This window comes from Epinephelus fuscoguttatus, linkage group LG11 (assembly GCF_011397635.1).
Source record: "Epinephelus fuscoguttatus linkage group LG11, E.fuscoguttatus.final_Chr_v1".
Lineage (NCBI taxonomy): Eukaryota > Metazoa > Chordata > Actinopteri > Perciformes > Serranidae > Epinephelus > Epinephelus fuscoguttatus.
This window is the reverse complement of record NC_064762.1, coordinates 2804960-2876678: the sequence shown is the minus strand read 5'-3', so window position 1 is coordinate 2876678 and position 71719 is coordinate 2804960. Positions and strand designations below refer to the sequence as shown.

The 71719-nt window shown below is 41.4% G+C and overlaps 3 protein-coding genes across 5 annotated transcripts in view; all 3 read left to right on the top strand.

Annotated features, from left to right (window-relative positions):
- Positions 1–3582, top strand: part of hsp90aa1.1 (heat shock protein 90, alpha (cytosolic), class A member 1, tandem duplicate 1) — a 4713-nt gene extending 1131 nt beyond the window's left edge. Inside the window, exons 3-11 of the mRNA XM_049590487.1 lie at positions 40–406; positions 496–629; positions 749–1054; positions 1169–1334; positions 1476–1666; positions 1779–1926; positions 2020–2288; positions 2723–3056; positions 3159–3582. Of these exons, the coding sequence (XP_049446444.1) occupies positions 40–406; positions 496–629; positions 749–1054; positions 1169–1334; positions 1476–1666; positions 1779–1926; positions 2020–2288; positions 2723–3056; positions 3159–3268 (2025 nt within the window). The 3' untranslated portion in view covers positions 3269–3582. The remainder of the gene's footprint in view (positions 1–39; positions 407–495; positions 630–748; positions 1055–1168; positions 1335–1475; positions 1667–1778; positions 1927–2019; positions 2289–2722; positions 3057–3158) is intronic.
- Positions 3583–5318: 1736 nt separating this feature from the next.
- Positions 5319–13077, top strand: hsp90aa1.2 (heat shock protein 90, alpha (cytosolic), class A member 1, tandem duplicate 2). The gene is made up of 11 exons (XM_049590485.1): positions 5319–5486; positions 7184–7333; positions 7524–7890; positions 8006–8139; positions 8250–8573; positions 8659–8824; positions 9222–9412; positions 9889–10036; positions 11829–12097; positions 12183–12516; positions 12608–13077. Exons 2-11 carry the CDS (start codon positions 7184–7186, stop codon positions 12715–12717), a joined length of 2193 nt encoding a protein of 730 aa, XP_049446442.1. The 5' UTR covers positions 5319–5486; the 3' UTR covers positions 12718–13077.
- Positions 13078–21124: 8047 nt separating this feature from the next.
- ppp2r5cb (protein phosphatase 2, regulatory subunit B', gamma b) lies at positions 21125–66234 on the top strand. 3 transcript variants are annotated; one of them, XM_049590496.1, is made up of 16 exons: positions 21125–21211; positions 21762–21821; positions 29939–30101; positions 49481–49680; positions 56553–56663; positions 56771–56863; positions 57577–57707; positions 57816–57875; positions 60682–60790; positions 60921–60974; positions 62503–62673; positions 62794–62921; positions 63018–63119; positions 63365–63437; positions 64542–64658; positions 65593–66234. In XM_049590496.1, exons 1-16 carry the CDS (start codon positions 21185–21187, stop codon positions 65725–65727), a joined length of 1734 nt encoding a protein of 577 aa, XP_049446453.1. In that variant the 5' UTR covers positions 21125–21184; the 3' UTR covers positions 65728–66234. The 3 variants fall into 3 exon arrangements, with proteins under 3 accessions (XP_049446453.1, XP_049446452.1, XP_049446454.1); XM_049590495.1 differs by having other exon boundaries at positions 29936–30101; XM_049590497.1 differs by lacking the exons at positions 21125–21211; positions 21762–21821; positions 29939–30101 and adding an exon at positions 41737–41958.
- The last annotated feature ends 5485 nt before the right edge of the window (positions 66235–71719 follow it).

Below are 71719 nucleotides of genomic sequence, written 5' to 3'. Positions count from 1 at the left end.
TATATGCAAACATTTAACAAGCTTATCCCATCTGGACAGGCCTTGGACAAAATCAGATATGAGAGCTTGACAGACCCCACTAGACTTGAATCCTGCAAGGATCTGAAGATTGAAATCAGGCCCAACCTGCATGATCGCACCCTGACCCTGATTGACACAGGTATCGGCATGACCAAGGCCGACCTGATCAACAATCTGGGCACAATCGCCAAGTCTGGCACCAAGGCTTTCATGGAGGCCCTGCAGGCTGGAGCCGACATCTCTATGATCGGTCAGTTTGGTGTGGGTTTCTACTCTGCCTACCTGGTGGCTGAGAAGGTGACGGTCATCACCAAGCACAACGATGACGAGCAGTACATTTGGGAGTCTGCAGCTGGAGGCTCCTTCACAGTTAAACCTGACCATGGTAAGTTTAATTTCCCTCACTGATACAATATTCAATCATTTGCAGGATAAATATAATTTGACTCATGAAAAAAACGTTGATACTTTTAGGAGAGCCTATTGGCCGAGGCACAAAAGTGGTCCTTCACCTCAAAGAAGATCAGACAGAGTACTGTGAGGAGAAGCGCATCAAGGAAGTTGTGAAGAAGCACTCACAGTTCATCGGCTACCCTATTACACTTTATGTAAGTTCTAAGCTCTGTTTCTGATAATCTTATCCATATTAAAATTCAGTAATAACCAATAATATTGACACGCTTAAATATACATATTCCTAAACCACCACTCTTTCCGTACATTCAAGGTGGAGAAGACAAAGGAGAAGGAGGTAGACCTTGAAGAGGGAGAGAAGGAAGAGGAGGTTGAGAAAGATGCCGCCGAGGACAAAGACAAACCTAAGATTGAGGACGTGGGCTCTGACGAGGATGAGGACACAAAGGACAGCAAGAACAAGAGGAAGAAGAAGGTCAAGGAAAAGTACATGGATGCCCAGGAGCTGAACAAGACCAAGCCAATCTGGACCCGTAACCCTGACGACATCACCAATGAAGAGTATGGAGAGTTCTACAAGAGTCTCACCAACGACTGGGAGGACCACCTCGCTGTCAAGGTAGGTCTACTGATGAAGTATATGTCTGAAAATGCTACTTTACTCCCTCTTATCATTGGTTAATGTGATGTTTTTTAAGCCAATAAATTCATACTTCATACTCGTCTCTTGTAGCATTTCTCAGTGGAGGGCCAGCTGGAATTCCGCGCCTTGCTTTTCGTACCCAGAAGGGCTGCATTCGACCTCTTTGAGAACAAAAAGAAGAAGAACAACATCAAGCTGTACGTGCGCAGGGTCTTCATCATGGACAACTGTGATGAGCTCATCCCTGAATACCTCAGTGAGTAACATATACTACTAATTCTTGACATAAAAATTCTTTGTCCGATCAGTTTAAGATATCATTGACTTTAAACCATTCTAGCTCATTTGAGTTTGTCTGGCTTTGGAAGGCTAAACGATCTTGTTCGTCTCTATTCAGATTTCATCAAGGGTGTGGTGGACTCTGAGGACCTGCCCCTGAACATCTCCAGAGAGATGCTGCAGCAGAGCAAGATCCTCAAAGTCATCCGCAAGAACCTGGTCAAGAAGTGCCTGGAACTCTTCTGCGAACTCGCTGAGGACAAGGACAACTACAAAAAGTTCTACGAGCAGTTCTCCAAGAACATGAAGGTAGGTTGATCCACCTGAATTTATGTCTTGAACTCTAATCCTTTGATAAAAAAAATCTGAATTTCACGTGTTTTAGTGCCGACTATTAGTAACTCGTCGCTTCTTGTTTTAGCTTGGCATCCATGAAGACTCTCAAAACAGGAAGAAGCTGTCTGAGCTTCTGCGCTATTACACCTCAGTCTCTGGAGATGAGATGGTTTCACTGAAAGACTATGTGTCACGCATGAAGGACAACCAGAAACACATCTACTACATCACAGGTTAGCTATTCAACTCACTTCTTTATATAATTTTGCATCAAGTGATTCAGTAATTTTCTGGTTGATTCAATAAATTTACCTTGACTGTCACAGGTGAGACCAAAGACCAGGTGGCTAACTCTGCCTTCGTGGAGCGTCTTCGCAAAGCCGGCCTTGAGGTCATCTACATGATTGAGCCCATCGATGAGTACTGCGTCCAGCAGCTGAAGGAGTATGATGGCAAGAACCTGGTTTCAGTGACCAAGGAAGGCCTGGAGCTGCCTGAGGATGAGGAAGACGTGAAGAAGCAGGAGGAGCTCAAGAATAAATTTGAAAGCCTTTGCAAGATCATGAAGGACATCCTCGACAAGAAGATTGAAAAGGTAAAGGAAATGGCATAATAATCATCTTATCTATCGTCAGTTTTAGTTAGCTGCTAACATCTAACTATTGGCAGCTTCAAAATAAAAGCACCAGTGGTTCTGCTTTGATTTAAGTATATTATATTTTATTACTTTAGTACTTTACTATATTTAACTTTATCATAACAGTACTTTACATTTTTGGAAACAGACTCACTTAACTGTACCACTGTAGTACTTCATTTAGCTCTATTAACATAGGAGCAAGACACACAGAACAATACTTTATTTAACTTTACTACAATAGTGTTTTATTTAACTTTATTATAACATTACTGAATTTAACTTTACTATAATAGTACTTTATTGCCCAGCCCTAGTTGCAGTAAAATTTCACTAATATACTATGGCCAGTTTTGTTCGATCATGACAATGACACATTCTGTTATCGACAGGTCACAGTCTCCAACCGCCTGGTCTCCTCCCCCTGCTGCATCGTCACCAGCACCTACGGCTGGACAGCCAACATGGAGAGGATCATGAAGTCTCAGGCCCTGAGAGATAACTCCACCATGGGCTACATGACAGCGAAGAAGCACCTTGAGATCAACCCTCTGCATCCAATCATCGAGACCTTGAGGGTGAAGGCGGAAGCCGACAAGAACGATAAGGCGGTGAAGGACCTGGTCATCCTCCTGTTTGAGACCGCCCTGCTGTCTTCAGGATTCACACTGGAGGACCCACAGACACACGCCAACCGCATCTACAGAATGATCAAGCTTGGTCTTGGTATGTTTTATTCTCCATGACAACTGACATTACAGGAATTAGTCTGCCTATTATACATTAATATGAGGCTTTGGTTGCTAATGAACACATTCTTATTCACAGGCATTGATGACGATGATTCTGCAGTTGAGGACCTCATTCAGCCCGCTGATGAGGACATGCCAGTCTTGGAAGGAGATGATGACACATCAAGAATGGAGGAAGTTGACTAAAAACACTTGGGAGACTCTTTCCAGCTTTCTTAATTTTTATTTTTTTAAATACATTGCTTCTTCAAACAGACATTTCACTCTAACACAGTTCTCATCTCTTAAACAGTATTAACGAGTCATTACAAGTTAATTCATTGCATTAATGTAGGCCACAGTGTGGCTTGGTCGACACTGTAATAGCTGCTTATATAAAACTACTGATCATTAAGAGTAATATAAAGTCGCTAGGACTTGGATTTATCTCTCTTTTGTAACTATTACATTTTTTATGAAATGCATTCAAATTTGTAATAAAAGATTATTTAGAAATAAGACCTGCAATCTCGCTTATTGAATCTATGGCTTGGACGGATGGATTATTGAAATGGGACTACTGGGCCCAGAGGGGTGGGGGGGCACCCTGGCTTTAACTTGCTAAATGTCATTCAAATTTACAGGTACTGACCAGGAAGAGACTCAAAATGACCACAGAGACATGAAAAGACCACAGAAAGGTGCAAAGGAACTGAAAGAGACACAAAACAACCACAAAGAGACACAAAGGAGACAGGATACAAAATAACCTCAGTAAGATGCAAAAGTATACTTCAGAGACCCACAAGACGAAAAAAATACATAAAACAACCGCAAAGAGACACAAAATTACCAATAAAAGACACTAAAAAACTGCAAGGAGACACAAAATAGCTACAAAGAGAGACAAAGCAACTTAAAAAGACACAAAATGAACCCAAAGAAACCCAAAACAACCACAAAGCGAGACAAAACCACTAAAAAAAGACACAAACCAACGACAAAGAAACACAAAATTATCTCAGTAAGACACAAATTAACTACAAAGGGACACTAAATGACTAAAAAGGACACTAAATTATCTCAGAGACACAAGACAACCACAATAACACAAAATTTAAAAAAAGAGACACAAAATGCCTTCAGAGACCTAAATGACTACAAAATACACAAAACAACTGCAAGGAGACACAAAACAACACAAAATTACCCCAAAGAAACACATAACAACCAAAAAGTGAGACAAAACGACAATAAGACACAAAACGACCACAAAGAAACACAAAATTATCTTGGAGAGACACAAAATAACTAAAAATGACACTAAATTACCTCAAAGAGACACAAGACAACCACAGTGAGACACCTACACAAAAATATTTTGGAGAGACACAAAATTACCTCAATAAGACACAAAATGACTTCAGAGACCCAAATGACTACAAAATACAACAAACAACTAAAGGGAAAAAAATACAAAATACACAGAATAACTAAAGAAAAGACAAAAGTACCCCATGGAGACACAAAACAACCAAAAAGTGAGACAAGATGACAGGACAAAAATTAGCTCAGAAACAATCACAATGATACACAAAATTAGTAAAAAAAAAATAAATACACAAAATAACCTCAATAAGACACAAAATGACTTGAGACCCAGAACAACTACAATGAGACACAAAATGAATAAAAAAAGAGACACAAAATTATCTTGGAGAGACACAAAATGACCTCAATAAGACACAATATTACTCCAGAGACCCAGAACAACTACAAGGAGACACAAAATAGCTGCAAAGAGACATAAAGCAACTAAAGAAAATACACAAAAATATGGCAGAGACACACAAAAACACAAAAAGATGCAGAACAACTACAATGAGACTGTGTCTTGCTCCATGAGGTGGTGGGGCCCTTTGTAAATCCATGCCCGGGGGCCCACTGTCTCATAATCCGCCCATGATTACATGATGAATTTCCCCACTTTTTTTGGTTCCTATATTGATTTAAAAGTTTCATTCATAAAATGAAGTAACTCTCATTATCATGTTCATTTCTAGTTTTAGTCAGTGTTCTGGAATCTTCAGTGAACACTGCATGGTTCATTCTGGTCTTCCTCACTCCACTCATCCTCCCCTCCTTTAGTCCCGCCTCCTCCCCATCAGTACGGTACAGAGAGGCAGGGACACGCTTAATGATTGACAGCCCGCTGCGCCAATCAGCGGCCAGCACCGAGCTGTCGCGAGGAGGACTCCAGATGGTTCTGGAAGCTCACGTCAGGATTTCTCGAATGCTCGGAAAGGATAGAAAAGCGGCACAGTTCCTGTCAGCGCTGGACATCTGTCTGTAACCCGGTGGACTACGACTAACAGGAGACCTCTGCTCATTTAACTCCGGAGTTTTCGACACACTAAGGACCAAGGTAATTAAATTAAATCAAATTATATCTGGATAAAATACGCCGCACACTTTGACATTCGCGGTTAATGTTAGCTAATATTAGCTTAATTAAATACCATAGCTAACGGCGAAAACGTTAGCTTAACCGTTGACCATCGAAACTGAATTTAATATTAAATAAACTGACATTCCTCGATGCAAACTGATGACTGAGTGAATCTCCTTCAAGTATATTGTGTTATAATCAGCTTATGATAACACTAAATCCAAAGGCCTGCCACTTTATTTAAATTTTTACATCAGTGTCACTAAAGGTGGTGACAGAGCTAATGTCCAGGTCATGCCAGCGTCATTTGCACCTGTCAAAACTTTCTCCAACATGAACCTGGCAACTCTCCCGCACACGTTTCCTTTGCATCAGTTAAACCTGGGTGAGGGCAGCAGCCACATGGACCGCACCGTGCAGTCCTGCTGCACTTGTCAGACAGGATTTAATTTAAGCAGGCGTTCAGCTTAACTAACCTAAATCAGATCTCCTGATTTCTTGAATCAGATTTTTTCTCCATGCACATGCAAAGTGATATCAGTGCAAGCTCAGTGAAGTACAGGGTGATCATTCACAGATTCTCCTCAGATGATGATGAAGAGGAGGAGCTTTCGATTCCTATAGAAACTGCTAGAGAGTTCTGCTCGCCTCTTGGTACCTTCTAGAAGCTTGCAATTCATGTGGGAAGCCAGCAGGTGGAGTCATTTTGTACTGATGCTGATGGGTAATCCCAGCCACGCGCTCCTCTCTGATCAGCCAATTACCATTCATATCAGTTGCAGCAGGAGAGGATTTATTAAGAGAAGAGGGTTTATAAATACACTGCAACAGTCTGTCTGCATTTATGGGCTGAAAACCAGTATCTCAACACTGTTTCACCTTTCTGTTGAAGTCTGGATTGCAAAACCTAACACTGAGATCAGTTTTAGACAATCTAGATTTATAAAAATAACCTTTTACATGCTCCACATATACTCTCTTATTGCATTTGCAGAAACTACAATGCATATTATGTTGCTTGCGTAATGGTGGAGGCAGATGGATTGTGTCTCATGTACCAAAGATGGATTATAGGCAGGTGGAGCGCTGAGCAGAGCTGCACAGTCTGTCACACCACCTGCCAGCACAAGTGATACGAGCTTACCTGTCTTTGCTGTTGCCTACCTCACTGTCACTTCAAATAACTGGCGTTAACTGAAACTGATTAACAGAACAGAGATATAATAAATAACTGAGATTGTGTCAGAGGTGTTGATTCAACTCTAAGGTAGTTAAAGACCCTGGTAGTTTGTGGTAGTGATGATATTATAACGTAATTTACGAGCAGATTACTCGAGGGTAATTGGTGGTGCTTGTTGTAGGTGTGACAGCATTGTGACTCACTGTGCTGCAGCCGATCCACAGACCAATGAGCACGATGGTGCACACAGGTCCATGCAGGCTGGTATAACTGCAAATAAATACACAAGGAAAAAGTGAAACCATTGAATCAGACTTTGCTCATGCAAAAGTGTCCCGCATTACTGCTTACTAAGCCAGTTAAAATAACTGAGTAGGCCTTGGTGCACTGTGTTTTAGAGAGAAGGAAATGGTAGGATTTATTTTGTGTGTCTGCATGTGTTTTCCATGATCTATGCATGTTCTATAAATAGTCATTTGTTCCCTCTGCGTAGATGCCTGAATCGCACGAACAACCGATGGAGGAGGACGTTGAGACGTTTGCGTTCCAGGCTGAGATCGCTCAGCTAATGTCCCTGATCATCAACACTTTCTATTCCAACAAAGAGATCTTCCTTAGGGAGCTTATCTCCAACTCCTCAGATGTAAGTTTGTCACAGCATTAGTCTAAAATCGTTTCCTTAATTTCATGTTGTGTCATACATGTTTATTGAGCTTGTTCTGAGGGGAAGTATTGTTTTTTCTGTGGCTATAATACATAATAATGTGCTGATAATCAAGGAATTAACAAATCAGGAGGCAGTTATTTAAATTTATGGCTTTCCGTCCCTCCAGGCCCTGGACAAAATCCGCTATGAGAGTCTTACTGACCCCTCCAAGCTGGACAGTGGCAAGGACCTCAAAATCGAAATCATTCCCAACAAAGAGGAACGCACCCTGACCCTGATTGACACGGGTATCGGCATGACTAAGGCTGACCTGATCAACAATCTGGGCACAATCGCCAAGTCTGGCACCAAGGCTTTCATGGAGGCTCTGCAGGCTGGAGCTGACATCTCCATGATTGGTCAGTTTGGTGTGGGTTTCTACTCTGCCTACCTGGTGGCTGAGAAGGTGACGGTCATCACCAAGCACAATGACGATGAGCAGTACGCCTGGGAATCCTCTGCTGGAGGCTCATTCACAGTTAGAGTGGACAACAGTAAGTAAAAAGAAGATGATTACTTTGATTTAAATTTATTGGTAATTGGTAATACGTATAGGAGGTGGAGGGTTATTTGTAAATTGCATTGACCCATTTTTTTTTCCCCGTACAGCTGAGCCCATGGGGCGTGGCACCAAGGTGATCCTGCACTTGAAAGAAGACCAGGTAGAATACATCGAGGAGCGAAGAATCAAAGAGATTGTGAAGAAGCACTCGCAGTTCATCGGCTATCCCATCACACTCTTTGTAAGTGCTCATTCAAGCTGTTCGATGAATTAATACACATCAGCTTACTTGGATTGATTAAGTAATCCAAAAAGCACGTACAAGTAACCGAGTTCTGTTTTTTTATTCAGGTGGAGAAAGAGCGTGACAAGGAGGTGAGTGACGACGAGGCAGAGGAGGAGGAGAAGGAGAAGGACAAGGATGAAGAAGAGGAGAAGGACGAGGACAAGCCCGAGATTGAGGATGTCGGATCAGATGAGGAGCACGACCACGACCACGACAAGTCAGACAAAAAGAAGAAGAAGAAGAAGATCAAGGAGAAGTACATCGACCAGGAGGAGCTGAACAAGACCAAACCCCTGTGGACCCGTAACCCTGACGACATCACTAATGAGGAGTACGGCGAGTTCTACAAGAGTCTTACCAATGACTGGGAGGACCACCTGGCTGTCAAGGTAGGTCTTATAATTTTCTTTTGGTAATGTATAAATACATTAATAAAAGTAATATGATCAACCTAATCAGTCCTTTATCTCACAGCACTTCTCAGTAGAGGGTCAGCTGGAATTCCGCGCTCTGCTCTTCGTGCCTCGTCGCGCTCCCTTCGACCTCTTCGAGAACAAGAAAAAGAAGAACAACATCAAGCTGTACGTGCGCAGGGTCTTCATCATGGACAACTGCGATGAGCTCATCCCGGAGTACCTCAGTGAGTATTAACCTAAATGTGGAATCACTAGTGTCGCTTCAAAATAGCTCATAAATCAAACAATAAGCTCATATAGTTTGAAAACCAAGATTGAAGATGTTTTATTGTCATTGGTGTTGAACACAACCACATTGGGTTCGACAGTAGGGCTGCACAGTCACTTGAAATATCATAGAAATTGCAATATGGCTAAGTGTAATATCAAAATTGTAGGAGCTGCTATTTTTTGATATAGGTAAAATGTCACAATGTGTTGTTATAGATAAAGAATTGTGGCGCTACAGAGACGCCCTGACCTTTAAATTATATTCCAGACATAAGACTACATGCTTGTTTGGTACAGACCCCAGCAAAAAATTTAATATATTGCTGATTAGTTGTTCATCTGTCATGTCAGATTTCATCAAGGGTGTGGTGGACTCTGAGGACCTGCCCCTGAACATCTCCAGAGAGATGCTGCAGCAGAGCAAGATCCTCAAAGTCATCCGCAAGAACCTGGTCAAGAAGTGCCTGGAACTCTTCGCCGAACTTGCCGAGGACAAGGACAACTACAAAAAGTACTATGAGCAGTTCTCCAAGAACATCAAGGTTAGTGTCCTCACTGCTGGTGTTCCTAATCTCGTCACATTCAAACCGTCGGCAGCCTCTTTGTGTAGAACACTTGTGCCTTGGGCTTATACTTAGTAAATGTCATCATATGTCTTGCCAATGTAATCTGAATTATAGCAGAATAGAGCTCATCTCTGCTGACAAGAACCTTTGGAATTGTAGTTCATGATTACCGTTTGTTCCTCTGACCCTTTAGCCAGCAGCCATCTGTCTGATCCTTTGGACATATTGTCCTAATGAAAAGCTGCTTTGAAGCTTTTTTGGTGCTCCTCACTGCCACCTTCTGTTTAAATGGACACACTGGTTAATAATGCTCACACGACGACCAATTTCAGTGTTCTTGTATATATAGTTAATGAAGAGATACTGTAATTTTATTTAGCAGAATAAGTGAATTAAATGAAATGATAAATTGCTGACTGAATCAATGACATGTTGTTTTGTTCGTCTTTCAGCTCGGCATCCACGAGGACTCCCAAAACAGAAAGCGACTGTCTGAGCTGCTGCGATACTACACCTCAGCTTCTGGGGACGAGATGGTTTCCCTCAAGGACTACGTCACACGCATGAAGGACACCCAGAAACACATCTACTACATCACTGGTGAGGATTCATCTATAAACTGTCAATGAAAATTAATTTTTTTAAAATGAGGTGACTTGAGTCAATTAAAGGGCAAAAATAATTGCCCGAGATGGAGTAGGTGGAAGTAAAACGTATGTCCCCACCCCTTTGTTACATCAATTCTTTTAACTCATATGTTACTTCAATAAATTCCCAAATTTATTTACAACTAATATACAACTATCCTCAGTCTGTTCACCACCCAACTAGATTAATAAGTAATAAACCCAGTTTATTTACAGTCCAAGCACCACCCAGTGATACAAAACAAATATGCACTCCCCTAAAGCGAGGTGTATGCTACTGCGTACCTACGACGCAGAGGGCTTTGTGAAGGCATTGTGTTGCTCTGCGACCAACGCAGCGATGCGACGTGCACCTCCAAAAAATTGTAACCACACGTCGAGGCAAAGCAGACCCAACGCGGACCGCAAGAGCTATGATTGGTCCTTCAAACTACATCATTTCTGGCATTTTGTAAGGTTTCACTTCCTGCTGCAGCGTCACTTATTCGGCCATAGTCTGCCTCGAGCCATTCAACGGGTGGACAGACCATCAGCGCAGTCGCCTCTCTCTTGGCCGTCATCGTAACATTTGTTGTTCAATGTCGATCATTTCAAGCTCCAGCAACAGTCTTTCTCTATCGGTTGCCATCTTCACTGTGACTAGAGCAAAGCCAGAAATTAAAACAATGAACGAGCAGCGACCATAGACGTCACAGAGTCTAGGTAGGTGTATAAAAGAACGTATGAAAGAAATCATATGCACACAGCGACTGCGTGCATGTTGCGTCGAGTGTACGCAGAAGCATAAAGAAACTTTAACATCACCTTCCCTCATCTATGTATCTGCCAAAAATATATTTTTGTATAGTTAATATCTTTATTGTATAATTTTATATATCGTTTAGTTGTGTATTTTCACTCTACCTTGCCGTCACAACTGAAGGGGTTGTGCTGCTCTCTTCAAAGCTAGACTCCATTGAGAAAAACAGTAATTTAACATCACTGAACACAGGAGCTTCTGGTCTACCCCTGCCTCAATCTGTTATTTTATTTGTGTTATTGTGCGAGTTTGGCATTTTAAAGAGTTAGTTCAGATTCACCAAGGTCACATAATAACACAAACTGATCGAGGACGAGGTAAACCAGCTGCTCCTGTGTTCAGCGAGCCAAAATGACTGGTTTTGTCAATGGAGTTTGGTAGCTTTAACAAGAGCATGGATGGGGAATTGAAGCAGTTAAAGGCTTCCCTGTTGGAACAGGCTTTCTGCAGGAAAGTGAAGTGGTGAGAGTACTTAGTATAGTGACACTTAAACAGATACAGGTTTTGTTTTTTTGGTGGTTAAAATATGATTTGCTGCTGCTCAGGGCATTGGTAGCATAGTGCATAGTGCCGGCGCCCCATATACAGAGGCGATGCCTCGCTGCAGCAGTCGCGGGTTTGACTCTGGCTCACAACTATTTGCTGCATGTCATCCCCCCACTCTCTCTCTCTCTCTCTCTCCCCCATTTCACACACTCTGTCAATTAAAGGCCAAAGTCCAAAAAATAATCTTAAAAGTTTTGCTGCTGCTCCCATCCACAGCAGTACGTTGCTTAGCTTTGGTGTTGGCACTGCTGCCTCCAAACTGGGGGCCTGCCAACTGCCGTCTACTGTATTTTATGCACTGACTTTGGAGAAGTACATCATACAGCCCTCACTTCATAAATCTGAACTATCCCTCTCAAATGCTTATTTAAATGTGTGACAACTTTGCCTTGTGTTTCAGGTGAGACCAAAGACCAGGTGGCGAACTCTGCCTTCGTGGAGCGCCTTCGCAAAGCCGGCCTCGAGGTCATCTACATGATCGAGCCCATCGACGAGTACTGCGTCCAGCAGCTGAAGGAGTTCGAGGGCAAGAACCTGGTTTCAGTGACTAAAGAGGGTCTGGAGCTGCCCGAGGATGAGGAGGAGAAGAAGAAGCAGGAGGAGAAGAAGTCTCAGTTTGAGAACTTGTGCAAGATCATGAAGGACATCTTGGAGAAGAAGGTGGAGAAGGTGAGACTGAGAAATGAAACATAACTTACAGTGTGTTAGTCGCTGTAAGATAGAAAATGGTATTAATCATGGCTCACCTCCACAGGTCACAGTCTCCAACCGCCTGGTCTCCTCCCCCTGCTGCATCGTCACCAGCACCTACGGCTGGACGGCCAACATGGAGAGGATCATGAAGGCCCAGGCCCTGAGGGACAACTCCACCATGGGCTACATGGCTGCTAAAAAACACCTGGAGATCAACCCGGACCACCCCATCGTGGAGACGCTGAGGCAGAAGGCAGAGGCTGACAAGAACGACAAGTCTGTGAAGGATCTGGTCATCCTGCTTTTTGAGACCGCCCTGCTGTCCTCAGGATTCACCCTGGACGACCCCCAGACCCACTCCAACCGCATCTACAGAATGATCAAGCTGGGTCTTGGTGAGTAAATATTAAGTTGTCGTGGCGTCTTGTACATTGACTGTGCCGTATATCTACCAATGCCTCACACTGTGCTTCCTTTCTGTTTCAGGTATCGATGAGGACGATCTGACACCAGATGACACCATCTCTGCTCCCACCGAGGACATGCCCCCTCTGGAAGGGGACGACGACACATCCAGGATGGAGGAGGTGGACTAAGACCACTTCCTGCTGCCTGCCAGCGTCCTCAAGTAGTGTGAAATAAAATTTAAAAGTTTAATGTTGTAAAAAAAAGAGCCTGGAATAGCCCCTCCCCCTCAGCCTCCCTTTTTTGACCAAGTTCACTCTTATTCCCGTCGCATTGACTTCAAGCAGTTCAGATCCATTCCTTCTAGAAGTTTATTTTTTAAGTTGTCACTTTTTGTAACTTGGGTTGAATCAATGCATTTGTTCTTTTGTATTTATTGACATTCCGATGTTGTTTGTGTTCTTACTTTGACTGTAAATATATCAGAATTGATACTGTTATTTGAAAAGGGGTGGGACCCAAAAATAAAGGTTTACCATGTTAACAAGTCACGTTTCGTTCAGCCTTACTGATTCTATAAGTTTCTAACATAGAGGGGGCTTAAAGACAAGTGATGGAGGTAGACGTCACAGCTCACTACCTCAGTTAAATCATTTAAAGCACAGTAGAGTGAAATTAGCACTGTGTCAGGGTGTCAACAGGTATTGGTCAATTAAACTTAATGCTTTTTACCACTTTTTCAAGATGATTTTTAACTAATTAAGACAGATTTTTGTTCAAATAGTGGTTTTTCCTCATTCAAGTATTGATTAAGAAAACAATATGCAGTCTAGAAATAATGTGTGTGTGTATATATATATATAAGTGGTCCTGTGCAGAGTAGGTGAGAAGGTTAAGAATAATGTATAAGTATGAAGTAGGTTCAGTGGTTAAGAGATTTTTATACTCAGGAATTTGGACTGTCAGTTACAAGAAGATCATGACTGAAAGATAAATTAGATCAAATGTTTCACAAATTAAAATGTAAGACTTAAACGACTTGTAAGACCTGAACTTGACATTTAAGCCTTTTTAAGAAGCTGCAGACACCCTATTTGTATGAACACAACTCCACAAGATACAGTCGTAGTTCTCTCTACATCAGCTTATATGTATATTCTCCATCTTCCTTAACCCTTTGAAACCTGAGCAAATTGGCTTGTTTAACAAAACAAAAAGAGGAGGAAGAAGGCAGTGAGCAATGAAAAGAGACAGTTAAAAACAAGTAACAGACCTGGAGAGAGTGCCTAAAAATTATAATTATGGAGCATGATATTAAAAGAAGAATTATAAGTTTAGTTTGTCCTCTAAATTTTGTCTTTCTTTTTTCGAGTTGCACCAGTTTGCTCAGAGTTCAAAGGTATGAATATTAGGGAAACACACCCGAAAGCAGCACAAGAAAAGTGATGTCACTCCAGGTCTCAAAATTTACAACATATCAGGGGCGTAAATAAATCATTGTGTGAACATAATTAAGACATAGCTGTAGTTCTCTAGTACATCAGCCTGAAATTTGCAAAATTGCTGAATTTATAACACATAAATCCATTGGTGCAAGTAATGAAAATATGTGGGGGAAAAAATCCAAATAATTGTGTGTCCTCAAGCTGTGTAGTAAAATGAACAGGATGGTACCAGAGATTTTTATTTGATACAACATATAGCATATATAACATTTATCAATGATTTAATGAGACTGATTGAATTCAGTGTTCAATCTTTGATGATTGTTTTATGAAGCTGTGAATTCAATATCACAAATACTTACATATAATTAATACATTTTAATAAACACAAAATAACTGTTTTGATCATTTATTTTTCATAGTCACATTGAATTTTTATCTGCTTAAAAAATATATATCATTTTCTCTTTATTGACAGGGTTTGGGTTGGGTTACATTTTTTGGTCAAAATTTTCTCTAATTCTTTTCTTGTTTTTTTCTTTTTTTTTTCTCATTATAAATACAAATTATTCATCATTTTATTTTATTTTTTCCACATTTTTGCATTTAGAAATGCAGCTCAGTGTCAGCAGGCGGTGATGACAAACAACACAAGCAATACAACAGACAAACAGCATCACCCATTATCACAAAAACAGAAACAAACAAAAAAAAATAGACAATGCACCTCACTCAAAACAGGGACGAATACTCAAACAATACAAATGTCATATTGGCATAAGAATATCTCAAACAAACAAGCAAAAGGCATTCTTGAGGAGATAAGACCAGAGACCAGACACTGTGGATGATGGAGACACTTGAAATGTTCATCCTTAATTGAGTGCAGACCTCAGGGTGGACTCTACAAATGTCTCACAGAGGACAGGATCACAAGGGCGTCTTCAAGGACATGAACAGTGGCTGATAAACATCACAATACTGACATTTCTTTTTTCCAGACTATAGCCATGGTGACGGGAATCTTTCCAAAAAAATTAAATGAGAATAAGAGAAGGAACTGTTTAATTCAAGGACATCTCCTCAGTGTTAGCCACTTCATCACTGTAACAGTACAGCAGACATTTTGGCTCGTCACTGCAGGAGAAGCGCAGGTGTTACTAATCACCAAACGATGACTCTGCTCTTTAAGTGTCCCAGTAATCATGACAGTGTGACAGTGGTCCAGCACGTTCACCGGAGACATAATTTATCTGATTATTGACACCTGTGGACACCTGTTTTTTGGGGAAATTGGAATTTGAATACCATACAGTGGGAAAACAGACCTTGTAGGTGACAGTAATGTACCAGTAGATGGCAGTGATGCAACACCGAGCTGCTGCATTCAAAGGCAGATTTACCAGGCTCCTCAAATGTTTTAGAAAGCTTTGTGACTCAGGGATGATGGGTAAAGGCCAAGGTGGGTTGACTTTATCAGACCTCATAAACAAGATTCTCTGTGAGACATGTGTATAACTTGAATATTACCTTTCCTTCCACTTGCTTCCACTTGTTTTGTTTCCACAAAATCCACATGACATTGAATCAGAGTTAATACCAATAATTTCTTTACATAAAAATCAAAAAGCTTTGTCTTGCGATATAAAAACTTCAACTTACAGGCACATTTGGCTAAAATTTTGGCTGCAATGTATTCACCTATAAGTGATTGATCCAATGTTAGACCCAAATATGTGACACTTGATTTAGACACAATTTCAGACCCATTACACATTACCTTTAAAGTATTTGATTTTGCCAACTTCCTTTTTGTACCGAACAAGATTGATTCAGTCTTGCCCAGATGCATAGAGAGCTTATTGTCTACAAGCCACTGGTTGACAGACTCAAGCTCTATGCCAAGAGTATTTTCAGTGGCATATAATAGCAACTTGCACCGTACCGCAGCTGACATTATGTATATTAGAAATAACAGGCGCCCCAACATCGAACCTTGGGGCACCCCGCATGTTATACTCTGCAGATCAGAGAGGATCCCCTCAACATTGCAGACTTGTGTCCTATCCGTTAGGTAAGAAGTTAATCATTTGAGTGCTGAGTTTCTAAAACCCATACTCTGTAATTTAGAAATCAAAATCTCATGGTTCACAGTATTGAATGCTTTTTGCAGGTCAAGTGGAAGCATACCAACATAATTCCCTAGATCAAAATTCTGACGCACATAGTCAAAAAGGTGATTGAGACAGGTGTCAGTAGAATAAGCAGCTCTAAAACCAGACTGGAGCTCATATAATAGATCATGCCTGATGAGATACTCCTCCACCTGTTCATACACAAGACGCTCAAAAAAGTTGGAAATTTTATGAAGTAAAAGTGTAATTTCCCAGTGTTATTTTATTTAATCGTTTTTAATTGCTCTTTATTTGGGATGTAATTTGTCAAAATGTGACTTCGAGACAGTAAAAGAAAAGTAACATATTCCCTCAGATATTCGAGATGGCTCTTGATGGGGAATCTGAAAATTAACTTGAACCTGGATGTTTATTTTTGATTTTATGTTCTGATTTTTGTGGGGTTTTTTTTTTTTTGCACGTTTATCTTTTTATTTTTACTTTATCTTTTACTTTAATCACTTGATTTTGTTTTGATATAAATGACAAAACAGGCGTGAAGTAAAGTATTTGTAATTGTCTTTTGTAAATCCTCTCACTGCCAATAAAATAGATATTTAAAAATTAATTAAAAAAAAAAACGGAAGAGAACGTTTTTTTATCATCAATATTTTATTGAACTTTTTTTCTAACAAACAGTGTCACCAAGTGTTAATAAATCTATATGTACATACACAAGAGGGGAAAAAAATACTAAATATATAGTTATATATATAATTATAAAATATATAAAAATGCATAAATAACAATGCATAAATAATTCTTAAAAAACAAAGAAAAAGAAAAGAGAAAAAAATATTTATACATAAATATACACCACAATCTTCACTGATCTACAAGTAGCAGATGAACTCTAAGACTTATTCATGTGATGCAACTTTTCAACTCTGTAAATCATTCCTTTAAAGAGGGCTCACCTGGTTTCCTCCAGTTAGGCAACAAAAAGTTATGAGAACGGGAGGTGCAAGTTTAATATGGACGTCACAATGTGCACAGAAACTATAGTCTATAAAATGCCCAAGTTGACATAATCAAATTGTTTGGTGCAGTCCGACCGTCTCATGTGTTCAGTTTGGTGTAGAAGATTAAATAAAACCCAGCATATATTAATATATAAGAAGCTTGGGCCAGAGAGCAGTTTGCTAAAAAAAAATGTGAGTTATAATTTGAGTATTTCAATGCAACTTAGTTCAGTTGTCTTTCTGAATTAACAACATCAGAATGAGAATTCTGAGAAAAGTTTTCCTGGAAAACAAACTGCCCTACTTTCTGAGTTAACAACATCATTGTCTCAGAATTCTGAAAAAAAATTTTTACATGACAAACTGTGCCTAGTTTTTCTGAATTAATGAGATCATTATCTCATTAATTCAGAAAAACCACAGCTGATTTTTCCCCACGATGACGCAATTAAATATCTGTGGTTCATTATGAATTATAACGGCCATTGAGGATCTGCGTAAGCAAGCTTTCCATGCAATGTTTGTCATTCTCTTTGGTGTGTCAGACTGAGAAAATAAACATATAAACATGGTGGGACCCCCTTTTTAATTCTTGGTGTCACAGACTCAACAAGGTGCTGGAAACATTCCTCAGAGACTTTGGTCCATATTGACATGATGACATCACACAGTTGATCCATGATGAGAATCTCCCGTTCCAGCACATCCCAAAGGTGCTCTATTGGACTGAGATCTGGTGACTGTGGAGGCCATTGGAGTACAGTGAGCTCATTGTCATGTTTGAGATGATGTGAGCTTTGTGACATGGTGCGTTATCCTGCTGGAAGTAGCCATCAGAAGATGGGTACACTGTGGTCATAAAGGGATGGACACGCTCAGCAACAATACTCAGGTAGGCTGTGGTGTTTAAACCATGCTCAGTTGGTACTAAGAAAATCTCCCCCACACCATTACACCAGCAGCAGCAGCAGCAGCCTGAAGCGTTGATACAAGGCAGGATGGATCCATGCTTCCATCTGAATGTGGTTTTTCCAATCTTCTATTGTCCAGTTTTGGTGAGAAAACCCGTGTGAATTGTAGCCTCAGTTTCCTGTTGTTAGCTGACAGGAGTGGCACCTGGTGTGGTCTTCTGCTGCTGTAGCCCATCAGGAAAAGTGTCTGTTGCATGAAACCAAAAACACAGACAGGCTACTTGGAACATTAGAACAAACAACACCGGAGTTCCCCAAACCGCTGGACAGACACCAGAGGATCTGCATCATCTGTAGTGACAATCTTTTAGGAGATAAGTATCATATCAAACTGCCGATCTATGTTTAAAGTCATTTATTACAGATAAGCCACAAGTTATTTGTTAATAGGTGCTTTTTTTGCAGACTGTGCTTCCTCTGTGTGTGTTGTACTTCAGCCACTCTGTGTGACATCATTTGGTTATTAGGTCTGTTGTATGTTGTGTTTGTGCTCCACGTCATGTGATCGTGGTTTTGGATCAGATAAATAAATTAAATTTAAAAAAAAAAACAAACTTGACTCAGAATTCTGACTGAATAATGTGATTGAATCATAAATATGGGGCCTGTTACGCCTTCATAGATCTGACAGTGACATGGGGCCAGACCTGAATGTCTTATACAAGCCATGTATGCATGGACTTGATGGATACAACATGATGCACATGTGTGTACATATTTCTTATATTTTCTTTTGATATATTGTGTTATACATTGTAACAAAATGGACATATTTTCACATACTTATGTCTGTTTTTCTTCCTCTGTTACGGGCGGATTGTGAGGCTGGCACACAGATGTTGTGGTGACTGTGTGTCTCTCTGTGGTCATTTTGTGTCTCCTTGGTTGTCTTTGGTGTCTTTTTTTTTTTACGTCAGTGTCTTATCGAGATGATTTTGTGTTTCTTTAAAATAATTCTGTGTCTTTTTTGGTCATTTTGTGTCCCTAAAGGTTATTTTATATCTTTTTTTATCTTTTTTGGTCATTTTGTGTCTCCTTGTGGTCATTTTGTGTCCCTAAAGGTCATTTTATATCTTTTTTTTATCTTTTTTGGTCATTTTGTGTCTGCTTGTGGTCATTTTGTGTCTCCTTTTTTGGTCATTTTGTGTCTCCTTGTGGTCATTTTGTGTCCCTAAAGGTCATTTTATATCTTTTTTATCTTTTTTGGTCATTTTGTGTCTGCTTGTGGTCATTTTGTGTCTCCTTGTGGTTGTTTTGTGTCTCAATGAGGTCATTTATATCTTTTTTGGTCATTTTGTGTCTCCTTGTGGTCGTTTTGTGTCTCCATAAGGTCATTTTATATCTTTTTTATCTTTTTTGGTCATTTTGTGTCTCCTTGTGGTCATTTTGTGTCTCCATAAGGTCGTTTTATATCTTTTTTTGGTCATTTTGTGTCTCCTTGTGGTCGTTTTGTGTCCCTAAAGGTCATTTTATATCTTTTTTGGTCATTTTGTGTCTGCTTGTGGTCATTTTGTGTCTCCTTTTTTGGTCATTTTGTGTCTCCTTGTGGTCGTTTTGTGTGTCCATAAGGCCATTTTATATCTTTTTTGGTCATTTTGTGTCTCCTTGTGGTCGTTTTGTGTCCCTAAAGATCATTTTATATCTTTTTTATCTTTTTTGGTCATTTTGTGTCTGCTTGTGGTCATTTTGTGTCTCCTTTTTTGGTCATTTTGTATCTCCTTGTGGTTGTTTTGTGTCTCAATAAGGTCATTTTATATCTTTTTTGGTCATTTTGTGTCTCCTTGTGGTCGTTTTGTGTCTCCATAAGGTCATTTTATATCTTTTTTATCTTTTTTGGTCATTTTGTGTCTCCTTGTGGTCATTTTGTGTCTCCATAAGGTCGTTTTATATCTTTTTTTGGTCATTTTGTGTCTCCTTGTGGTCGTTTTGTGTCCCTAAAGGTCATTTTATATCTTTTTTGGTCATTTTGTGTCTCCTTGTGGTCATTTTGTGTCTCCTTGTGGTCATTTTATGTTTTTTTGGTCATTTTGTGTCTCCATAAGGTCATTTTATATCTTTTTTGGTCATTTTGTGTCTCCTTGTGGTCGTTTTGTGTGTCCATAAGGCCATTTTATATCTTTTTTGGTCATTTTGTGTCTCCATAAGGTCATTTTTTAAAATCTTTTTTTGGTCGTTTTGTGTCTCCATAAGGTCATTTTATATCTTTTTTGGTCATTTTGTGTCTCCATAAGGTCATTTTGTGTCTCCTTGGTTGTCCTTTGGTTGTCTCCTTGTGGTCGTTTTATATGTATTTGAAGCCGGTTTGTGTCTTTTTTGTATTATTTGGGGTCTCTCTGCTTTCATTTTGTGTCTCATTGCAGTTGTTTTGTGTATTATGTAGTGATTTGGATCTCTAAAGTAATATTGTGTCTCTCTGAGATCATTTTGAGCCTTTTTTTTTAGACATTTTGTGTGTCTCTCTAGTCGTTTTGTGTCTCTCTCTAGTTGTTTTGTGTCTCCTTGTGGTTGCTTTGTGTTACTTTGTTGTAGGTTTGTGTCACTTTGTGGTTGTTTGGCCCTTTATTGTAGTTATTTGGCCCTCCGGTTGCCCTATGGACTGAGCTACTGCCGCCCCCAAAATTAGGTGTGGAAACCAGAATGTAACTGGTTCCATGTTGGTGGGAAAGGGGTATGAGTGGTCACTTTGAGTCTCTTCCTAGACAGTGACATTTTGGCTGGTCGGTCCATTCAGTATTCTATTCATGGCTTATGTATGAGAGCAATAATGTGGCCCAATTTCACCCAGGGGATCAATGAAGTATCTCTGATTAAGGAGCACATGTTGAGTATGCTTCATCATGTCCTCCTCTCAGTGATCTCATGTGTAGTCATCACCCACTGTAATCACATTGTATGGGTGTAATAGCCCACTTCCACCGACAGGGGGCTCCCACCGCCCTGCAATCTCTCAGCGTGTCATTCTGTGACGTCGGGATCATGTGACAGCCAGCAGCCAATCACAGTGCGAGTAGAGGCTGAACCGCCTTTCAGTTTGGTGCCCTGAGAGTTGTCAAGGTTTTGGTTGTGGAGTATCCGAAAGGGGAGCAAGGGCGGCTACGGTTGTACAATGCCGAATAAAACGAAAAAGGACAAGGTGAGTTTGGGAATAACTGACAGGTTATAACGACCGGAAATAAACTTTGCAGGAGCCGATTTCCGGTGTATTTATTGATAAACCCGCCGTTATAACGAGAGGTTTAAAATAGCAATCAGCGCAGTGTCCCGTCGCTAGCAAACCTGCAGTCATCACCAGCTAGCCGCTAACGGTATTCTGCCAACATGTTAGCACTTGCGCTGCTTTATTTCAATATGGAGCCGTTATTCAGGCATGAGACTATATGTTGTCAATACACACGCTTGTTACGATGTGTGTGTGTTTGTAGGTGTTAAATAAACTCTTTGTGTGTGTTAACAAAGCAGAAAGCCGGGGTCGTGTGAATGCGGTTGACTCTGTAGTACCGTTAGCTAGCTAGCAGCAGACTTGCCAGTGTATTCAAACAGTAGTGTGAGACTGGGTGGGCAGGGTTGCTATATTTAGATGCGAGTTTTTGCATGGCGGCATTCACTGAGGCTGCTCACTGATGTTGTCAACCTGCTAATGTCAAGTTGATTTAAGTGCTTAAAACATATTTTTTTTCCTGCAGGAGTCCCCTAAGTCAGGCAAAGTGGGCAAGAGTGGAGGACAGGAGAATTCAGAGCATGAGGTATGTGAACCCTGGGGCAACATCCAGGACTTAGTAGTGTCTTTTGCAATTTCTACACAAGTTTAAATGCCACAGCAATGTTACTGTTTAAAAACTGAGTGCAGTATCAGTGATATAATGATTCAACAAGCTCAACCTCTGCATTATGGTAAGAGAAAAAATAATGATAACGTTATTGATATAGCACAATTCATGCTTATAATGCAACTCAAAGTGCTGAACATAAAAGACGAGCAAAGCATATGTAATAAACGAAAAAATGTGATAAAATCATATAAGAAAATAATGATAGCAAATAAGCAAAACAAAAATATAACAATTATAAAGCGCTTTTAAAAACACTGACTCGACTTAAGTACTACAGTACAATAAAATAAGTAAAATAACATGGTGACAACAAAATGTAAGAGAAACAGCTTAACAAACCCAAAACATGCACAAATGAATGTGTAAAGAAGAAAATAAAGCACAGAATAGTAAGATCTGAAAATGAAATATAACAGATTAAACAGAAACCTTAAGGATAATCAAAGGCCTTAGAAAACACGTGGGTCTTCAGCCTCGATTTCAATGTGTCTACAGAGGAGGGGGAGCACTTGAAAAGGTAAAGATAAAGTAAAAGTCAGTTAAAACTACAGCCTAAGACAAGATAAAACAACCATCACTTAGAAATAAGTTTCAGGAGAAAGCAGTGGTAAAAAGGTGTGTCTCAAGCTTACAGTTAAAAGTTTGAACAGATATAGAGCCCCTAAGACCCTCAGGCAGACTGTTCTAGAGTTATTAGCTGCCTCTCCGTGCCTTTTAGTCCTGCGTCATACTGAATACACACATAAACCCGCACCAGACAGGGTTCAGTATGTGTGTTGGGTTGTTTAGTGTCTTCTGTGCCTCCCTGAGCACAGATTCCTCATATAGAGGCTGAAAAAGTAGGCTTGCAATGGCATCAGATGGTTGAATTTAGTCTTCAACTGTGCTGACAGGTCTCCATTCCATACCTGAACTCCATACTGGATCACACTCTCTAAAATCGTGTGGTAAAATAAAAACATGTGTTTACTGCTGACACCATAAAGTCGAAGCCTTCTCAGAAAGCACGTCCTCTGCTGTAGCGTACACCAGAGGTTGTCAACGTGTGTGTCCCATACGAGGGAGCTGTCAGTGTGAACACCACAGTGTTTATAGGGAGCAGCCTGATTTATGGGTCCATTGTGTGTGAGCTCTATGTATCAGGGTCCATTGCTGTCCTCTGCAGCGATGTGTGGGAACGTCTGTGCATAATGATGCTCGGATGGGATACGATCCTGCCCTCAGATCGGTAAACTGTCCTGAGCATGGAGGAAGGTCTTGATGATTAAGTATTAAATCACAATATATTTTATCATCTGACAGAATAGTTTTAGATACAGTTATTAATCACTGATAGACTCATCTGCCTGAGGTGTCCCACAGAGCGCCTCAGCAGGAGGACCACAGGAGGTCATTCCTGCCTGTGGCCTTCCAACTTTACAGCTCCTCCATAAGACTGTCAGACACATTGAGTCAACAGACTGGCACTTGGACTTAATTTACCTGTCAGCAGTTATGATTACATAATTTATGTATGATATTTCAACTGCAACAGGGACTTAACGGCCTAATAAATATTTGTAACACTCTTAAGTGAACAATAATTGGTGCAATAATTCAGCTGCAGCACTCTGTGCAGTTATTCAACGGTGCAGTATTCTTCAGTATTCTTATTTGTTCTCACCAACAACACCACTCTCTTGAATGTATATTTAACATATGTTGCACATATTGTTTATACTTAGTATTCTTATTCCTACTGATGTATATATTGTGTTGTACATTGTGGCGTTATACAGGTATTTTTATATTTCTAAACCTTACATACTAGTTTTATACTTTGTAACATAGCATAAGGCATATTTTCAGATTTGTTGCACATTTTACATTCTCTGCATATTATGCATATATCTAAAAATATAATATATGCACATTATGCATATATTATATTTTTAGATATACATACTAGTGTTACCATTGTAGCTTAATGCATCTATTTTATTTTCACATATTTCATACTTCATACCTATTTTTACCTCTAATATTCTCATCAGAGCGACTGTAATGTAACATAATTCCCCCCAGGGATCAGTAAAGTGTTTCTGATTCTGATCACACATGAATCTCAGGTTATAAATAGGATATACCTGTGTTATATCTGAAATACCTGTGCAAAAAAAATGCAGTGCACCTCAATAGCCCCCACTGTTTATTACAGCTGCAATCAAAGATTATTATCGTTATTATTATTATTATTATTATTATTGTTGATTAATCTGTCATCTGTTTTCTTGATTAATTGATTAGTTGTTCGGTCTGTCTACAACCCATTGATAGTCAGTAGGGCCCAACCGATATGGTTTTTTGTGGGGGCCAATGCCGATTCCGATATTATGGAATAAAAAAATCCGATAACCGATATATCGGCCGATTAAATTTTTACGTTTTTCAATTTAAAAAACCCCGAAATACCTGCTTTTGATGGCTTGAATATAGTTCAGACATTCGTTAAAAAGATATAAATTGAAGGAAGAACATTTTACTATTTTCAAATACTTTTATTATCAGAAATTGTGTGGAACAAGCAGCATATGAACAATTTGAACACAAAATAAATCAAAAATATGATGTGCAAAAAGGCAGTAAACATCTGGGAAATAAAATAAAAATAATCATGCAAAGTCTATATGAATTAAGACATTCACATGTGTGTTCACAGGACCAGAGTTGTTCTTATTATTGCCAATCTAACAGAGGTATAGTGCAAAAAGTAACACAAGGACATCATTTCTAAGTAAAACACCATATTCCCTGCATTTTATTAGTGATGAAAATATAACTGGTAGGGCCGTAACGGTACATGTATTTGTGTCGAACCGTTCGGTACGCGACTTTCGGTTCGGCACGACCCTGTACCGAATTATTGGGCGCAGGATATTATTTAATTTTATTTTGTTTATTTTAATTCCGTTTTTGCGAGCCGAACCATTTAAAATATCTAGTTCCCCGACGGACATAATTGAGTGACGGGCTGAGTCCAACCGTAAATCTCCGCCTTCACTTTGTGCAGCGCATTCTCGCATTTTGACAACATGGCAAGTGAGCCTGACGAACCTGAAGACCCACCCGCAAACCTTAAGTCCTCTGTTTGGGAACACTTTGGTTTCATGGTAGAATACGAAGATGGAAATAAACAAGTTGACAAGACAAAAGCAGTGTGCCGACACTGCAGAACAGCGGTCGGGTATGTACTTGGAAACACATCTAACATGCTAACGCATCTAAAGCGACACCACCCGAGTTTGAACGTTAACCGGCACGACTAGAAAAAGCAATCTGGTGCAAACTACGAAATCGTCGTCCTTTAAAAAGAAAGAGTGTTTCCCTGACCATCGTGCTAAAGAAATAACCAACGCCATTGGAGTTGAGTAAAATTGTTTAAGCTGCACTTTAGATATAAGCATGTTTTGTTTACTGCACTTTAACAAAGTGGGAAAGCTAAGTAAGTTCCTAGTAAAACTGAATCTGAGCAGGCTTTAAAGCTGACCAGCTGCACTATACTTTTTATTTGAATTGAGTAAAACTGTTAAAGCAGAAATGTATATTTATATTTTTCATTCAAAAAATGTGTTAAAAAAACAGCAGGATTTTATTTTTCACTTTTATATTTCTATTTTCATTCAAACAATGTGAAAAAGCAGGATTTTATATATATTTGTTTCATTCAAAAATTGTGTAAAAAGAATTAACTGGTGTGGTGGTATGTTTTAATAAGGTTACCAATAAGTAAAAGATATTTAATAGTTGTCTATTTTTTTCATTACTGTACCGAAAAAAAACGAACTGTGACTTGTGTACCGAGGTACGTACCGAACCGAGATTTTTGTGTACTGTTACACCCCTAACAAGTGTTAACATCTGGCTATAATCGGTCGATTAAATTGGCCAGCAGATAATTCGGTTGGCTCTAATATTCAGTTTACTGTCATAGACAAGAAAAGAAACAAGAAAATATTCAGATTCAAGTATCTGGAATCAAAAGAATTTGATTTTTTCCCTTAAGAAATTACTTAAACCAAGTTATTGATTATCAAAGTAGCTGACAGCTAATTTATTAATCATTGCGACACACCTATTTACAGAGCTTGCGATGTGTATTTTCATTGAAACAGTGAGTGTGGTTTTCATACAACGTCGGTTATTTTGAGACATGGTTGAGTGGACTCACTTCTGTTGTAAAGTGCTGGGCCCTGTTTGCTCGTATGAAACAAGCAGGGAGGTGGATCATGCGTCATATAGTAAGGCAAGCTCTCACATGGAGGACAGAAAACTCCTGTGGTGTAGAAGAAGAAAATCTCGCCTGATTTAGGCCTCTATGAGCGTTTTTTTAAGTGGCACCAGACAAGTTAAGGTTTTGTTGTATAGCAAGTAACTGGGGTTCTTGACACTTAAATCTCAGCTTTTCCCATCTTTATGATATATAACAGCCATCAAGATTTGTTTACAATGTGTGTATGAATAATTTAAGGTTCAGATCATGGTGAAATGTGTCTACTCATGATGCTTTATTGCAGATACAATCCTGATGTTTAGGTATTTGATGCTTGGTTGAGAAGCCAGTGGTGCAAAACTACCATCAGTGTGACTCCTAAAGTTATAAACTCTCCAGATCCTTTCTGATACTGCTGCTAATTACAGTGAACAGTAATTTGCGATATGCAGTTAAAATGGTGGGAGCAGTGTTGTAAATGCATGCAGTCATCCAGGGGACAGAGAAAATGACTTTGATGACTTTATATTAAGATAATCAGAATTATAAAGCTGATAACTGAGCAAGTCATTAAGTTCAGATCGCAGCATGTTTCACAGAGTGTGATCCTATTGGTGTTATTTTTATGTGAGACTCAGCTTAACGTGAGGTATTCAGTGTAGCTCTAAGGAGTCTAAAAAGTCCGAAACCGTTTAAGAACGGTGCAGAGAAAAGTTGCAGTGGTATGAACTGGCAGGTTTCTCAAACATTGCAGAACAGAGCATTGCAAGTAGTTGCCTGTTTCAATTTGTCTCTTTGCAAATCTTTGGTCTGAACTGGGCTTAAGAGCGTTGGCCACACAAATAAACAGTGTTCAATCTGACGAGGAGACTCGTTTTTAATCAACAAAATGATTGGTGCCTCAGAAATTAATCGACACCTCCGTCATAAACTTGTATCAAAAATTAATGCACTGATCTATATAACCTGCCAGGATGACATGGTCGCAGTAGCCCTTGACTTTTTTTGCTTACATCTGGATTGCATCACATCTGGAAAAGCCAAATCCAGCCGACGTCACAAACTGTTAAACATTATGGTGGTCCTGACTCCTGTAATAGCAGAGGCATCTGGTGTGCATCATTACAGTGTCACAGTGTTACGCTGCATGGTCATGATCTGTGTTTGTACAGTAGCATGAAGGCATCCAATAGGACCAGGCGCACTGTGTGGTTTCAAGCACTGTTCTCATGATTTTTTCAAGATAAAATGCATAATTTTAATGACTTTACAAGCAACAGATTTAAGTCAAACGTCTTACATGACCTCTTCAGTCAACATATATAAACATCACTGAACCATCATGGAAAGATTTCAACCTTCATTCTTCAAAGAACCGGAGGCTTTTCCTTCTCACTGGAAGGTAAAATCCTTGGTGTACCCGTTTCAGGGCTGCTCTGACAGCTGACATCTGTCGGTGCAGCCAAATGTAGTCCTCCTCTTTACAGGACATTTAATATTCATATTGTGAGGGCTGTTGACCACCTGTTCGTGTTTTAGTGGCTGCTGTAATACACAGTCTGGTGCACACTGCAAGGCTTTAAGAAGTTATAGCTCCCCATTTTAAAACCCATTTACAACAAGACTGTATATTTGATTTAAAGGCCACTTAAAAGCTCGGGTAGGCAGAATTCTTGACGGCAGAACTCCTCCTGCAGTGCTCCCCTCTCTGTCTCAAGCCCCTCCCATCAGTTGATCAAGTAACCCAGCGCTTCCCATACCTACATTTATGTAATCTTATGTCACTGTAGAGTTGCCTGTAGCACTTTCTGCTCAGGCCCCTCGTTGCCCTGCTCTCTCTATTTGTTAATCAGACCACAGATGAGACAAGGACAAGATAATCCAGCCGACGGTCTCTCTGACTCGCTCCGTGCCGCTGTGGACTGCTTCCCTGGGAGGAGAACGCACAGCAGCTCGGGAAATGGACTCTCACTTGGTGGCTGTAGTGGCTTGAATTTGGCCAGTGCAAACCCCCCCAGTGCTGGGTGTCACAGCAGCGCCAGGTCTGACGTGTGTGACAGTAGCAACAGACAGTTCCTGATCAGACAGGCAGTCGGGGCTGTCTGGTCCCCAGGAGCTGGGGGTTAGCGCTGGCTGAGTTCAGATTGCTGCAGCTGCATCCCTGGAGCTGCTGCCGGCTCTCCTCCCAGCAAGCTGGTGTGTAGCAGTGGGGAGAGGTGGTGGCCACACGGTGATTTTAGGCTCTAGCTAACGTTAGCTACATTAACATGAACTTGAAGCTGCAGCTGTGAGCCTTTCACTCCTGTAGCAAAAGGCTAAACTGTTAGCAACATTTTCTCTCCATCTCTGAAACGCGTCGCCAATATTGACGTGTTTTATTTTGTTTATTGTGAGATTATTTTTTTTTCTTTGGGTTGCTCTGCAGTGTAGGCAGTTGTTGCCAGTGTTGAAGTAGCAACTTTCTTTGCAGGGCTCTCTGCTGTTGTGTCAGACTTACACTAAATGGTACACGCATCTGCATTTGTAGAGCAGCCAATAGGAACGCCCGCTCTGAAGTGACTTGTGATTGGCCACAGTGTTCCATCACAGCCTAAAAACAGATCCAAGTAGATGTGAAAGAGTCTAGTTTCCTCTCGGTGCTCTTAAATTACAATATGCTCAAATGTTATGATGGGATTTTTGCCCAACGATGCCAAAATAAAACCACCTACCTTTATCTTGCATGGATTCCCCGAATCATGTTTTGTTCTGCTTTGTTAATTAGCTGCGAATTTAGAAAGATATCCCTCCACTATCAACCTTCTCAGGGCTTGAAATTAACTTTTTTACAAGGTAGCACTGACCAGCAAAATTTTGGGAGCACCTATCGTAATGTAAGACGCACCAACAGTGTAGTCGATTTTTATTTTATTGCAACAAAAAGTCGACATTATACTGTATACATTACAGGGTTTGAGACCGCAGGAAATGTTTATAACGCATAGAAAGTGAGAAGGTACATTCAAAGTATTACATTAACAAATCCTAGATGACAGATACGTCTTTGGCTCAAGAATCTAAGAGTTAATTTGTGTCTTTGCACTACATGAATATGTAATCTAGTTCCTTGTAGTGGCCGGCTCAGCTTTATTTCTCACCCTACCAGACAGCTTGTGAGTGGCCCAGCTCTTAAGCTCCCGTCTTACAGCGCCGCAGACTGTGACCAACTCTATCAGGGTCTTAACTGACTTTAATGATTCCCCCGAGACTCCGACTGACACGGTTCCACAGCTGCATGTGGCGAAGTAAGCTGTGCGCCATCAGGTGTGTGTTGATGAATGGATCGCGGCGGGCAGGTGGGACCGGCTGTGAGAAACTTGGCACGTTCACTTGATCCCACACCGGGATTATATCCTGCCCTACTAACCCTTGTTTTTTTATAAGTCCCCTGAGACACAGCTGGGTGGGTTGGTGCGTGGATAAAGAAGCCATGACGGTTTGTTTTGTCCATGTGAACTTGCAGCGTCCCCAGATAAATGTACTGTTATATATATAGTGTCTGTACATTTGGTAAAGTGTGGTTTATGACCTTGGTTACACAACGCAAGTCGCGGTCTTGTTAAGGAAACAGGTGACACACTGTATATAATTAAAATGTCCCGTCTAGTGTATGGCAGTCACACACTTTTATCAGATTCCTCAAGAGGTGCTTGCACTCTGTTTCACACCCCGTGCACCACATGTTCTTGCACTACCTCGTGTCACTGATGTGTTTGGGTTTTTTTTCCTCTTGTTTCAGCAGAGCTCGAACAGGAAGGCCAGCAACAGTGCTCCTCCCACCACTCAGCTGCTGAAGGGGAAGCAGCCAGGTTCGCAGACACCTGTCAAAAAGGACAAGAGGCAGAGCTCCTCTCGTTTCAGCTTGAGCAACAACAGGGAGCTGCAGAAGCTGCCTGCTTTTAAAGGTATTTACTGATATGATCACTGAATGCTGCCATCTAATGACATGATTTCCTACCCACCCAGTGCTCTGGGTTTTGGAGTTGTAGCATGAACATACATACACAAGCACTTTTACTCGAGCTCCTGTTTCCAGGCTGGAGGGTTTTGTAATTTGTTGTGGAATTGGGGACTATTTTCCTTTTTTGTTTTGGCCAAAATAATGAATTTAAAATGTTTTTCATTCAAGACTCAGGAAATCACCCAGAAGCCATACATAGAGCAGAATTTTCCTTTAAGCAACTGGGGTAAGAAATCCCTGTAATCTTGACACAGATAAATGCAGGCCTCGCAGACGTGCATGCTTACAAGCACACACACGGTTATTTTCCCTCCACGCCGACACATCTATGAAGATCCCCTGCTGCATCACCGCTCATTGTAAAACCAAGCTGAGCATGACATTATGCAATACGTGGAAACAAACAGAGGACGTACATGGCATGGACTTTGCGCTGGATTTAGCCCAAGCGTCTATATTTAGTGGTAATCCAGAGATAAAGCTTTAATTCCATGGTCCTTGTGTTTCTCGATGATGCCAGTGACCGGCAGTGTCTGCCAGGCGTCCTGCTAGTCCTCTGTTCCTCCTCCGTTGGAGAAGAGAATTCGGCAGATGTATATTGACGTGTACTTTAATTTCTAAACTCAGTGCCGGTACTAAACCAGATGGAAACTAAGGAGTGGGCACCGCCGATAGGCCTCCAGGCGCACTATCTATGCATGTGTCTGTGAATGCATGCATGGATACACACAACAGTGTTGTCCTCTGCCATCTCCCAGCACAATAATTATATAACCTGGCGGTGTGCTGAAAACAAACAGCTATAAATGTATTACAGGTCAACAAGTTCACATGCTTTAACATTTTTAAAGAAACCTATGTTGCAGATGAAAGTGGAAATAAGATTGAAAGCAAGTCAGTTACACTACACAGCTTAATAAGTGAACAATGTAGTTGGGAAGTTTGGATTTTGCGGGTTTTGCTTGGCAGTGTAACAGATGGGACAGACAGAATTAACCATCTCCTATCAGAGACAGATATATATATAGCTATATTTTTGAGTTAATTTGACAGTGACAAGTCTACGGGGCTGTTGTGACCTGAATTGTGCTGACTTTAACTCACTGTTTCATACGTGGCAACGAGTCTGTCCAGAAAGACTTGGACACTGCATGTTGTGTGCAGTCTAACATCGTCACTGTATCTGAATTGGAAACAATGACATGAATGTGGGAACTACATGGGTGTATTTGAAAACAGCTTTGTCTGTATGATTTGGGCTTTGGTCCACAGGCAGTCTGCGTTTTAGACCACTTAAAAAAGGCTTTTGTAAAACCCCGCTCAGGAGGAAGATGTTCAGAAACTCAGTTTTCAGTGTTGACTTGCGGGCAGGGAAAACAGATTTTGGCTTGAGGCATCAGAGTGTGTGTCGTTATCTCCTTTATGAGGCGTCAGAAATGAGGCAGCATTTTGTGCAGTGGTGGACGTGAGCATAGTGGTGCCGGGTCTAACCTCACTAACGGAACTTTTTACAGGTTTATAACATAAATGCAGGGTTTCCTACACTTTCCTTTATTTGTGGCGGCCTGCCATGATTACATCTGCTGCCACGTATTGATTATCTATTTTTGGAATTGGACTATGCATTATTGAAATATATGTACCGTTCAGTTATTCATTGCACCACTCTCAGAGTGCAGAGCGTACTGCGTGGACAGACGGAGCAGCAGACTGTGTGAGGCAGTGAACGTGAAACGTAATTGTTCGTAGAGCTGGGGCTAAAGGTTTGCATTCTGCAGCAGCTCAGCATGTCTACAGGTCCCTAAATAAAGTGTTAAAATGTCTTACAACAATAAGGCCTTATATTATATTTGAATTTGTGAGGTCTTTATTACAAACATTTTAACTGTTTTCATTAATCCATTTTTTAATTTCTTATTGTGAAAATGAGTGAAGCCTTTCTATGTAAAAGTCCACATTTCTAATACTTGCACTTACCTGTTGACAAAATGTAGATTGACTTAACTCACTCTAATAACCTTTATTTCTACATAACACCACATATATATACTACTTGCATGCAATGCTTAGCTGCAGTGCTTAGATAAGTAAAACATAATTTGTCCAAAAATCTGTCCTAAATTTTTTTAAAAGGTGTCTCGAATCAGCCGTGATCAGAACGACTGATCAATTATCCATCCCGTGAATCAAACTCAACAAACTGCTGCTGAGGAAAAAAATGATTCATGAAGTTTGGCCTGCACTGCGTTCGCAGACCTGCAAAAAAGTTTGGGGAAAAAAGTTGAGGAACAGAGGTATCAAAATGCAAAATGGTGGTCACTGCTCCAGGTAGCATCAGCCAACATCTTCTAACTCTTCTTCTTTGAATGGCTTTAGAGTTATGGTTATGTCGGCACCTTTTGGTTTGGCATGCTCCTTTTTCACTTTTTCATTTGGACTTTGATTTTTATTGTGCACGGGATTTTTTATTTTAAAACGGGGGTTGGGGGGGGGGGGGGGGGGAGTTAAAACCTAACAACAACCTGTTGTTGACACAGAATTCGGTGTTACTCAGTAAAATAAAGGCCTTGATATGATTTTATTTGTTTTTCAGAAAAAGAGTGCCCTTGCAGTGAGCACCTTGCTAAAACACAGTGGAGCAAAGACTGCATTCCTCTTCAGAGAGAATTTACACATGTTATTTCTCTCTTTGAAAGATTTGGCTGAGAGGACAACGTGGAGTTTCGATCTGTGACAAAAGGCGACATCATGTTTGTGTTATTGTGCGCCATTTGTTCACCCTTCAGTCCTTTGTGTGAGATTAGAATTAATGGACACAAAGAAGTTTGTTCTACCATTAAAATATCTCTGTATCTTAATCTAGGTTAGCCATTACCCTTGTGCTATGTCAAGAAAGCATTAAGCATAACTTAATTTATGATAAAGGCTGCTCGCTTCTCACACCCCAATGGGAGCTTTGATAAACTCTGCAAAATATTATCCCACAGTGGCCCGGTAGATGTTATCACTTAGTCCTGTCCAAACAGGCTCCTCGCTTGGCCTGTTTTCATTCCAGGCATGTTCACCACCTCCTGATGGAAACACATGTCTGAGAGCCTGTCCTGCGGAGCCACGGGGCCGAGACTGAAAACCCTGACCAGCAGGCCTTTCCCATGAACTCACCTCAAACCTCAGTGTGCTTGTTGTGTCTCTAGAGTACAATTTAACCGTCCCAGCGTTCAGTGGAACAGCAGTTAAATGTTTCCTGTTTAAGACTTTTCATGATAAGCTTGTTTTATAAGAACAGAAGTTGAGAAATGTGTTTCGGATAAAAGATCTTTCTGCGTACGGCTTTGTAAACTGGTCATGAACGCTCTATAGGCCAGTTTATTTCATAGTGGTTTCGTTTTGAGCGCGAACATACTTGCCAAGAAGCACAGAACAACAGTTGTTGCCTCTGTATGTGTCCTCTTTCAGAGCAGACGCTGTCCTGCATGAAGCATCTGTCTAGTAGGGTTTGTCGCCATCTGCTGGCTAGAGTATCAAATCTTTGAGTTGGTATAATGTTGCTGAACTGGAGCAAACATTACAGTTGCCATGATTTCATGTGACCATGTACTGATATTTTAGCAATGCTTCAGGAGAAACAAAACCACTGATTCTTATCAATGAATCGTAGTGTTTATATTGCGGTTTAGTTTTTGCAGATAGAGGCATATTGTCTGTGTTAACATTTAACCATTTTTCCACTGCTTGATATAGTCTTTCCTTTGTGTATACCAGAATAAATATCTAACCGTTGTACTGGTACATTATACTGTATATCTAGTCTTCTTCATTCTGCAGGAAGATGAGTCTCTGGCTTGTAATAGCATGATGAGAAATATGACACATTTCCTGTGTTCCACCGAAATATACAACTGTCCTCAGCTATTGATGTATTCCAGACGTGTTCTCCACTTAGGGAAGAGAGAGAGATGAAAATATAGTTTCACAGTGGGTTTAAATTTGAAGGGATAGTAAAGGAAACAATCCACGTGTAACATCATTTACTGCTCAAACAGTGTCTAAAATAAGGTGTGCTTCAGACTGAGTGTACTGTAGTGTTTGCCTGTGTGTCTCATACATGCTTGAGGTTTTTACGTTAGGTAGAGTCAAACGTTAATCCCGTCTTCGTAAAGTTCTTTGCGTGCTGTCTTGTGTGTTGCTAACAGCCAGGTTAGGACTCAAACTTCAAGTTTTAGTGTGCCTGGCAGGGTAGAAAAGTTCAAAGTGGCACTGGAAGCAGGTGTTTGTAATACTTTTTTCCTGCATTTTGGACAGGCACTTAATGCAGGATGCCAAAGAGCAAGGCTGGTGTCAGGGAAGGGTTTCCTCTGCCACTCCTGCAGGTGGTACAGGAAGAGACTCCCATACCTCCTCGTGAGAGAGACTTCCCTGGTCAAACATCTGACGTTAAAACCTCCCCACAAAAAACACAACGCAGGAGCTGTGATCAGGCTGATAGGCCTTAACTACCTTGCAATGGTTCGGCATTACTCTGCTCTCATACAATACTCTCTCTCATACAAGCTATTTTAGGAAACAGCCTTGAGTCAGTAAAGAAATGCTAATGTTGAAGTAATAATTAATAGAAAAGTGTCTCCACTGCTAACACATTATGTGGTTGACCTGCAGAGGAAAGTAGAGCACGTTAGAGAGTCATCCAGTCTGACTTTATAGCATCCTATGATAACAAGTTATGGCATAATGTTGACTTTATTATGGTATGTGTAAACTGTAATTGATGTATAGTTAGAAACAGAAACACACATAGAGACAGAAAACCACTCACCATTAATTACAACCAACATAAGTAACTTCTTGAATTATGATGAAGTGTTTCAGTGGTAGTGTTTGAATTGAGTGTATATTTAGCTTACAGCTACAGGTGTTCCCACTTAGCATGTACAGCATTTGTGATTACCTGTGTCCCTAAATAATATCAGTATATTGCAGCCAAGAATCTGAGCTGTTTCTCCCTCTGTATTTTAAGTCTCATTGTGAGAGTAATACAGAGCAGCCACAATGAACGTGACAACTCTAATACCTTTGTCAACTGAAACTAAAGCCTAGTTCACATTACACGATTTTCACCCTGATTTTGCGTTGCGGAGACTATCGTAATCTTTTGAGTGTTCATACCTGGTGACGTGTGTTTCTGTCAAGATTTCTCCACCGAGCCCTCACCGACAGAGCCTCAGATAACGCGGTGACGTCACATTGTAAAGGCATGGCTATTCTTTCCAGTGTTGAATCAGATCTGCCTCCAGGGCCTGGGTCCAAACACAACACACTCCCCGTGATCCTGTGGACGCCGCCATTGTTGTTGTTGTTTGCCGGCTTGTCAGTGTTGCCAGATCTTGGGAGAGAAACAAGTAACCAGGGCTATGGAAACAAGCCCAAAGTCGCGGCTAATAAGCGGACCTGGCAGCCCTGCGGCTCGTCCTCCTCACATTTCTTCCGTCCTCCTGCGTGCTGACGTGGGATGTATCCCGCTTCTCATTGGCTGATTCACTTTGTCAGTTGTGTCTCCAGTTTTATAGCACGCCAGATATCCAGTCCCAGTCACAGACGAGGGGGCGACTTGCTCGTAGGCTTGTTCACACATGAGGACTCCTTGTGGCAGACTATCTGCCGACTCACCTCCGACCCAAGGTGGCTCTCAAGATCCTCTGCGACCTCAAAACCGCGGTGAAAATCGTGTAATGTGAACTAGGCTCAACGTGTGTATGAATGTTTTTAAATGCGGGAAAACCTGTCACGGCTCTACAGCAGAGGAGTATGCTGTTTGTTTTTTCTGGTGCATCACTTCTGGTGTACAGTATATTGTGGCAGTGTGTCGTTGCATTGGTTAGCAAAGGGAATAAAATTAGCGCATCCACTCAGGTGTTGTATTTCCATCACTGCCAGTTGAAGCAGATCGGAGCTGGAAACGTTGAATACCCATGACAACTACACAGTCATTTATACTGGGAGTGAATGCCGATTGTGGCCTTTCCCATTAAATACAAAAGCTTGGTGGGCTTTTTGTCCAGTGGGAAAGGGGCTTAATGGGCTTTTCTTTTGGCACTTACGGCCCCTCTGATTTGCGCTGGCTGATCTGATTTGGGCCGAGCTGCACCTGAGGCGGACCATCTCCAGATTCGGGCTAAAGGCACGCTCGACCACCTCCAAGTGGGTAGCGGTGACGTCTTGCTGACTGTAGCCAACTCCTGATGCGAGACTCAACTCTCATCTGACGTTTATAAAAATGTTTATCTCTCAGTATCATTGAAGCTTCTGACTGAATCTTTGTGGTACAAGTTTAGTTTCTCTCCCACGTCTATGTCTGTATGATGGACTTTTATTCTCAAGAATTTATAGGAAGTGAAATGTGTTTTTCAGCAAACTGGCATAGCTTTGTTATCTGCTATTCTTCAATCGAAACAAGTCTACCAATACTGCAGGGAGGAAGGGAACAAGCAGAAACAGCCACAGTGAGATGTTAGATGAAGAGCTGCAGACAACAGCAAACAGCTCACCTCCGACAGGTAAACTGCTATTACCTGCCGTGCTGTGTGATGGAAAAACCTGCAGCAAAATAATGAGGGACTTTAGCCGTAGATCAACCTGCTGCTTTTAAACATCATCGACTCAAGACCTGCATCATGAGTTAAAGACACACCTTTATGTGAGTCAAACTGAGCCGACACATGTGCACACAGAGGCCCTATAATTTGTATAGATCACTTTCTATAGGAGTGAGAGTGAGCAGATAAATGAGCATTGATTTGGATACTGACGGAGCTGCGTTTCTATCATTGGAAGCTGCTTAGGGGGGAAATTAAGTCAAGCTACTGTTAATAGAGCCTCAGCTGTGTTGATAGGTCTGTTTCTCCAAATAGATTTGAGCCTGAAGCGTTTTTTACAGCGAACCATGACATTGAACATCAGCAGATCTGTAAATGAACTGTGTATTTCAGGCCGACCTGCTGCTATCAGTGATGGATATAGAAACACAACGAGCACGCTCTCCGTCCCATCCAGGACCAGACTCATGATGCCTCACAAGTTCACTCTCTCGCCACCACCAGAAATAAAAGCGCGAGCCTGATGAATGTATGTGCCAGGGGAACATTTGGAGAGTGTTTGTAACAAGTGGGTGCGTTTAGCGTCGTCTTGGTCAGAACAACAGATCTTCTGATGGGAGGTTGCCCCATGACTAAGGAACAGAATGAGCCCTTTATACACTCAGACTAGAGCCTGCTGCTGAAATGCCCACTATTGTATAGATTAGGACCAGCCAGACTTGATGCTGGAGCTCTGTCTGTACTGCTAAATTGAGTTTGGTGACCAAATCATTATGCTGGGAATGTGTTTGTTCCCATTTTTACAGTTTAGCCCAGTTTAAGAAAGTTCAAGCTCTTCTACATCAGTCTAACCAGAAACCTGGGAGAGCTTATTTACAGTGAAGAACTGAGAAATCAATTACTAGCGAGCGTAAAATCTTTCCTTGCAAACTCTAGCCATCCCATACAACAGCTCATGTTACCCCTCTATCTGATGATCCTTAATTAACAGAGCAGCACCAATACACGTGAGAGCTCAATTCAGGATCATCCAGTCGCACAAGCTGCAGCCATAATAATATTTGAGATGACTCGTCCTCTGCATTCAGTCGTCAAACATACCATACCATTAAAACGACACCACTCAGCAGGAGACTAAACTATACTAGCAGACGGAAACACAACATACACATAAGGTCTCTCAGCCAAATGTGACTTCCTGACTTGAACCAGCACCTTCTGCACGTCCAAAGCAGAAGTACAGACCCGCAGGGAGGAGCTGCGTGACACTTTGTTGTGCATTTGTGCACACTCATTACATAGAGCAGCTGTAGATATAGTGGGTTCATGACCTAAAAACGCACTGCTTTGATTCTGTAGCTCTGGAAGAGTCCCTCAACTGTACTAAATGAAAGTGTATTTTTATCTAGACCAACGTTTCCAGCAACATCAGCTGCACAAAATGAACATAATTAGCAATAAATAATGATATTGTGGCTTATTTTTTGGCATGTAGAAAGATGGATATGAATTAGACTCTGTATGCAACAGAGCAGAACTTGACTTACCGACACAAATTTAGCAAATGATGAAAAACTAATCATGCATGTTAATAATTTACAGTAGTTTTCCACATGTTATGCTCCTTTTCTTTATAGCAATCATAACAAAACAGGTATGCTCACAGTGTGGTTATGTCTCCATATGTTAGCTAACTAGCTAGCTAGTTAAAATTACATTGTTATTGCTGATTTGTGCACGACTTTCCTGCGTTTTGACATGTTACCATGTTGCATCCCCCCGTTTGATTGCATATGATGCCCAAAAGCCCAGTAGCAAAGTTGCTGCACTTGTTACTGCTCCTCTGACATGAGTACAGGCTATTAGGGCAGGAGTATCGATTGCTAACATTAGCCTACACCAGTGGTTCCCAGCTCTACCTTAGTCATTAGTTCTAGGTCCCACAATTCAATACATTCAGCCTCATACTTACATTTGGCATTGTTGTTCAGCTAGTTTGCTGTCTCTGCGAAGTAGCTGTCCATTAGTCACTCACTCTACAGCAGGAAACAGCACTTCAGAATAAAAGCTCTGTGCTGGTAATTTACTGTAGTTAAAAGTAAAGTGTGTTTTTTGTTGTTTTTTTTCCCATTTAGTCGACTAATGGATGACTAATCGGTGACTATTTTAGTAGTCGACTACTCGGTTTGAGTCATTTTTCATAGACAAGTACTATAAAAGTACCCAAAATACTCTTACTGCAACTTCTTATGTTCAAATATTGGCAGCTTTACACACTCTCCCATGACGGTGAACTAACACCCTTTGGCGTGAGTACGAAACAAGACATTAGATGGCATAATACAAGACATTAGATAACATAATTCTGGGGTCTGGGAGAGACAGACCGACATTTTTCATTTAAAAGTGGACGTCCGCAAGCCCTGTGTGCGCAAAGCTCAGATTTTACGACTGCGCGGATTTTTACAGGAAACTACAACGCGGAAGTGCGCTCAACTATGGAAGCCCGAATGACTGCGGACATTCCTCGCAGAGTCCCCTCAGATAGTGCGCCCGAGTCTGTGAGCACCTTAAATTAAAACCCTTGGCGCACACTGCAGCACAATCGAACAGATGTGCAACTCAGAGCGGCTCTGAGTGCGCTCGTGGCTCGTTGACGGGGTTAGTGTTGCGTTTAAGGCCTCCCCCCAAAAAACGGGAAAAAAGCGCAGAAGCTTCGATTTTTTTTTTTTCTCCACAATCGAATCCTGTGCCATCGAACGAAGCTTCGAAGTTTTAGGGTCAGCCCTATATTTTAACACATTTTTCGATAAAATGATTAGTCAACCAATCGAAGAAATAATCGACAGATTAGTCGACAATGAAAATAATCGTTAATTTGAATTTGCTCAGCGAGTCACTCTGGCAATCAGGAATGATGCTCATTACCCGTGCTGTTGGAGCCGAGCTGCACCAATCTCATCGGTGTATCTGATATAGGCGGGCCAGAGGCGAGCTAAACAGATGACGACAGTGCTGCAACAACGAAGTCTGGAATCAGTCAGTAAACATTGCAAGATGGCTACGGATGAACACCAGCTGTTTGAAACGGCTTTGGCCGCTACAATGAACGAGTCAGACTTGGCTTTTTCTCTAAAAGAGGAACAGAAGATGGTGCTCGAGTCTTTCCTTTGCAAGAAGGACGTTTTTGCTGTTTTGCTGAGCGGATACGGCAAGAGTCTAATCTACCAGTTAGCGCTGCTGGTAGCTAAGCTCTGGATACGTCACCCCGTGTATTGTTCTGATTGGTCGTAGTCTTATCCAATTGCGTGCAGTGATATTTACAAATGCATGCTGGGTGCCGCCCCTCGAGTTGGGCCATTTGCATTACTCATAGCCAGACCCTAAATCTTTCTAGATTTGGGTCTGGATTTCCAGGCTAGCTCTATTGATCGATAGCATGAAACTTGAATTGTGAATGAATTGCAAGCGTCCTTCCTTATCTATCTCCATCAGATAAATGGCAAATGTAATTGTGATAATACAGTTATTGCCATAGTCGAATTTGCTTATGTAAACGCCATTGATGACTTGAAGTGCCGCCCCATTTCATAGTGGTAAATTTCAACCACTACTCCTGGGAACTTTGTTCCACGGGGCAAAGGGACATTCAAAAATGAGGGGTTGGGGTAAAAATTTGAAATGGGATTGGGGTCTCGTTACAGGCGTCCTTGAGGCGTGTGAAAAGTCAGATTGCACAGGAAATTAATTACTTTCCCCCCTGATTAGCTTCTCACTTGCTTTTTTGTCATGGAGTGCCCCTTTAAATATGTGATAGTGCAGCAAACATGAGCAAATTATACATTTTGGACTACATGTTTCCACCCCTGCATTGCATTTGTGTTGTTTTGCACAGTGCTTAATTGGGTATGCTAAAGCTGTAAGTTGAAATCATTGTTTGTGTTTGTGTGTGTGTGTGTGTGTGTGTGCGCGCGCGCTGTAAGCTCACGATCCTCACAGCATGATGACACACACAGTGCATATGGAGACTGGTGATAGTATATGGCATGATATTGCAATGGTTAGTCGCACACTGTGACTCACCTTCCCAGCTGCAGCGGTGGAATGGTTACAGGATTTTAGAGAGCATTTCTGATTTGTACAAGTGACTGTACATTTGCGTGTTTAATTACACCAGGGATGATTTCAGTGCGTGCAACCGTCACGCTAGATTTGGCCTTTTCCTGTTCAGCCTTATAGTGCAGGTTTCTATCCCCAGAGCTGCGGCGACAGACAGAGTGCTGCTCTCTGCATATGCACATCCTGTGTTGATCACATTGAGACTTCCTGCCTTCCTGTTTCTCTGCCACATACACCTGGGCTCAGGCTGTGCTCCTGGAGAGCCATCTGCCATGCAAAAATTCACACACACACATAAGAAGGGCTTTATTCTGACACATAGTGTGAAGCCATCCCTGTGTTCTGTACAAACCTCAGCTTCTAGGTGATGTTGTAGCTTGTAGCTAGTTTTATACAGAAAAAATCATGTTGAAACTTGCACTGTGGCATGCTTGCTGAACGCTTGTGGTTTCATGTGTTATTTTCAGGGTATTGAACTTTTAGGACTTGAGCATTATTATTTTTTTTTTATGTCTCTTGTGGTGTTGGGGTTTGTGTTTGGTGTAAGGCTGTGAATGAGAAAAGAGAAGTGTCACCTAACCCCTCCTTGCTCTCACAGACGGCCTACATGTAGGTTAGGAATGTGTTTTTTCTGGCTTTATTCTTACATTTCAGTAACAAAGCGAGCTAAACTGATGGCAGATCTGTAGTTTGTGCTTTGAAACTCTTGACAGATGTAGCTGCTCTCGCTCCAATCACAGCCACAGTCCCACCCCTTCCCCCTCAGCCCACCAGCCAATCCTTTCCCTCATGTTTATTTATTCTGACAGCCAGCCCATGTGATTGCGGCCAGCCAACCGGGCAGCTGCAGTGGGGGATGACATCACTAACTAGCTGGTTCCCTCCAGCAGCAGGGGAGCTTCATTTTCTGCTCCGAGTGTTCGTGCTAAAATGGAGGCTGGCTCCTCGCCTTAGCCCGGGCTGCCCTCTTCTCCCCTGTCTCCTGCCTCAGCTCACTGATGTTGGCATGCACTAGAACTACCAGTGGGATGGTTCTGGATGCACCGAGCACCAATGGGCCTTTCCAGCCTATGGCCCTCATGCATTTTAGAGGTGAGAAGAGGAGATTTGCCTCCTGTGCTGCTCTGTGTTTGTGTGTGTCAAGGGGAGATGGGCAAGAATGTTGTTGCTATTTAGCAACTGCAGCTGCTAATTTAGGTTTTGTGGAAGGAAATATTTGTGTCAGGTGACTTTTCTGAAAGTTTCTGCAAGAGGCTGAGAGCATTTATCCTCTTAGTGTTGGCAGCATGAGTGCTTTTGGAAGAGGAAGCAGGGGATTGTGTTTGTATGTCAACGAGGAAGGGTTTTGCCAAGACATTGCATAGCTTAGCTTCAGACAGAGAGGGAGGGCGAGAGAGTGAGAAGGAGTGCTAGTTTTGAGTCTCCCATCCCCCCATCAAGTCTGCTGATGTCATAGGAAGTGAGGTCAAAGCTTGTTGTCAGTGTGATTGTTGGTTTTGTATTGTTTGTGAGTGTCTGGTGTCAGCTAGGCACTTGTGTAAGTTGAAATTGTCTGTGTGTTGTTGCTGAATGTCCAGCAGGCTTCTGGGTTACAGTGTGAGGCTGGGACCTGCAGCAAGTGTGGAGACAGAAACTGACTCTAGATCAGTGCTGAGAAAACCTCTGAATGAGCGTTTTAGTGTAGTAAATTCAAGGCAAAGGTTTGTTCATGAATAATTTTCTTGTTGCAGATGTGGCTGTGTACATTTAACATGCAGCCTATTGATACACACATGTGCTATTGGTGACTCATGTGGGTGTTAAATGGCCTCATGATTTCTAAAAGCATGGAAATAATTGTAGCCACATGAGTTGCATCGATCGGCCCGACACTGCACTGACACAGAATAAAGATATTTGCCAGTGTTGGCAGTTTTATTCATCACTTCATTAAATATTCACCGATAGACATTGTGGGATTTGAGATGTACTTGGCAGCAATTTGTCCCCATGACTGGTTTCCTGTGTGCACGCTGGAGCCTTTAGATGAGTAAAGGTTAGTTGCCCGTCCATGCAGAGAGGCCTGTGTGTGAAGTCTGCAGGTGCACAGCGTGTCTCTTAATATTTTAGGCCTGTTCAGAAACCCTAGTGCTGTTGTGTAACAGGAGCTGGTAGACCTTTTGGCACTCAGGGGTTGATGAGATGAGGCGCTCGTCGGCCGCCCCACGTTTCAGCTCATTAGTAACGGGCACCGCCAGCCGACCTTACAGGTGCTGCTGAATTTAACCCAAAATCACCTGTTAGATGATGATAATGATTTACATTTAACTTAATAAACTTACCAACGCATGGCGAGCAAGGTGATGATTTGTGGTTGTCATAATCCCTTTTCACACACAGGTCCTGCATTAGTGTCGTGACAAAGATCCTTCATTATGCCACCTCTGCTTTTTTATACAGAACCAAACAACGGCGGCATAATGGTGCCCCAGGGTGTGATTTTACATCGCATGCTGGTGTTCCAGAAGCAAAAGAGGCGTGACATGTAAAACAGCTTTGGCCTCTGGTGTGATGTATTGCTTTCTGAACATTAACACCTGCATAACATGGCAGTAACAATCATTTACCATCCCTAATATATGGCGGTTGATCTCATCCTCTGGTCGTAGGGTAAGACGCTCCCAGACCTCACTGACTCCCCAGTTTGGGGACATTTTGGGTTCTGTTCTCCGTCTTTGGTTTAGCTGCTAACCGCTGTTAGCTGCCATTTAAATCTTCTTGTGGTGGGTCGCACATATAACACACTGTGAAAACATCACACTCGTCTTGTCCTGCATTCTCTCACTTTTTACACAGACGTCGATTTGGCTTTGTTACTTCCTCTGCAGCCGGCTTAAAGGCAGTGTAAAAAGGGCTGTAGTTAAAGGGTTGAACACATTTGCATTCATTTTTGTTGTTTGATTTTATATTTTGACAAATATACAGAGATTTGTTTGCAGTGTGGTGTGAATCTTTTCCTGTTCTCTGTCAAAAAACGGCTGAACACTCTTTATAAGTTGTGCATATGCTCGAGAGGGAACAGGGAAAGAGTCCAGTAACGGACACAGAGAAGTGACTGCAAGTTTCCCCCCAGAAAACTTGTATTGCTCAGTGGCAACGGCTTCACAGATTAAAATTACAGCTCGCTGGAAAGGAGCACAGAACAAAAGAATATACTCAGCTGTGCCTTACATAAACACTGTGTCGAAACATAAAACAGATCCCCATTAGGGTTCTCCACGGATGTGGTAGCCAAAGCTCAAGGGTGAAGCAAATTGCCAGCTGTTTGACCTTTGATGCGGTCGATAAGATCCTGTTTGTGGCCAGTAGTTTGGATAGAGGGAAGTGAAGTATGATGTTACTGCAGAGCTACTTGCAAACTTGTCACTATCCTGTACTGGTTCTGAATATAGACTTAAAAATGTTTTGTAATCAGTTGGCTGGACTTCTTGTCTCTGAGGTACTGTGTTGCACAAGTAAACGCCGAGGGCTGATACACACATTTAAAAACAAGTCGTTTGATGCCTCGTCCAACACGTCAAGAAACCCAAGTTGCAGATGTGTTTTTACGAGCGTTCTGTTTGGGGAGATGTATAATTAAATCAATTACTACATGTATAGAAATAAAACATGGCATTTACAGGTAGCACACAGGTAGCTGTATTTCGTGCTGTGTGTTGAACACCAGCTGTGACTCAGAAGCGTGGAGGTGTAGGGAAAGTCTGCCTGCTGGTACTGTCAGTCCCAGGTTTAGGCTCGAGTCTGTGTGGGAGTGTGCACAACCTACAGTACCGAATATCTCCGAATTGACCTATTTTACCAGTGCCAAGTCATTAAACTGAAGTATTAATTATGTATTGACTCTGATGTTTGTTTCAGTGCCAGAGTACTGGCTCCTTCTTTATATTAACGATGGAAAGATGTCAGCAAAGCTAAAGCCATTTTCTCTTTAGAGGAGCGTGCATTCATATGCAAGATGATGACTGTGTGGTTTTATCTAAAGATGATTTATGTGTACGTGAGTAATCTGTTTCCTGTTATGATAAAGTACCTGATAGCTATGCTTTGTGGGTTTGTAGTTAGTATGGAGGCTTTTATTTTCTGTGTTGTTGTTTGTTGTAAACAGTTGTAGTTACTAAGGGACGGGTGGTGCACACTTTCAATTGATGCACTTTTCTTTTGCTACAGAAAAGCAAAATTACCCAAATACATCACTGCTCTGAAATCTGAGTTTCACCTTGTTGTTCTGTGTCCTCTGATGGGACTAAACGGCACAATGTTTTCTTCAGTGGGACACTATCTGTTACGATCTGCTGACAGCTCTGTATGTGAGGGGATGTGAGGGCAAAGCAGTTTGATTTATGGCACCCACAAGCTGATCCATGTCAGTACAGGTTTCTGTAAGAGCTGAATATTATCTTTATCAGTCATCCATGTGTGACTGGTTTTATATTTAAATATATATTTTGTACTGTTAAACTGATTGCCAAATCTTTTTGTCGGTATTATTAGTACTTTTGTAGTTCTGTGTGGTGTCGTGGTTTGAGTTTAAGATGTGTTTTGTAGCATTTCCTTTGGGAATTTTATGTCATAATGATGAAGCTGTGTTTTGAGGCTCTACCTGTTGCACACCAAACCATATTCCCACTATATTTAAATCTTTACTTGCTTAATTTCTGTGAACGTAATGACACAAAATGGTTTCCTAACAGTAATATGTCTGCATTTCTACCTTAAGTCTTGTAGAAAGTGATGAATGGTTGATGTATTCTGGGTATTCTGTCGACTCCGAGTTGGTGTTGCACAAGGTCAGGTTGGCTGACACGTCTCATGGGCGCAGCTGACGGGCTCAACAAATCAGCAGCATATGATTCCAGTGTAACACCAGCAGCAGCCTGCGTACATCTTTGATTAGCGGTGGTCACCCCCAGGTCCAAAGTCCTGTCTCTGCCTGTGGTCACCATGGTGACGTATAGTACACATGCAGATTGTTAATGGGGAGACAAGACTGACTCATGAATCAAAGGCTGTGACGATGCTGTGAATGCTGTCCTGTGGGTAGGTTTCATAAGGTGACTTCTTGTTTTAAGTCACTAATCCCCATGTTGGATGGGCGTGAATGGGCACCGTTCCACTTCTTTTTGGTTTCAGGGTTTGTGTCGCTGGTATCTGACCAGCTGTGGCTCAAATGACTTGCAGGAGAAGCTGTCCTTCTACTGTCGTTTCTTACACGCTGCGGCTGACATTTTGTCAGTGAAACCAAGTTAGTTATTCCCTTGGTGAAAGCAGCATGTTCCGTTGCAGAACATACATCATAACAAAAGCTGCGAATGAGTAACACCTGCTGCAGAGTTGTGCTGCCTGATTATTGACAGGAACCAGAGGGAGAGCACACATAACGTCTGTTTCCAGTCCCTCCGATGGTTACCTTTATTTTTAACTCTGGCTCTAAAGTTCTTTCACTTGTTTATGAAGCACTGCACGGCTTTGTTCCTGGTGTGTCTGAAACACTTTTGCTGTAGAGTCGGGAAAGCCCTTCAGGTCCTCTGGGGAGCAGCAGACTTGTAACGGCTCCAAAGTGCAGAACAGAACTCCTCGGTGAGTCTGCATTTAGCTCCTCTGCTCCTCGCTCCTGGCACAGCTCCAGAGTATTTTGGGAAGCTGCTGAAAGTCTCAGTATATTTTAACATGAGCTCAAAATGCACCACTTTGGCGTGTTGTTCTCTTATTTTGGCGACTTGATGAAATGATTACATGTTATATTGAGTAAGCGTGTCGTGGATGATTTGTGTTAATCATTGACTTATTTGCAGCAGCTGCTGCACGGCGATAATGCACGCACGCTGGCTCAGAGTGAAGACTGGCTCGTTCTGAGTGAGTGTGCAGAAGCTACAAAAACGTGTAATGATTTTTAAATGGGGAAGTTAATGATTATACACAGACAGGTGTGGCTCAATATTCCTGGAGGCAGATGTAGAGCCTCTGCATCATTGATGGAGTGGTGACACTGTCTTTAAAAGACTGAATTATTGATTTACAAAGTCTTTCAATTAAGTCTCTACATGTCAACACATGAGCTCCACAGCAGCAGAATACAGCTGCACTCAGGCTGGGCAGTATATATCGATAGCATGATCTGAGATAGATACCATCTTAGATTTTGGATAATATCATGAGTGTTGTCTCCTCCTGGTTTGACAGGCTACATTACAGTGAAGTGATGTCATTTTCTGAACTCACCAGAGTGCTAGCTGTTCAGTTGTCTTTACCCACGTAGTTATTATATCTTCAAGATCATCAAAAATCTAATGGTGTAAATATTTTTTGAAACCCGACAATATTGTTGCAATATCGAGGTATTTATCATATTTGATTTTCTCCATGTCGCCCAGTCCATAAGCTGTACTGAACCCGAATAATGTTTGAAGCTTTGGGAGAAAAAACAACATGAAAACATTAAACAAGTGGTATTATTATTATTACTGTTTTTATTATGTGTGTTATACATATATGTTGATTTTCTTGTGCTTTTTTTATTGGATTATAAATGGTAAATTGTGGGTTGTGTGCTTAACTAGTAGGTGTATTTTGGAAAGGATTAGGAACACTCTGTGTTGTGTGTTCTGTGTATGTCTTTGTGTTGCATGTTGAATAAATGAAAAGAAAAAGAAGAAGTGTTTTTTGGCTGTTACCATGGCAACAAACAAAGCATCGAGACATACAGGTGTGTCCTTGTGTATCCGTCTGTGTCCCCTTTCTAAATGCGGAGGTTTTTGTGGGTCCTTGAACGCAGCGCAGGCAGATTTCTTCTTTTTTTTCTCAGCAGCAGTTTGTGGAGTTTTGAGGCTCGGGGTGGATAATTGATTAGTCAGTCCGATCAGAACTGATCAGATAAGATTGATGGAGGAGAGGTAAGAATGCAGGTTATGGATTTTTTGCCAATATCCGATCTGCTGGTGTATAACAACTCACGTATTCACTTTTTGTCCCTTCCCTAATTTTAGTGATCATCAGGTCTCTTCTGTAGTGGACTTGACATCATATTATACATACATAGAAATAAAAAAAAAAAACATGCAGAGAAAGCATGCTGGGCTATTCTAAATATTGATTTTAAAGCTAAATATTGATTGATACCAATCAGCATCTTGGCCAATTCTGATCATTTGAAGCCAGTATCGGCAGTGAGGTGCTGATATTATCATGCATCCCTAATCAGAGGAGCTGCTTTTAGACCCAGCACAATGCATTGTTAATTTTCACTTTAACTGCACCTGATGTTCTGCTGCTCCGTCTCTGCCCAGAGAGCGCTCTGTGCTCCGAGAGCGTATTGTAGAAAACAACCGAACAATATGTATATTTCAACAGCCACCTAATGAAAGATGCAGTTCCAAAAATAGAGAATCTAAACATGGCGGCAGAGGTTTTAATCGTGATGTGGTGCTACAAATAAATGAATGTGTGGGAAACCCTGAACTCTGTCTCCCTATTGTACTGTATGGAATAATGCTGCAGCAGTCCCACCTTAAACAGGCAGAGTAACCGGGTCAGTGTCAGGTGCTGCAACATCATGCATACGCTTTCCTAAATTTTAAAGCTCCTACAGCTCTTTTGGCCACTTCTCTATAGCCCATTCTGTTATGCTTAACAGTTTCCTGTGTTTATGTTCTAGTGCTGATTATGTTAGGGTGTCTTCATGTCTACCCTGTTCGGTTCAGTTGAAACGAACTCAAGTCCGTTTGCATGGTTAGTAAGGTTCATTTGGGCTGGTGTGAAAGCTGACAATCAAGCCCTGGTGCAGGATTTTATGACAGCAGATATGTGATTTTAGCACGATTTCAACAGTTAAACCAATAGTAAATCCGCAATATCATAATAAATTCTGATAAACGCCACGTACTTCCTCTAACCAATCTATGCTAGTGTGCATTCATGTAACCATGGTAACACTCATGCACGTCAGTGAGGGTATTATCCCTGATTTAAAAGCTGTTCAAACTGCCATCATGGTTTCCAACTCTGTGTACTTTGTTTTCATTCATTAAAAAGTTTGTAACAGTATTAATCCCTGAATCCCTGAATCATTTCTGTATAAGACGCCTTCTTTCCCTCCTGTCTCTGTTAGTCATTTCTCATAACATGCGATTGGTTTGCAGTCTAATAATAGCCCACTAATAATGCTTACAATCAGTTATCTCTCTATGAGCTCATTGTGAAACCAAAGAAGATAAATATAGCTTAACACTTTACAAGTGCTGCTGCATGAACGTCTGTCAGCTGCCAGATTTGACTTCCCCAGGTGTGCCCTGATGATGCAGGATGTCAAACGCCGAAACTGTCCAATCAGTCGGTAGAACTTCATGCACATCTTCATCCCTGATGATGATATTGAAATAAAACATGGTCGTGAAACAGTGATTGTTCAGCAAACTGCGCGATAGCAAGATGTTGTTCTGTGAGGGACAGAACTGTGAGGGACAGTTTCTCAGATACATGCTGGGATAATTATTTTCTGTTATTTTCTAATAAAAGAAATCTTCACACACATTATGTCAGACATGTTAATTCCCACTGTCCTTCCTTCTCTGTCTTGTAGATGTTCCCCCCGCAGAGCAGGAGAAGCTGTTCATCCAGAAGTTGCGGCAGTGCTGCGTCCTCTTCGATTTTGTCTCGGACCCACTGAGTGACCTGAAATGGAAGGAGGTGAAACGGGCGGCGCTAAGCGAGATGGTGGAGTACATCACCCACAACAGGAACGTAATCACCGAACCCATCTACCCAGAGGTGGTTCATGTGGTCAGTACTGAAACAGACATGGATTTGTCACTGACATTCACAAGTTAACAGTCATTATCTTATTTTATTTTGAGCTGTTGGAGGTTCCTCACTGGAAAATATAATTCTCCAACAGTTGGAGCAGTGAGTGTCGTCAGGTTATCTATCTGAGTACTGTACATTAATCAGCTCCAGACTACAAGTTCCTGTATATGGTGTAAGGCAAAGCGGTTGCTTACGCTGCAGGCCTGACACAGATTGTGGTATTTTCATTTCCTTCACAATGTGGCCTCGTCTGTGCTGGGACAGGATGGATGTTGGTTTTAAGCTACTGTTGCAGGTTTGAGTTTCGCATCAGTGAGGTGAAGTTACAATAAATTTGACACTGCTGCTGTTTTAAAAAATGTCTTAAAGTTGCACTAAATGAAATCTTCTAGGCAAAATCCTTGTCACAGTTTTTGTAGATTTGTGGTTCAATTTTATATTTGGACTTTGCAGAAAAGTTGATTATTACTTTCAGTAATATTTTATCTTCCATGTCAGATCTTTAATAAGAAAGGCAGTGTGTTTTGAAAGAGTCTTTTAGGAGGGCAACGTAACAGGTCTTTTTCTTTTGCCATATTGACCCTGTTATTCATTAAATATGAAAATGGAGTCCTCTCCCTAGGTAGATGAGTAAATCAGCAGCTATGGTCTTCTGTGATGGATAACATGGGCACGAGGACTGTCTTCCATTGTCTTTAGAGTTACTGTCTCTTACTAACTATCTCAGTCACTTGAATTTAGCTTTTGCCTTCATATTTCATATAAAGGGACCTATTATGCACTTTCTTATTGTCCTTCATATTTATGAACGTACCTTTCTAAATACTCTGTTTTCAACAGTCATATACATTTTTGAGACAAGATGACATCGCTCGTGCAGATTTCAGTATATGGTCATCTGCCCCAGGCACGCTACTACAAGTGTTTACATGATTACGCCAAACTACTACTTGTAGCTACAAGCTAACGTCACAGAAACATGTAGTCTCAGTGCTAATGTTGTGAATTTCTACCTGATTTTCGTTCATATTCCTGCTGGAACAAGTTTTATGAGTATTTTTGAAGATGAGGTTTAGAAGCTTTTGATCACAGTAGAAAGTAGTGTTGGGCACCATTCACATGTGAACCAGTCCCCAGTGGTACCTTTTTACGGTACTTTACTTTCTCTGTAGTAACAAAAATGCAATTTTTGGCAGTTCTGCTCCTCTGCTCTTTTCTAATGACATATAGAGCTAATGTGTCTGCTCTATAATATGGATAAGTAAATAGACCAGGTGCCAAAACTATCACAGCACAGCACAGCTCTGTGGTTGGCTTCTAGACTTCAGGGAACTTTGCCACACTTCTTGTCTAAACCAGGTACGGAAATTTGGCTCTAGCATGGATCAGTTCTCTCTGGCACCGACATAATTGGGTTAGTACCCTTGCAAGTATTGGGTTTGGTACCCAATCACATAGAAAGTGCCGTTATACTCTGTTACAGTCATTCCCTGCGATGATGGTGCAGAGAAGTTGAGAGCGCAGATGCAGAAGATCCAGAAACACTGACCAATCAGAGCAGACTGGGCTTTTTCAGGAGGGGGCCTTAAAGAGACTGGCACTAATTTGGAGCGTATGGGGAAAATAGTGGGGTTTTTTGAACATTAAAGTGTGTAAACATGGTGTCGTCGAAACCCCAAATACAAGTATGAACCTTAAAATGAGCATAATGGGTCTTATCCTCCGAGATCTTTGTTTTTCACGTGGACTTTATTCCAGCACCATGGGAAGACAATGCACTGTGGTTTCTGCTGCGCTGCCAGCGATACTTACTTGTTCCAGACCCATTTAGTCTTTATTTTTCAGCTCCTCACTGAGTCATAGAAAACTCACATGAGCATCACCGACCTCAGTGTAAACCCAAAGATCTTTGTCACATAATCCTAACCTAAATGTTTTTCTTATCCATCTATTTTGTCTCCCTTAAGTGGTCACTTAGTGGTGTTTGTTTAATGATGGGCAAGAAAGTTAACCCATGTGAGGTCACTAAAGCTAAATCATCTGTAGCTCCGTCCTCTGCAGGTCTGAACCAGTTCGTCTAGTCGGACTGTAGTCAGTGTGAGCTCCTACTGTATATTTATTAGAGATGTGTTCCTCCGAGGTCGTGGCCTGGATGTGTTCCTGGTGCCAGGTTTGCTTTCCCAAGCCAAATTTAAAAGCCTTTGATTTTAATCAAAGCCCTGCCTCAATGCCACATGGTAAGCTGCAGATGATCAAGGTGCAAATTTACCCCCATCCTCCTCCTCGTGGCTTCATTTGATCAGCAACAGAGCTTTCAAATCTGCATGAAAATATACTCTTATTCCTGACAGCCCTTTTCCCCTGCCCCCTTAAAGACAAGGACTCTTTGAAGTCCACTGACGGCTTTCATCATCAAAGTACGGAGAGTGACACGACAAACTCCCTTTTCAGCCATAAAGAGTGTATTCTTATGTTAAGGCCGTACATGTTATTTCCTCCAGAAAGCCCTTGTTCTTTCAGGACATGTTTGATGGCTCGGTGTTGGAGCTGTGGAACAATATTTTGGCAGACCTTTGGATGACACGACAATGGTTGTTCCATTAGTCCCACTCTCTGGGGGGAAGTAAGAAACGGTCTCTGCTAGGAATATAAACATGATGGTGAGTGAGTGTGTTTTGACCTCTGGTCGACTGCACTCTGCAGGGACTGTCTTAAGTGTGCTGTCTGGAAAGTGAGAATAGACTCCCAAGGAAAACAGATGGATGCTTCCCAGTCGGGGGAGCGTCATCGCCAGTGAACCAGGCTGCTATCTCAGATAAACACAAGAGGGAATATTAAACCAACACACATTTTCATTCACTCCATTTTCATAAAGCAAATACAACATTTTCTCATTTAAAATTTTAAGGGAGATCGAGGATGGATTAGCACAACATAAACTTCATTTTGACAGACTTTTTTCATGGAGCAGTTTTGGGCAATAAGTGGAGTACAGGAAGTGATTTTAGGGTGAGTTAATTTTTTAGTTAACAGCTAAGTTGTTTCTCAAAAGCAAAATTAAACCTGAAGATTGACCGGTTTGCAGAGGCTGATTTAGGGCCTGTCCCAATACCCGCACTTCCCCTAGAAATACCCACTTGCACTTGGTTGTGCACTTCACGTTTAGGCTAGTGGTGTCCCAAAACAGAATTGAGGTGGTGGAAGTGGTTTCCAACACTTAAAACCTGCCCTAGATTCCAAGGGAGCCCCGACCCACACTCTCAACAAAGTGGAAGATGAAATTTCCCAGAACACCTTGCAAAGTCAGCAACTTCGGCAAGTTTTGGAAAACAATTTGTTACTGTACGATCTGAATGTAGGCTATACAAACAACAGACGGTTGGACTAGCATAAACTCATCAGCAACTCGGTTGAACACAGCGTCAAAATATTTAAACAAATCGACTTACCCAAACAAAATCGATCAGAACTAGAAGACGTCGTAGGCGCCTCCTGTTTTCAGCATTTCTCCTCCGTTGATTCATCAGACGGAGAAGAATAAACATAGCACACGCCACAACACAAGCGCTGGAGCCGGCATTTTCACTGCATCGCTACTAAGCGTGGCGTATGCCTGCAGGTCGGCCATGCCAATTTGCATGAAGTGGTGTCCCATTTCTTAGGGAAAGATCTCTACCCTAATATTACTCACTTCCCTCATCAAGGGTTATCTCGCAAACGAGGGCACTCAATACCAAGTGGAAGATTTAAGGGGTAGAAATGGGATTAAAATTCATTCAAGTTCTTCCAGTGGTCTAAGACAGTCTGAAAATATATGCAACCATGAACAACTGTCTGCTCCCAAATCCCAAAAGTACAGTGCTAAAACTTGGATTTACAATGTCATCGAGTATGAAGTCTGCAGCTGCCCTTAAGACAACAAACTGGGAATGATGTTACAGATGACAGTGAGAGCATCCAGGGGAATTCTCTGAGTAGGGATGTCCCGATCAGATCTCAGGATCAGTTTCAGGGCTGATCAAGAATAGAATAGAATAGATAAACTTTATTGTCTGTCCCAACAGTGACAGAAATTCTCCTTTGACAAGACTCAACAATGTTCAACAGCAACTGATAAAAGCATTAAAGTGCAGTGTCTATTTTAGATCCATCAGGGTGGTTAGTACTGAGGGAATGAAGGATTTCTTCTAGATGTTTTCGGGCCAGTGGGACTTTGTAGCGTCAGCCTGATGGCAGTAACTGGAAGAAATGGTGGAGGAGGTGAGAAGGATCCTCAGTGAAGGCATTTTAAACTGATAGGTATCGGCTATATCGAGCTACATAGAGCCCAGTCCCATCCTTTGTTTAACGTCAGCCGCCACACTGGTGTTTCTCCTGTGTGTGTCAGAGCAGGGACTGAGCACGGCCCACGGCGAAACACCACACGCCATAAACGACGGCATGTTTATTTGTCACTTACCAAAATTACGAGCACTTGTCTCAGCCTAATATGAGAGTCTCTTGCGTTTTACCTTGCGTCGTCTGCAGCGCATTGTGTTCCACCGTGGGCAGAGGAGAGACAGCGGTCGGTCACACTCACCACGCCACTGCAAGCGCAATAATAGCTCCGCAAGCAAAAAACCAGAAAGAAAATGCTAATTTATTGCTATGATCTGTGCGAAAGATGTACAAATCGGCTGCACCAAGGCAACAAACACTGGAGAATACTCTCTGAAAGGGAGAGAGAAACTCCCTTGCAACAGCATCAAGGTTAAAAGAATTTAAAAGAGGATTTGTTATTCTATACTTCTTAATAAATCAAAAATATGAAGTAAAAACGTTAAGGAACAGGTTTTTTTTCTTAATGCATTGCAGCTATTTAGTCAGACTTGTTCATTGGATTGATTTTAATAACTTTAAAGTACTTGAACTGTGCATCTGTATTATCGACAGATACTCAATATGGAATAACTTGAATCAGGATTGGGGGCAAGAAAATTTGATGAGGACACGGAGCAGCTCCAGATTTTATACCCTATGACATCACAAGTTTGAGACTTACTTCTCTGGTTTCTGGCTTTGACAGAGAGCAGCTCATGTTCACAAATATTTATTGAACTTTCCTTGGCCATGGAAATAATATATTTAAATTCTTAATTTTGGTGGTTTTCCCCTTTAAAAAGTAGATCATGTCACTGGTTAAGTTCATTTTGAACGTTGTTGCAAACAGGCTTGTTTTCCTCTTTGGTACTTTGCAGTCATCCTCTCAGCCTATTGATTATTTGTTGTAGTGCTGTGGGACAAGTCACTGATTGTTAACAACCCTGTTTGCTTGTCAAATACTGTCACTGATGGATTTCTGAGTTCCCCCACTAGGTTCTTTATTTCAGCTGTCAGGTGTGTTTTAGAAGCAAACATTCAATCATCAGCTGTCAAAGGCACAGGTTGAATAGACAGACTCAACAATCAGAGCTAATGTTTGCTGGAGATTGGCAACAGTACTGTTATATTTTTACCCTGGCTACATGGCAGTATGAGGTCAACGGGCATTATGGGTAAAAAGTGTTTGTTAACGCCTCATTTCCACTGTGTGGTTCAGCTCCACTTGACTCGACTCGCTCTTGGTAACAGGTGCTTTTGTCTAGTTGGTTTGCCATTGCAGATTGTACCCCATGTGCAGCTGGTTGCCACAGTAATGCTGCGTTAAACAGCTGTGAGGGATGAGGAATGTCTGTGTGTTGTTTTGTGGCCGCCATTTTTAAAATTTGGGACAGGAGGAATAAAAAAATGAGGTCGCTGTTGCAGTTGGTTTGCTATTTGAAAATGGCGGTTTGTGCAGGGTGTCCCGTGTCATGCTAGTGATGATTCTCTCTGACCAGTCAGTGGTCTGCAGTTATTTAACTCCACCTTCTAGTATCAGCTCACCTTGTTTGGAACCAGGTAATATCATCAATGTACACTGATGACCAACAGCAAAGAGGTCGATAAGATGAAGCTTAAATGATGCGACTTTGAATAGTTGAAATAGGTCAGATTTGTCGTGGTTGTGTCAGTTGTCAGGATTGTTTCAGGTAGAGCATCATCTAAGCCTGTCAAAGTAGGGTGAGTTTTGTTTGTCAATGTTTTTGTATAAGTAACCATGGCATGTTTTATATCCTATAATCTCAGCTGAAGTAGTTTTCCTCGGGTGCTGTCAGCCCTAGAGTGGTCTCCTCTGGTCTGAATCAGGGACTCATGTTGCTCCAAAGTTGTATAATTGCCTAGAGTTGGTTGGTGTTCTCACGGCAGCATTTACAAGAGGACCAGATCAAATGCCATGTGGGAAAAATCCAGGAAGTAAAGCAAACGTTGAAGAAGAGTACACTTGCAAAATAAATGTGACACTTTCTAATGTCACAATGGAGGGACAACTACGCAGGTTGATTTTAGCGCTGCTCATCGTGGACTATATTGCTGTCATTGTTCATTTTAGTCAAAGCATACAGTTTGAAAACGAGGCAAACGCGGCTCCAACTAGAAAACAATGTTTTGATGCATTGGATGTGCTGAATGTGCATATTAAGGCAGTACAGGAGGAGGTGCACATTAATAATCCTCCAGGACTGTAACATGCTCATGTTTAACCCAAACAATGTGTCATGTGACTGCAGTTGCTTCACATCCAGGTCGGAACACCTCACCACAAACCAACCGCACCAGAGTTAGTCCACTATCATGCGCCTAAGATTTTTGGATATATTACATTTAAAAATACTTTGAAATCTGTAGTTTATCTCTGTCTGAAGGTGAAACATGGTTCCATGAGTCCCCTGTGTTTACTGAGTGTTGTTGTTGTTGAGCTGACCTACTTTTCTCTTTTTTCCCCACAGTTTTCTGTGAATATGTTCAGGACACTGCCGCCATCATCTAACCCCACGGGTGCTGAGTTTGACCCAGAAGAAGATGAGCCCACGCTAGAGGCTGCATGGCCACATCTACAGGTACAACACACACACACAGACACTCAGGCAGAGTCTTGTTTATGATGTGAATAAATCCACACAGCTGTTACTCTGACATCCTTTAACCTCGGCTCTTCTTTCCTCAGCTCGTCTATGAATTCTTCCTACGGTTCTTAGAGTCACCTGACTTTCAACCAAACATAGCCAAAAAGTATATTGACCAGAAGTTTGTAATGCAGGTGAGTACATGTTATATGAATGTACAGTACAGGCCAAAAGTTTGGACACACCTTCTCATTCAATGCGTTTTCTTTATTTTCATGACTATTTACATTGTAGATTCTCACTGAAGGCATCAAAACTATGAATGAACACATGTGGAGTTATGTACTTAACAAAAAAAGGTGAAATAACTGAAAACATGTTTTATATTCTAGTTTCTTCAAAATAGCCACCCTTTGCTCTGATTACTGCTTTGCACACTCTTGGCATTCTCTCCATGAGCTTCAAGAGGTAGTCACCTGAAATGGTTTTCCAACAGTCTTGAAGGAGTTCCCAGAGGTGTTTAGCACTTGTTGGCCCCTTTGCCCCTTTGCCTAGCTCATGGAGAGAATGCCAAGAGTGTGCAAAGCAGTAATCAGAGCAAAGGGTGGCTATTTTGAAGAAACTAGAATATAAAACATGTTTTCAGTTATTTCACCTTTTTTTGTTAAGTACATAACTCCACATGTGTTCATTCATAGTTTTGATGCCTTCAGTGAGAATCTACAATGTAAATAGTCATGAAAATAAAGAAAACGCATTGAATGAGAAGGTGTGTCCAAACTTTTGGCCTGTACTGTATGTGTGTGGTTATAAATGATTGAGAGAAGGGCATTGTATGCGTTTGTTTGATCTTTGTATTTGCTGCTCTTTTTGAATTTGCTCTCAGTGACCTTTGTTTTGTGCACAGCTGTTAGACCTGTTCGACAGTGAAGACCCCAGGGAAAGAGATTTTTTAAAGACCACTCTTCATCGCATCTATGGCAAGTTCCTGGGCCTGCGAGCGTACATTAGGAAACAGATTAATAACATATTTTATAGGTGAGTGACTCATTGAGTACGGTTCACTAGTGGCACTTGTGTTTGTGACTAATGGAGTGTGTTCTGTTGAGTGTTCCACCGTGATGTATCATGATGTTTGTTTTCCAGGTTCATTTATGAGACTGAACATCATAATGGAATAGCAGAATTACTGGAAATATTAGGCAGGTAAGAAATTTCTGAGAGGTGCAAACATGAACCATTTCTCATCCTAATGCTTCAGTGTTGTCACGATACTGGAATGTCTAACTTTCATACAGTACCTTGAAAAATTCACTACCATTTTTTTAAAACCGTGGGTAAAAATTGATGACATACAATTTAATATATTTATTAAGGCGATAAACATAACAAGACTATAACAACCAGCAGAATATCTGCAGCAAACATAAACAATAAACAAACTGCAGCTGGTACTAGTTAATAACATGTCGGGCATGTATGTAAACTCATCTTCATTGGTCGACTACAAACATGACGTATCATCTGAAACATGGAAGTAGCTACATGCCCATTAATTTAATAATTTAATTAATATCAGAAACATGCAGGCGACTAGTCGACTAATGGCCCTAGATGACAACTATTGGTCAACTAGGAAAATTCTTAGTCGGGGGAAGCCCTTTAAGCCCCGTTTATACGACAACGATTTCAACTGAAAACGGTAAACTTTAGTTGCATTTTGGCTGATCGTTTACACGACAGCGGCGTTTTGGGTGCCTGAAAACGCAACAATTTAAAAACAGGTTCCAGAGTGCAACGTTTTGGAAACGGCAGCATCTCCATCGTCATGGAAACTTGCAATATGCAGTTCCTCTGAAAACGGACTTTTCGCACATGCGCATTACGGTTCCAGTCACTAGGCATGCCGACCGTCACAACAACAATGCCGAGCTCTGTTTGTGCTGCTCACCCTGTTGATTTGAAGTGAAGTGTAGATCTGTTCCTGTAGCAACTCCACCTCGTCGTCCATCCAGACAAAGTTATCTGTGCATTCTTTTTCCATTGTGTCTTCTTTGTTTTGGTTTGTAATCACCGCGTTGTAGAGGAAGGCGCTTCAGCGCAGGCGCATGGCGTCATGCTGTGGTGTTGCTTTGCAAATTTACACTGCCACCCATTGGCCTGGCGTGCATACTGCAGCGTTTCCAGTAGATTTTGCGGCTCCGTGTGAACGGGGATCGTTTCAGTAACGTCATATAAACGCAGAAGTTTTTTAAAATGCAAAGGACAGACTTGTCTGTTTTTACTGAAATCGTTGTCATATAAATGGCCCCTTAGCCTACTGTATTTTAACATATTTTTCCTCTGTTGTTGTTCAGCACCTGTATATGTCAGATGTGACATTTGGTCTTAATGGGAGGCTATCTGTCCCACCCCACCTCTGCTGTGTTTTGATGGCTGGATCAAAAGTGACAATGACGAGTGCAGTGTTTTAACCTAAGTTGAATATTTTTTAATAGCTGTTTATCAGAAAAAAAAATGCAGAATATGCAGCGCTCCAAGCAGAATAGCCACTTGGCCTCATCATGCTGCTGCCGTTTGTAGCATGGTGTGAATACGTGGTGCTCCCGTTGCAAGTAATTAAACCTCTTGTACTCCACCCCCATTTTGCAGCAAAAACGCCTAAAATGACATACCCAAATTTAAATGACTGTAGCTTCTGAACCGCTCTGACTACATGCATGCATGAGGTCTTGCCAGAAAGAAAACTCCCTGAAGCTTCTTGTGAAAGTGTCAGAAACACTCTAGGTGATACAGAGACAGAGTAATGGGCCTCTGAAGTCAGTCAAAAATTGAAGATTGTGCCTAAAATAAAATAAAAAATGTGTTTCAGGATGAATAACTGTCTGTGGCTTCATCTGAGCAGGTAAATGACACTGTGGGGCTGTAGGCACACTATCAATGAACACTTGTTTCAAATTTGAAGAAGGTTGCTCAAAGTATGACCATTCTACAGTGTTTTTTCCATGAAAAGATCCAGGCGGAGCTCCAAATGACAAGTGGGTCACTCTGCTTCAAAACAGTACTATCAGTGATCAAACAACACTCAGCCAGCTTCAAACATTGTACCTTATTGAAATCAGGTGTCATTATGATAGCTGATGTTGTTTATGACACAGAAACACCATAAAATATCACCAAATAAAGCCATATGAAACGTGAAAGTTATGATCCCACTTTCTAGACGGTATATCTCAGCCAAAAATAGTGGTAGGAGTGAGACTCTTACCTTTAATAAACCAGCTACGTGCCTGCTAACAGCTCCACATAAGATCGCGAGTAATCCTTTAACTTTTCCCGTCGAAAAACAGCATGACATGACTTGTCACCACTCATCGCGATTTTGGACTTTGTGTGTTTAGGCTGCTCTGGTGCCAAATACATAATAAATAAAAGAAAAACAATGTTATTTTTGAAAAGTCGAGAGCTTCCTGACTCCAGCAATACCAAACATCACATGGTTTGATGACATAGTGCGCCTGGGAGATACCATTTAACAGAGGAGGAGGGGAGCGAGGACGTCAGCGTCCTGGCGGAGTTAGAGAGGTTAAAAAAAACCCCACTAGCTTTAGCCTTTCGACAAGTCAAGATGGAGGTGTCGCTGCAGTTGCACTTGCTGTATTGCTGTTGCCAGTAGGCGTTCTGCTTTGGCCTTTAATGTCCGACTACAACACTTGTAGGTGTATATGCTGCCCCGTCAGGTCCAAAAGAATTGCATTTCCAGTATCTACAGTACCTACACTACTAGGGAAAAACAAGTACCGTCATGTTTCCAGATTTTGGCATCTACTTGGTACTGATGTATTTGTTTTTATGACAGCCCTATTTCCAATAATGTTATTAAGTAGTAAAATGAGAAAGCTGACACATTTTTTGTAGATACATACAGACGGAGCCTTTTTATTTCCTCTCTGTTGTGTCTCGACTCATTACAGTGAAGTTATATTTCTAATGACTGTCTTTCTCCTTCCAGCATAATCAATGGGTTTGCGTTACCATTGAAAGAAGAGCACAAGATATTCCTGCTGAAAGTTCTGCTGCCTTTACACAAAGTCAAGTCTCTTAGTGTTTACCACCCACAGGTAACCACGCTGTCAGCTTTAAATGCGGTGTTATGCTTCGCTCTGCTATAAACAAAACCTCACAGCATCAGTGTTTACTGTGCTGCAGCTACGTCACGAGTGTTAACATCACATTGTCTTTCTCCCACAGCTGGCCTACTGTGTGGTACAGTTCTTAGAGAAGGATAGCACCCTCACAGAGCCGGTAAGATGGGATTTATTAATGTTGTTATGTCATTAATATTGTGCTCCGATATCCTGTCAGCTCAGGGTTAACTAATGTCTGTATGAACCCAAAGACTGTGTTGCCAAAGTCTAGTTTTTGATATTTCCTCACTGTTTGAAGTTGCTGTGTGCTTTGTCAAGTACTTAGGTGCCTGTTTTTATTATTTTAAAATCTTAGTAAACAGCAAAGGAAATGCATTTGAATTATTTTGGATGAAAATAAGGGGATAAAGATGGAGGTCATTTCCTTGCTTACCCTGTGTGACTTCATAACAAGACATAGGGAAATACATAAATCTGGTTTTAGTGGATTCAAAGGTCTTCAGTCCCAGATGACAAAGTATATACATAGATATCTGCTTTCTCTCTATATATGTGTCTATTAAACGTTTTAAATGCCAGCTCCAGTAGTGCTTCATCAACAGGTTATTAGCTTTCCATCACAGCACACCATTTGAGATTCACTGAGCTTGACAGGTCAGCCGTCAGTAGATACAGTCGGTGTTGGAGTCATAGTTAGGGGGCGAGGAGAGAGTGCAAGGTTTTCAAAATTGGCATATGAAACACTGTCACTATAGATATTATTAAATAGACTGGCATGTGTCAGTGAAATCCACGTATGTTTCGAGACAGTATAGTAGCGTTGATGTTACTCATCACCATTAGTCTATGCTTTGACGATGTCCTGCAGCGTTATCAATCAGGGATTTGCAGCCTTAAGGATTGCAGGTCCTTGGAGGCCTTGGAGGAACAACTTTTATACCAGTGGCTAAACAATCTAACACTATTTGAATAAAGCGTTAGATTCTTTTTGTTTTACCAAAAACAGCCCCGAAATTGCCATCACCAAACCCACCAGACTCCATTTAAATAAATGGTAATTTTAGCTAGTATCTAGCCAACATATTTCCACCTCTAACTTGGTAAACTGATGGTTAATTTCCACCAAACCAGAGTTGGTGATTGTAGAAACAGTGGAAAGACAAACTAAGATAGTTTCTGTGAGTTTTATTTTGTGTCTTTCAACTTTGAATGAAGTGTGTTTTAGGAATATTTAGTTACTGTTCATTTAAATGGAGTCTGGTGGATTTGATGGTAGCGCTGTTTATGGTTAAACAATTACAATCTTACTCTTTAACAAAAAGGGTATATCTCTGTGTGGATCCTATCATTAATCTTGTCAGACACTAAAAACAATATGTCAGCGGCAAAAACAAGCATATTTAGTGGACGGTTATGGTGATGCAGCCAGGCCACTTCTCTCACTCAGTACTGGACAGATTTCAAAACGTGTTGTTCCCATTTGTCTCTGAGACACAAAAACATGGGAAAATTTTTAAGTTTATTTGACGTGCAGAAAGCCATACAGCAACTCTTTTGCATGGTAGCAACTGCTTTGTTTTTTCCCATAGGCGTAAAAAGACGTGACATTTTGTTGGTGCTCCCATAAATATCGACTGTATCTGTACTTTTTCCTCCTTTAATTATCCTGTCGACTTTGTTTGCAGACGGTAATGGCTTTGTTAAAGTATTGGCCAAAGACCCACAGTCCGAAAGAGGTGATGTTCCTCAACGAGCTGGAGGAGATCCTGGACGTCATCGAGCCCTCGGAGTTCGTCAAAGTCATGGAGCCCCTCTTCAGACAGCTGGCCAAGTGTGTGTCCAGCCCGCACTTTCAGGTCTGACATTTCATCCCACTACACACTTGAAGTGATTTTAGTATGTAGTTGTACACATTTCTTTAAATTAAAAGTTGACTGTGTGCATATGTAACCCTGTTTATAAACTATTGTTCTCAGGTGGCAGAACGAGCTCTGTACTACTGGAACAATGAGTACATCATGAGCCTGATCAGTGACAACGCCGCCAAGATCCTGCCCATCATGTTCCCATCCCTCTACCGCAACTCCAAGACTCACTGGAACAAGTGAGTCACTGCACAGGCTTTCCATTGTCTCTGTCTTTTGCCCGGTGATGATACTAAGTGCGTAAGTGACCTGTGGTAATCTTTCTCTGTCTGCAGAACGATCCACGGGTTGATCTACAACGCTCTGAAACTCTTCATGGAGATGAACCAGAAGCTGTTTGATGACTGCACCCAACAGTTCAGGGCAGAGAAAAGCAAGTAGGTCACCAGCGAGGAGTCACGGTCCGATTTGTAGAGCAGCTACGGCTGTCTTGGTTTTATTACACATCATAGAAAACATACAAACATCATTAGAAATGGAAAGAATGACCGAGCAGGTCAGTAAACTAAACCACAGACTCCTAACATACTTTGAACATGACAGATCTGTGACATCAGCGTACATTTGAGTAAGTTCTTCCTTTGTCTCTGATGATTTTGCCTGGTTTGGTTTTGTGTCTCAGAGAGAAAGCCAAGTGGAAAGAGAGAGAAGAAGCCTGGCTGAAGATCGAGAATCTCGCGAAGTCAAACCCACAGGTGAGAAAGAGATTTTAAGCCTAGAGTTGGTTGGTGTTCTCACGGCAGCATTTACAAGAGGACCAGATCAAATGCCTTGTGTGAGAAAGCTGCTCTTGATTGGTCAGAATTTCCATGTGGGAAAAATCCAGGAAGTAAAGCAAACGTTGAAGAAGAGTACACTTGCAAGATAAATGTGACGCTTTCTAAGGTCACCAACTGCACCAGAGTTCCTTTGGAACCAGACTGAGACCACCTCTTTAAGAAGGTCTCGGTCTGGTTGTTTTGGTGCACACCTGAGTGCAATTGCTGTGTTCACACCTGCCCAAACAAACCACACTGAGGGGGCAAACAAACTTGAGTTCGATTGAACCGAACCAAACAGGGCAGGTGTGAAAGCAGCCTAAGTTGAAGTGTCCTTCTGCAAGATATTAAACCTTAAATTGCTCCCTTGTGAGGGCGCTGTTGTGAGTGAATGTTCAGCGGATGGTGTCTGATCTAAGACCAACCCATCCTGGTGACATGAGCTCATAACTCTGTTTCACTCTTTATATCAGTCTGGCTCCGCCCACTGAAAGTGTTTGAGCCAGACTGACACAGAGAGTGAGATAGAACATTGAGCTCACGTCATCAGGATGATCTTACCAGGCTCAGATCCACCACCAACTCTGGTCTAATGGACGATCCTTGTACAGTGACCAGTCTTCATGGATATGAGCGGGTTCATTTCCCTTTAATAGTTATTTTAGCCCTGTGATAATCTGGTGACCTGTCCAGGGTGTACCCCGCCTCTCACCCAGTGTCAGCTGGTATAGACTCCAACCTGCTTTTTAAAAAAAAGCCCACCTGAAGGGTGTCTGTAAAAATGTCATTACAGTATCAGTCTGGGACATCTTATTCCATTATTGCTCAGGTTAAGTGCTGTTTTATTCCATTTCCAGGATATAATCACATTATCAGGTGCTACTGAAGAAAAGGTCACAGAGGGTTCAGATTTTTTCAGTTTCTTAAAGTTAATCAAAGATTTAAAGACAGGAGCAGGAATAATTGAGCACACAGGAGAACAGTAATATCAGTGTTGGTTCTAGGTTTAACTGTGTCTCCTCCTCTCCTCTCTCCACACAGTTTCTGATATACATCGACTCCATAGACTCAGGCTCTCCGATGGACATGGAGACAGACGGGCCGCTGCTAGACGACGTCAGCATGCTAAAGAAAACAGTAGAGGAGGAAGCCACACAGGTAGGAATGTAGCAGTGGATATGACCGTGACCTCACGTCTAACATGGCTTGTTGCTGTTTTATTGTGTCCGTACATTGAGTCGTTTGCATTTAGAGCGTGTACGATCAAATGGATTCCACGAGGCTTGTAAGTGTTTAGCAGAAACTCCGAAAATGTGATTGGACACAAAATTAAATAAGCTTTGTAACCAACCTCAGATAAAACATTTGAGGCTGTTTCAAGTGAAGAATAAAAACAGTCTCCTTCACTTATACATTCACTTTACAATTTATTTTGTCAAGATGATTATTCAGAGCTAACAGACGTGAGTCATGTGAAGTATCATCCAACTGACTTCCAACTGGGTCAGAGGACAAACTGGGAGAATTTAAGCACTATATCATTTACCTTGAAGGCATCTGTCTGCCTCTGCAAGTGGTTCTGTTCAGCTTTGTCATTTTTTGATATTTTTTTCACACTGCATTTTGAGGCTTGCTCATGTTTGCGCTAAATTCTGTCATGCAGTGAAATTATTTACCTAGACAGACCATTTATTTTCAAGATTCAAGATTCAAGACCTTTATTTGTCCCCGAGGGGCAATTGATTCTGCCGCAGTAGCAATAAAAACAACAGCAACAAACAACAATGACAACAACAAGGTTGACACACACAAGGCAACAGTCACATAAAATCAGTCGTAACTAAATGAATAAAAACGCATACTTGAATAAATTATTTTGGACGTGCAGCCACAGTGAGACATTCAGATCAGACTGAATCGTACTGAAAAGATATTTTCTGTGAGAGCGAAGGCAGATGTGTTTCAGTCCTGCACTTTGGAGCAGCTGACAGATTCTTGTCAGAGGACCTGAGGAGCTGTGCAGGTTCACACACTCTGAGCATGTGAAGTTTGGCTGAATGTTACTGATCCTGTTCTGTGTCCGTGTGTCCAGATCCAAAAAGATCAGCGTCGAGAGCGTCCACTGATGAGGAGGAAATCAGAACTCCCCAAGGACATCTGCACTGTCACAGCTCTGGAGTTGCACCGGAGAGCCGAGGAAATGTTGACGACGCACGACGGCCACTAAGAGACCACCCCAGATCCACCATGAAACCAGCAGCAGCAGCATCCACAGAGGAACCACAGGCCCACGGCGGCCAGCACAACAACAGAGCTCTGGTATCTCTCAGCCCAGCACAACACAGAACTGAACAGCTCCACCTGACACAGAAAATGTCTAAAGCCGCACGTTGAAGCCCGGTCCGGCTTTTTTTGGGACACACCCACACCTCTCTCTTTTATCCACCTGGTTAATGTCCAGCAGAAACGTCAGTGGTGCTGGACGGTCCTGCATGACCACGACGTGCACCGAGGCCCCGAGCTTCACCCAAGATACTGTAGTGTTGTTATCTCTTCTCTCCTCCGTTGTTTTCTTTCTTCTGTCCTCTGTTGTGTTTTCGGGGTGCTGTGCTGCCCCCTTCTGGTCATTTCTCTCAGGTGTTCTGTTCTGTGTGTGAGCTGTCTTCTCTTCTTGCCTCTTTATAGATGTCAGGTGCTTGTACAAATAATATGAGCCCCCCCTCCCCGCCCCCCCAGCTGTAACCTCCACAGAGGACTCCTTCAGTTTAATTTCTAAAAAAGAAAAAAAAAAAAATCAGTCGATGAGAAAATGTCAGTTGTTTCTATGTATTTAATATTAGCTATTTTTCTCATAACATTTAAACTAGACAGCTGTTTAGATTTTATTTTTTCCTACATAGTATATTAGGAGCTCTTCTCAGAGTGAAACACATTTCCTGTCTGTATAACCGCTCTGTTCGGCTGTTTGTTCCATCAGCTGTTTGGATTCATTGATCGTTCTGTTAATCAGGACAGGGTCACCCGGGTCTACAGCAGAGAGTGTCTGGATCAAAAGCGTGACAGCACAACTCTGTTCATCGAACAGCGCCGGTCTGACAGAGGTCTGCGGTTTTTCATCTCAAAGATCTTTGTGTAGAGGGCTCGTTAGGCGCCAGTTTCTCAGCGAGTTGGTTCCTTTCTTAAAGGGACAGTTCACCCCAAAATTAAAGATAAGCTGTTTATTCATATAAGCAGTTTTTGCTTTTTCACATTTTCTAGACTTGTCCCTTCACACATGTAGCACACAGCTGGAGATTGTGTCAGAAGCATGGTGCCTGGGTAGAGCGTGCAGGAAGCAGGACATGACATGGAATTACACCGTGGTCATGTAGCTGGTTTGTAAATCCATCATAAACCACAAAGTCTCTCGCCATTCCTTGACTTTGTCTTATGATTTCAGCTTCAGAAGTTCCCGAATCTCGTCGCTTCGCTGACATTTTCGTTGCAGTCTTTGTGTAAATGACTCTTCTTCTTCTTCTTCTTCTTCTTCTTCTTCTTCAATCTTAAATGTTTATTTTCCTCCAGTTTTGTGCAAACTACATAACAGAAACATCACCAACACACCCACTCGCCTGCTGCGAATTCTTCGGAAAGTTACCCGTTCTGTTCACACATGGGCCAATCCAACTGATTCAGACATTTGCATCCTCACATACAGCTTCCCTGGGTGATGTCTAGATAATTTCAGGTTTGCCGTACATGTGTGAAAGCAGCTTTACACATTTTCCCTCTGACTTCTAGTGCTGTTAATCAGTCTAGATTGTTTTGGTGTGAGCTGCAGAGTGTTGGAGATATCAGCTGTAGAGATGTCTGCCTTCTCTCCAGTATAATGGAACTAGATGTCACTCAGCTTGTGGTGCTCAAAGTGCCAAAAAATACATTTGAAAAACTCAACATCAATGTCTCTTCACAGAAATCATGACCTGGTTACTCAAGATAATCTGCAGACCTTGTTGTGAGCAGTTTCATGTAGGAACTATTTTCTTTCTACCGAACTACACCTATCAAACTTATCACTGCGCCGAAGGAGACGCACATCTACTGCTAGCTCACCTAGAATTAGGACTGCAACCAGAGATTATGTTTGTTCGAATAATCTGCCAGTTTTTTTCTTAATAATTGTTTTGAAAATGTCAGAAAATAATGAAAAATATCCGTCCCAGTTTCCAAGATGATGTCTTTAAATCTCTTGCTCTGTCAGTCCAAAACCAAAGACATGTAGTTTAATATGATATAAAACAGAGAAAAGAAGGAAATCTCCATATTTGAGAGCATTTTCTGCTTTTTTTTGCATTAAAAATTACTTCTAGGATTAATCGATTGTCTAAGTAGTTGTTGGTTATTTCTTTGCTGTCTGTTGATTAACCGTTGCAGCTCTAGTAGCACTACTGAGCTAGCTAACAGTACATCTCATGCTGTCACTAACCTCTCGTCCATGAGTAGATGCACCCTTCCTTCTGTGCGGTGATACAGTTGATGGGTGTAGTTCGGTAGGAAAAAAAATAGTTCCTACATGAAACTGCTCACAACAAGGTCTGTGGATTATCTTGAGTAACCAGGTCATGATTTCTGTAAAGAGACATTGATGTTGAGTTTTAAAATGTATTTTTTTTTGGTGTGTCGTCCAGTTCCTTTATATTGTAGAGAAGACAGACGTCTCTAATACTCTTTAACTCACACCGAAACAATCTAGACTGATAAACAGCACTACAGGGAGGAGGAAGAATATGTATTTTTGATTTTAGGGTGAAGTGTCCCTTTAAAAACAATCAGGCAAAAAGTTAACGCAGGTTTGCTGAGTGCGTCAGCGGCTCAAACAATGGTGAGACAGTTTACTGTTACATGTTTAGATCCATTTGATTGGCCCTCGAGATGAGTCCAGCTTTGCCGTGCCAGTTACATGAGAGGGGATTGTGGGATTTATTTTCGGTCGCCCGTACACATCCAGCCATGGCAGGAGCGTGTTCAACATGGTCATTAGCATTCAGTACAAGTCGCTGTCATTCATGTGAGGCTTACGAGAGGTCAGAGAGATGCAGTTGCTCGTCTGGGATTTACACAATGCTGCTGTGTGTCCGGAGAAGTCAAACGGGGGCAGAAAACTGTGCTGATAGCGAATCGCTTTTTCTACTCTTCTCAAGCAAGACCCTTTTATTTATAAAACACTTGTTAGAGATCCAACTGCTCCGACAGATGAGGTATGTTTGGTTTGAAGAGGTCAAACATAAGCCTTTCTTTTCACAGTGCCTTTTATAGTCTAAGGGGATATTTGCTCAACAGAGAATCGAGTAGTAGCATGAGACGAAATGATCATTAAAAAGAAATTGTAACATTAGTTTCCACAAAAAAACAGGACAGTCCGTACTTGGCACACCTCCAGGACACATGCCTTGTCGAAGCTACAAAGTCGGTTTTGTAGTTAAAAGCTAGAGAGGAGAAGCAGAGTGGTCGCCCCGAGCCACTTCAGCGATGAAGCACTTCCTGATAAAACTTGAAAGAACAATAGAAACACAACTGAAAAAAAAAATAGTAAAGAATTGAAATCCGTGATGCTGTCTGTCTTGGTGTGTGGGGTCAGCTAGCCTCCACAGGAGAGGAAATCACCTCCCATCGTGACTTTTACATCCCGCTTCTGATTTGTACCATCGTTTGACCCCCCCTCTGCCCAGACCTGCATCCTGGCTGTAACCCCCCCCCGACCTCCACCTCCCCCTCCACCCTTAGGGCTCGTTATTTGGACATCTGTTCGATCTGCTTCTGGATGCTCGCAAGTTCTTTTTTGTTGTGGTTTTATTCTTCCTTTGCCTGCAGAACCTCCTGTCAGTGTTTCAACTGAATGTGCAAATTGTAAATAATACTGCAGTCATGTTTTCGTTTTCTCCACGTTTGTCTTGAAGAACAACATTCACCAAAGGCTCTTACAAAACACCCCATCCCCCTCTGCCCTGGGTATAAAAGGGATAGTTCAGATTTTTGGGGGTTGTATGAAGTACTTACATGCCCTCAGTTTGGAGAAGCAGGCTGGAGTCTGACATGGAAGCTAAGCAGCGTACTGCTGTGGAGGGGTCAGCAACAAAATGTATTTCAGCCACCTAAAAAAATCAATATCAGTTTAAGTGTGCGCGCTATATTTGGAATATTTTCACTCCTTAACCTTAATGTCAAACAGCGATTTCCAACTGGAAAATGAAGTTGTTATAGCACTCTCTTCAAAACCAGACTCCACTGAGAAAAACAGTGATTTAATGTGGCTGAACTCAGGAGCTGCTGGTCTACTGCTGCTTCGTTTAGTTAGTTAGTTTGTGTCATTGTGTGACTTCGGCATTTAAAACGGTTACTTCAGATTCACCGAAGCCACTTAATAACACAAACAAACTGACGACACGAGGCAGTGGTAGACCAGCAGCTCCTGTGTTCAGTGAGCTAAAATAGCTAATTGTGTCAATGGGGTCTGGTCGTTTGACGAGAGCAGAGATGGGGAATTGAAGCTGTTAACAGAACGGGCTGTCTGACGAAAAAGTAAAGTCATGAAACACTCTAAATGTAGCATACGCTTAAACTGATATTGATTTATTTAGGTGGCTAAAATCATTTTGTTGCTACACCTGTTCACAGCAGTAGATGGCTCCAGCCTGCTTCTCCAAACTGAAGGCGTGCCGACTAACATCTACTGTAGGTAACACACTGACTATGTATAAGTACGTCATACACCCCTTCTTCAAAAACACCAAACCACCCCCGTCCCAGTGGATTTGATGAAAGTGACTCCATCCCTTCAGCTATCTGCATCCTCTGATTGTCGGCTGCGCTGCAGGATCGTCCCTCTGGTGACTGCTGTTCTTCTTGAAATGGCTTTAATATTGGCTTCTTTGGAGCTCTCTTCACATTACATAAGCTTTTTCTTTAAAAAGAATGAAGTGTCCTTTAGTATACGTCTCATACTAAACGGCTTCATCTAATATTGTACATATAATGTACTTTTATTTTATGTCATAACTATTATTAAATGGTAGTTTTCATATTTTGTACAAAATACCCCCCCTGTGTACAGAACCCAGAGGTTATTAGCAACTGCAGACAGTTGGTATGTGGCACAACACATGTGACTATTTACATTTAGAAAACCAGTATAGAATTTGGATAGTTTTTTTATCTCTTTGTAATCCCACATCTTTTTCCGTTTTATTTTTGTTTTTGTTTTTTCATCTTTCAGACATGTGTTGAGAATCTACATACATGAGCTTTTTGTGTGTGCTTTTATCCAAATCTCCAGTGGTGTACATCTATCTATATACAGCAAATAAAGAGAACATGTGAGTTTTATATTTTCATCCTAAGAAAACCTGCTCTGAGAGTCGTTATTGTCGCATTTAAGTTGTCTTTTGTTTTTGTCCCCTTGCAGGAATCTTGAGTTTTAAGTTTCTGTCTGGAGAGGTGATGTGTTGCAGCCTTTCACGTCTTTGTTGCCAGGTTAGCATGAACATGAGTTTGTACGTCAGGAGAGGAGGAGGATTCATATAGACTTATTTATTTATTTATTTTTATTAAAGAAGAATACAGTATATATACTTGCAGATCCAAAAGTTTAAGCACCATATCTTCAGACCTTCTTTCCTCATTGTCCTTTTTAAACTGTGTATCCTATCAAGTTTTCTTAAACTATTTTGCATTAGAAAAAAGATTGTGTAACAAAGGTATATATTATCAAATTTGACATTCCAGTTCATTATTTAAAGTGTGTTTGGAGACCAGGCATCCTTAAAAGGCAGTGGCTCCCAACCTCTTTCTTGAGGGACCCCGTACACATGTTACACACGCCCATATCCTCTCGACACATATTTTAAAATTAAATGAATAAGCTTTTAGTATAATGCATAAATATATTTGTTTTTGACATAAATGAATCAAATTTTGACACACAACACATTTAAGTTATTACACCCCTTAATATCAAGAGTCAGCTTTTCCTAAAGTCAAAGTATTAAATAGGTAAGGTGTCTCAGACCAAAACTGTCTGTCTCTATTTACAGGGCACTCCCAAAATATATGTCAGTGATTTGCATCCTTAAAAAAGCATTTAAAAAAATAAAATCATTGTTTGTTTTTGCTGAAATGTCCTTAAACCAAAAACAATATAAAACCTCAAGAAAAGAAAATCCTAAAAATAAAAACAAGTGTAT

What these genes read in the sequence shown, in the direction of transcription:
- ppp2r5cb (XM_049590495.1), top strand. Translation starts at nt 21,185, where the DNA reads ATGCCGAATAAAACGAAAAAGGACAAG. An exon ending in GAAGCTGCCTGCTTTTAAAG is followed by an intron (nt 30,102 to 49,480) that starts GTATTTACTGAT and finishes TCTGTCTTGTAG; the next exon opens with ATGTTCCCCCCGCAGAGCAG. An exon ending in TCGCGAAGTCAAACCCACAG is followed by an intron (nt 63,438 to 64,541) that starts GTGAGAAAGAGA and finishes CTCTCCACACAG; the next exon opens with TTTCTGATATACATCGACTC.
- hsp90aa1.2 (XM_049590485.1), top strand. Translation starts at nt 7,184, where the DNA reads ATGCCTGAATCGCACGAACAACCGATGGAGGAGGACGTTGAGACGTTT. An exon ending in CACAGTTAGAGTGGACAACA is followed by an intron (nt 7,891 to 8,005) that starts GTAAGTAAAAAG and finishes TTCCCCGTACAG; the next exon opens with CTGAGCCCATGGGGCGTGGC. An exon ending in AATGATCAAGCTGGGTCTTG is followed by an intron (nt 12,517 to 12,607) that starts GTGAGTAAATAT and finishes TTTCTGTTTCAG; the next exon opens with GTATCGATGAGGACGATCTG.